The 72,089-nt window shown below is 41.1% G+C and overlaps 1 long non-coding RNA gene across 2 annotated transcripts; it reads left to right on the forward strand.

Moving 5' to 3' along the window:
- The first annotated feature begins 41,203 nt into the window (after positions 1-41,203).
- On the forward strand, positions 41,204-43,630 carry LOC136558029 (uncharacterized). Of its 2 annotated transcripts, XR_010783830.1 has the most exons (4): positions 41,204-41,358; positions 42,397-42,495; positions 42,647-42,908; positions 43,080-43,630. It is a non-coding gene; the product is annotated as an uncharacterized lncRNA (long non-coding RNA). The 2 variants fall into 2 exon arrangements; XR_010783829.1 differs by lacking the exon at positions 43,080-43,630 and having other exon boundaries at positions 41,206-41,358; positions 42,647-43,031.
- Positions 43,631-72,089: the final 28,459 nt, after the last annotated feature.

The raw sequence follows: 72,089 nt of genomic DNA on the forward strand, positions 1-72,089 counted from the left end.
CAGTGCTCAGTGTCCTGCCATGGCAGTTTTCTTTCACTTCTCTGGGTTGCTGGGCAAGGAAAAAGCCTTTTCTAGACATTTGGAATGATCCAAAAACCTGCTCTTGCCCAGAGAAGCTCTTCCACCTGGCAAAAGGCATGGCAGAAGGACAGAGTTTGTCTTAAAGACCTCCTAGGGCTGCAGGGACATGGAAATCTGCTGAGCATGGCATGGAAAAATGCCACAGGGGAGAAGAGGTACAGATGGCAGAAATGAAAGAACAACTGGGCTTCACAGGTAGGAATGTGGAAATGACACGAAAAAGAGATGAATTCCAGAGATCATTGAAGGAGAGTACTGGGGATTTTCTGGAGAGTAGAGGCCAGCAGCATTTGTGTAACTGCACCGTAGCAGCACAAAAGACTGGGATTATCTAGGTAATCATGCATCAGAAATGCCAGATCTGGGTATAGATGCAGCCAAGCTGGGACCAAGATAAAAAGCCAGAGAAGGAAAAGACTAGATAGGAGACAGGCAAGTATGCCAGCAGGGAAAAAGGGAGAGGAAATGGGAAAGGGGATAACAAGGTATGAAAATCACCTTGCCTTGGAGTGCTTGCTGGGAAGCATTCTGTTCCAAGAGCTCAGCCTAAACCAGGACCATCAAACCAAAGCTGCTGTTGTGACCCTGGCACACAGCCCAAAGCAGCTGCCATGGCTGGAGACGCAGGGGGAAAGGAATCCTTTGCCTGGCAAGCAAGGGATCAGCCCCAGACAGGACAAGCACCTGAATATTGGGACAGCAATGGTGCTACCCACTGTCTCAGAAGAGCCTGCTGAGAGTTTTGGGAGTCCTCACACTCCCAGTGAGCTTAACGCTACTGTGCCAATGACTCCAGTGTCACTGAATCCAACCAATCCAGAAAGCAGCTCCAATGTGCTGCTGTCACCCAGTGCCTGAGTTACCAGATGAACAGAGGCCTTCAAGAACCAAAATGAAACAAGAACAAAACCACTGAGTGCAGCAACATGCACTCATGCAACAGCTTCGGAACTCAAAACACCCTTCAGAACAACAGATATTGGGGTCTGGTGATTTTGAACCAGTACATCTCAGCTTAGATTTGCAAGTATATGGCTATATTTCAGAAAAGCCCCAAAACCACACAGGTCTTTGTGCCATGTAGGAAATGTTTGATTATACATTTGATCTAGAGTTTGGAATTTCCTTACTGCCAGTAGAGAAGAGTTACACTACCACTGGCTGCCAAGAGCACACCATTTCTAAATGACTTTGATAACTAACACACTGGAACCAGGATGAGGACTACTCCAGATCCTTACAGCATCATTTACAAAGCAGTCTAAAACTGCATTTTAGATCATCTTTCATGTGGATTAGTTCTCAGTAACATTTTGCCTCAATGGACAAAGAAGATGATGAATTCAGTAGCTTCTATTCATCACAGCACTGAGTTGAACTATTGGCTCAATTTGGAGTTCCACCGCCCACTTAAACCTGACAGATATTTTCTGGCTTTATATAAATGCCAATTTTGGCCATTTCTGACTTGGATTTTAGTAAGAACATCATTTGCCTCTCGCTCTCAGAAGCGGGAAAAACTGCCAGTGGCTGGCTCTGCATATTCATAATTACTGCACATTTTCCTCTGTATTTCTGAACATCCTGTTTCATGGAGCTTGTGCAAATACATGGGTGAGCATCTGCACCACAGGCTGGTGGAAGTGCTAGTAAGTAATAGGGGAAAACATCTTTGCATCTGAAGGTGCTGTTCCCACACTTTGCTCAGAAAGCCTCACTTTCCATCACATCCATGTTTTTGGCCTAAAGCCTCTTTTCAAACCACATGCAATGCAGCAATGCAAGCAATAGAGACCTGTAGTGCAAACACATAGGGTTCACTGAAGAAAAGGGGCCTTATTTTTTCTAACTAGAGGAGAATACAAACCACTGAGTATGCCCAGAGCTTGCTCATCCCACTATTTTAGGCTACCTAAGCAATGACATGCAAACAGAATCTGACATAGGAAATGCGAGAAAAACTGGAATAACATAATTAAAACAAGCCCCTAAATTAATGGAGAAATCCAAAGAACAACTCATAAAAAGTGTTTCTCTCTAAATTAATCTAAGAATCTATCTTCAGAGACTCTTCATTTTCCTTTATTCTTTAAATGAATCAATTTATAAAAACACTCGGATGAAATTCACAAAGGCAACATAATATTATTATTCCGTGTTGGATGGGACAAGGCTGTTTCCTGACCCTGCTTAGCTGAAGTGGAATGATCCTTGGATTGGAAGTTTTCCAAAGAGCCTTTGCCCTCAGAAAAGAAGGCAAGTTTGTCACGTGCCCTTTCACTGCACTTTCCCAAGGCAAAGAAAAACCACACAAAGAGTCTAAAGAGACACCCTGCAGGCTCAGGCCTTTCAGACCCTGCAGAATCAGCTCCATCTACTTAAATGCAGCTTTGGACACAGCCCTGAACTACAAAGGCACTGGGGTACACCATCCTCACCGTGTTTGAGGAGCAGGAGTCCTTCTGAATACACTGCAAACCAGACTTTTGTGAGCCAGCAGCAGGCACTGGAAACAATATTCTAACACAGCAAGAAACCATCAGGATTTCTCCCAGTGTGAGCTGCAGGGGTTTGAAACATCCATCTGTAAACGCTGCATACAGAGTTCTTGACTTAAATTTGTGCAGCAGCCCCACTCAGCTTTTTTGGCAAGGCTTTGTGCAACAACTACTACTGAAAAAACCCAAACTAAAAAACAAAACCAGAACTATTTTCCCCAAGGCCCTGGCCATTTTTCTTAGGTCCAGGAAATGCAGACAAAGCCAGAGATTCTGAGATCTCTTCTGCATGTTGGAAACATTGCAGGTATTTGATAACCCTCAGTTTAGTCATCAAGAAGAGCCCCTAGGCAAACTTCACAGGGCTTCAGTGCTATTTTTAAAAAGCAGAGTACTCCTGGAACAGGAAACTGCTCTGTACTAGTGGCCAAGAGTGTTATTAAGGAGTAAAGGAGTTAAGTCCTAGAAATGCAATGAGAAGGATTATTGCACCGTGAAGCCACCCTCATGAAACAGATTATATCTGGAAAAGAATCCAAGTCCCATTAGAAACCAATGGAAACAAGTTTCAAAGTGATGGGAAAATAATTTTCCTTCAAATTACTTAGCTAATTTAAATGTATTAAACCATTGCATTAACAAAACACATTTTTAACTTACAGTGATTTCTTTAAAGAAACTTTTAAATCTCACTGGATTCAAACATGGTCTAAAGGTTAATTAGTTTTAATTGTCACATGAAAAAACAAACCTTTATCTGAAGCGGTTTTTTAATATATTAGGCCCCATCCTCCCATTCCATTTCCTTCATTATCACACCAAGAGCACGTGATTGAATGAAAAATGAGTGACTGCACACTAACAATGAACTCTTCAATGTCCTGTAAAACCAGCATGGAGAAAACAGCACTGAGAACAACTCAGGTAGCAGAACAAGAAGAGACAATGAAATTCACATGTGTAAAAGTATCAGAAAATATCCACATTTGGAGTTTATTCTGTCAAATATAACCAGCATCTTCTCAACTACTTATAGTTTTTAAAGAAGTATTTCAGGTGACACTATGTGAAAACTGATCATTCAAAGGTTTATGCTCACATGCACAGCCATCAAAGCAGCATGAGGATCACCAATGGAAATCCAGATCAAAAGAAGAGTTTAGCATAACCTTTTTTCCTACTTATGCCCAGTAGGAGACAGGGAACTTTCAGTAACTCTTTACAATTGCTCAGTCCAAGGTCTCCTCCAAAGGTAAATTCAGTGATCCCAGTAGTGTCATTCCTGTCAGTGGCACCATAAATCACAGCACCAAAGGTAATGAATGTCACCAGTTCAAGGAAGGTTTCCACACTCACCTGACTGTGCCCACACTCTTTAGATCTGATTCAACTCCACTGACAGGGGAGCTGATCAGCTCCATGCAGAGTTCTACTTGTACCTGTGGCCCCTTCTGAGCTTATCTGGCACAAAGGAGGTTGTTCCTGTCACAAGGAGTTTCTTGGGTGCCTGCAGTTTCCAAGGCACTCTGCACTTTCTAACTACAGCTTTTCTATCCACCCCTTTGGCAACATCTGAAAATGTAGCAATATGATCCAAGCCAGCTGTTCTGTCTACCTGCAATAGCATTCATTGATTGAGGAATTTCTATACAGCAATCAAAATTACCTGAATCAGGCCAGAGCTTACAGTTCAGCCTTGTTCTGATTCAACATGAGTTTCAAAGCCCAAAACTCCAACAGAAAATAGGCTTAGAACACCTCATGACTCTCGTTGGAGTTAATAGTCCAGTCATGATTCACTTTCTTTCCTGTTTGCTGGACTTGATCTGCAGCCCGAGCACCATCACAGTTGCCTAATTCATAAAGTAGCAAGGAAAACACAAATACTGTTAAATCTTCATGAGAAAAATGAGCTCGTCATGCTATTGTCAGAAGGCAAGCTTGCCTTATGTCCCTTGGTTCAGGGACCTAGGAAAACTGAGGCTGACTCAGTTGGACTTCTCCCAGCATTAGCAATAACCCAGCCAGCATCACTGTGCACAAGAACATCCACAAAACCTTCCTGGCAGCCAGTTTCTCTTGGAGCTCACTGCAAACCTGTTGGTGTACAGAACATTGTTGTTCATGCGAAACCCAGTGCACTTCAACAACCTCAAGGTGCAACTTTTTAAAGAGTTGGATTATTGTTGTTCACAATTCCAATTTTCCAGGTTCCTTAGGTCAAGTGTGAACAGAGGCTGTTACAGCAGAGGGAGGTTGGTGCACATCCTCCTCCCCATGTGTGGGAGCCCTTACAAATCCTATTAAGTGATGTCCATTTCACAAATATCCTCATGCAGCGAGCCAGGTTCAGAATCCAGATCAAATGATCATTGGAGAAAAAGTCCCCACTAAAGCCAGTAAAAGAATCCATGCAATGACACTGGATTTGCCCCTCAGCATGACAAACGTTCCTCTCTGTACCCAGATTTACAGATTAGCACCACAGAAACTTCAAAGTGTTCCTGCTGCCCATCAGTACATAATACATCCAGTACTCCATCACACACAAGCAGTTTGGTTCATGTGCAAAGGTCTGCTACATCTGATTGATAAACATCATGCACTACACAAATTTTCTTTTGGAAAGCTGGTATTAGAAATCCTTCCAAAACTTTCAGCAAGAAAAAAAAATCAGCAGGAAATATTTTGGGGGCAAGGGGTGAAACACAGGGAAAAACCCGGAGGGTTTTTTCATACTTTTAATGCAGCTACTGTCAAAAAAGGCCTTCCTTGGGTATGAGGAGAAATTTTGTTCCTGTGTACATGGGAGGGTACAGATTGTGGCTTCTCCTCTGTTTAAAATGTCTCCCAGCCCTCTGCATCAAGCTTGGACCCACGCTCACTCCTGCCTCCACTGTGCTGATGGAATTGTGTGGGAAGTCACTTTACAAAGCAGACAACTGAAATACTTGAGTTAAAGGTATGAAAAGAACAGCTCAGTGTAAAAAGAGGAGCTCAGTGAAGAAATCATCTTCTCAAAATGTAAGAGACATGTCAAACAGGATTTACATCCAAGCATTTACTTCCACTGTGCATCATATATCAAGCAGTGATTGATTTTTTTTTTCCTCCGGGAAATCTTCAGTTTTATAGTTTTTTTTGCTAAAAACTGGAGATAAACTCAGCAAAGGGTTAGAGGGCATGGTGCCCATGGGAAAATTGCTGTCTGAGAAACAACAAAACAATAGGGCAATAAATCTTTTTCTAAAAGGTTCACAAGATAGGAAGGTAAATTTTCACCTGTGCCTAACTAGCAAAAAACCCAACCAACCAACCAACCAACAAAACCCCAAAAACCAAAAAACCCCAACCCAAACAAACAAACAACCCCAAACAAAACCAAAACCCATCAAAAACTAGGTCATATCTAAGTTGTTTTGATAACTTGTTTAGATCCTCCTACCATGAAGACAGGGTGGATGATGTAGACTTTTGACTCCATTGCCTAGGAACAGTGGCCATTTCTTTTTATGCACTGAGTCATCTAGAATAAAATAGAGCCACACAAAGCAAGACTATCATTCCCTGGAATTCTTGGAGAATAATGTTGTAAGAACACCAACAAGAGATCTGCAAAAAGAAAGGATCAATCTCCTTTAGAACTGGGGGAAGAAAAGGGACTAGAAATGTCACAAGTTGACAGTTTTGCCAAAAGGGAACCCTAATCTTCTGAACTGATGTCAATTGGTATTTCTGCATCTCTAAAACAGCCAACACTAAAACTTCTGAAGTTACATCCTAAGTCCACAACACTGCTTTGATGATCAGTGTTTAAATGTCAAAAGCTACAGAGAAAAGCTGAGAAACTTCCTGCAGAACATATGAAGCAAAGCAACACCATAAACGACACACTAAAGCAAAAACAAAAGTGTTCCTAATGGAGAAAACAATGGAAATGCAACATGGACAGAAAACTGAGCAAACTGATTTTACAGGGTTGGATTCAGTAGCAATGCTTCATCCTTGTCTTACTCATTCCACACTTACTGGAGGCCTAAGGAAGAAAAAAATCCCTATCTTCAGAAAGAAAATCATGTTGGTAGAGTAGGGTCACTTTTAGCTCTTTCATCCATTTCAAAGCAGAGAAACTGTTTCCTCTTACCTTCTTTCCACTGTCAGCTTCCCCACGGCAGGAAATGATTTGTAGCTTGCTTTTCCTGATGATAAGAAAATCTTCAGGACTCCCAGTAAGACACTGAATGGACCTGAAGAGGTGAAATAATGAAGTAAAAATAAGTCAGTTCTATATTTAGGGCATTTCTGAGACAGAAATCATAACCCTGAATTGTAGCAACAAGTGTTGGTTAAATAGGAGTGGGATAAAAATCCCCAAAACCCTGCTCCCATTGAATCATCAAATAAAACAGATTGGCTCTAAATGTATGCATGCAAAGGCCATAAAAAGGAATCAAAATGCAAACTTTAAAGACAAGAACAAATCAAAGAGGGCATCTCTGATCAACAACAATCCCTAAATGCCAAGAGAGCCTCAGGGGAGTCAAGGGAAGTTGGATCAGTGACAGGCTGGTTGGAATGTAAGGTTCCAAGCTCCTTACCATGGAACAGACTCCACCCAGGGTACCTCATTCACTACAGCAATGGATGAAAACACAGAATTGTGCTGTAGATACCATTTTTAAAGCAAAATGTCCTACCCTTCCATCTCTTTGGGGACCTACAAGCAGAACTAGGAGTCTGATTAATTATTCTTTGTTTTTGCTACTTGGCCCTCCTTTAAGTGTCTACAGGCTTATGTTGTTTAGCAGTAACATATTCCTGTGCTCTTACCTATAGTTAATATCATAGACAGTTGCAATAAAACAGAAATAGATTGATTTGTATCGCTGGATTTCCTGTTTCAGTTCAAAACAATATCAGATTCATTCCTGTGAATTGTACTAGATTTGCCAAGCATGGAGAGGGCATTTCTCCAGTTCTTCACACAACTATCACCTGCTAGACTGCAGGAATTTCATTTAACCCGTGGACCTCAATCCTGGCCCAGGGAGAGCATTCCTAAGGTGACACCTATACCCAGTTTAATTTGAATAGTTTAACCTGTGAAGTCATTAAAAATGTCAGTAAGAGCAGTGCTAGTCAGAGCAGGATTCCATGTGCTACCAATGAATTCAGTGCCTACATTCCCTCACTGAGGGGTCCAACACACCCGCTCCTTGTGTCTGGCTCTTGCACAGTTCCTAGAGCTCCCATAATCATCTGTGCCCACCTACAATTCAGGAAATTACCTGATGCTCCAGCTCCCACTGCAGCTGCCTGCTTTCTCTGCCTGCTGGAAAGAGCACAGGGCTGGGGAGCAACACTCAGCTGCTTTTCCTCACAGGAATATTTTCTTCTGACTTCAACCAAACCATTTCTCCCAGACTGGTCTGTTTCACTCCTAAAATCATTCCCACCACCAATTGGGACACTATTTGGGATCAATATTTTCCAGTCTGATTCTTAGCAACAAACTCCTGTACTAGCAGAGATTCATGGGGCTCCTGATCCGTGTTTGGATCCCTACCTGTGGGAGGAAAATCCACATCTTACCTAAAAATATCCAAATGCCACTTCTTATGAATTTCCTTAAGAATTGTTGCATGATTCAAGGAGAGGATTGGGAAAAACATAGTTTTCATTGCTGTTCAGGGAGCTTCTTGCCATTACTTTTCAGGGCAGGAGATAAGACATAGTCCTTCATATATGTTGTTTACCCTCCTTGAAGTATGTATTTGTGAGCCTTTTCAAGTCTATATTTAAGCCTCCTTTCTCTTCCAGGCCTTTATCTGGTTAGTATAGATAAAGCAGCTGCTCTTCAGAAACTGTCAAATAAATACTAATTTTTTCCAATGATAGACACCACTTATCTTCTTGCTACTGCTACATCTGAATTTGCAATCAAAACCACTGCAAGATGTATTCCCAAATGCAAGAAAACAGGGTGTGGCTTTTTCCAGTTTAAAACAACAACCAATCAGTTCACATCTAAAGAAAATGCTAAATAGCCTGTTCCTGAAGCATAATCCAACTTAACAAACCACAAGTATTCAATGGAAGAGCTGATCTACACGATGACACTGGAAAGCATCTCTGTATCTCCAGCTGAGCTCCAAGCCTGCATGACTCTGTCAGCTCCTCAGGCTCCCCTCAGGCAAGGTTCAGACAAGATTCACACACTAAGGGATGCTATTCCAGCATGGAAACAAATACCAATCACAACCTGTGGGATCATCCCCAAACCACACCATTTTTCCTTATCCTAAGTTGCACACAATTTTGCCTTCAATGTAATAAATGTAAAGAAATAATTTTTTCACAAGTCTTAATGTGCACATAAATGACCAGAGCAAGTCTTGTGAATACAACAGAAAGAGACCCTGGAGAGCTTTTCTTTATAAACACTGGTACCACACCTGTTCTGAACAGCTCTAATGGGCAATGTTCAGTTCATGTCCCTCTCTTTTGGCACAGGGAAGGTGAGAAAAGCAGGGGAGATCACATTGACCAAGTTCTGCCTTTCAAGAGGAAAATCATGCTGACTGATATTATGAGCTAAGCACACTGCTGAACCAATTAATTCACATTTCAGTGCCTAACACAAACATGTTCAGGACAAAATTGAATACCCACAGTTTGAAAAATTAGTCAATTATTTGTAGATACAGAAAAGGGGTTTAGGTCTCCTATTACATATATTAAATATCTGATGAAAGAAACCTGAGGGTGTAGTTTTCCCACTTGTACATCAAAGCCTAAATATTCCAAATGTCCATTCTCACCTGTAAATGCCTGCTTGACCAGACTCTGCCAGCTTCCCATTTGTAGTCAATGACCCAAATGCACGGCCTAAGTATAACCCAGAAGGCTTAAACTGCGCAGAATAGAATTATTTCAAGACAAACATTTTATTTTGTACTTAAAAATTTAGCAGAAGTTGGAGAGTTAAGTGAATGTCAATGCTCTGCTTTTTACAATGTAACTTGCTTTGAAAATGAATAGATACAAGTAAGGAAATGAACATTTTTTAAAAAGTACCTTGTACTTTTACCTCTAAACTGGAAAACTCCTTTTAGTAGAAGAGCAGGCTTGAAAACACTGCTGCAACAATTACCTATAGCCTCCCAAAAATGACTCAGACTGCAGGGTGTGAGGCGTAATTTTGGTTCCTAAGTACTCAGGTACTACCATCAAATACATTAATGGTAACTATTGCCAACATTTTCAATAGAAATATCAAAGAAAACTGACTATAAATATTCAAAGTATATTTTTCCTAACAGGAACAAAGTCTGTATAGGAGTAAGACAAAACCAAAGAGGCTGTATGTGGTGACCCTGCATGAGCAGTCATCTCTCCTTCAGCAGACACTGCAAAGGAATCAGCCTTGTCAGGGTCCAAAAGACCAAGGAAGGGCTGCCAAGGGCCATGTGCAAGCTGCAATAACTTAGGCCAGCTTCTGTGTGTTCAGTAGCTCACAGATGAGGCTGGAATACAAACACCCTGATTTGGCATTTTGGGACACAGACGGAGGAAATGTCACTGGCAAATGAAAAACTAAGTTAAAGCAGGTTGGGACACTTAACATCTTTCTTTAGGCTTGCATCAGCTGCTTGCACCAGCTCTGGGGGAGAAAAAGCCAGCAGGGAACAGAACTTCCAAATTCACTCCTGGCCCTTTCCTTCCAGCCCACATAAGTGTTTCCTGTGAGCTGGATACAGGGAGGAGAGGGAGGCTCCCACATCCAGATCAATGTGACCCCTCTGCTCTGACTTTGAATCACAGTCAGGGGACATTCAAGTATCAAAGGCATGAACTCCACAACTCACCTTAGAGGAACCTTCATTTCCAAGCTTGTTTGTGACCAATATATTGTGACATTGTGGCTGTCAAAACAAAGAGCCACATTTCTGAGCTGTGTCATTGAAATGTGATTACAGAGGGTCAGTTTTGTGCTGTTCTGTGCAACCCTGAAGAGAAGTGCAAAATAAAACAGCCCAGAATCAGGAGCATCCTGTGACAACTTAATGAAACATAGGCAACCAAAACCTATGTGGGACATAGAAAACCTATGTGTGATCTATTTTCAATTGCTGCTTCTAGTAGAGCGTTACAGAACATCAATTCATAAGCAGTTGTGCTCATTGGCATGACCCAAAATGACTTTTGAGAGTGGATTTACCAGGGTCAAGTCTCTCTTGTATACTGAATTTACATAAGCAAGTGGTGCAAAGGAATGCAATGTTGTCCATTCCATGCCAGCCACTTCTGTGTTTGGCTGTGGAAAAGCTGCAATGGCAAACAAAAAAAATCCCCCACAAAAAACCCCCAAACCAAACCAACATAAACTACAAACAAACAAAAAAGCTTCACAAAAAAAAAAAACTCCAAAGAATGAAAACCAAAAACATTTTAAAATCCCAAAATCACAAAACATGCCACCTCCCCCCAAAAAAACCACAGGTGTAAGCAAAGAAACTAAAAAGCAAGGTTAGATATCAAATAGATATAAAAAAGGAAATTGATTGCAGAGTACTACCAGGTCTCCCAAGCCCAGGGGAATTGTTTGAAATAGACTCATGGATACATTCTCTTAATACCTGAGAATTTTATCCAAGTGCATCTCTACGCTGTGAAGTTTCACAAATTCATTACCCCTTCAGAAATATGCTAGAATCACACAAGTAAAAACTAACTCAACATATCATCATTACCATCTTTAGCACTTTTTCTCCTTAAAACAATACACTTAGAACCATGAGGTGAAAGAAACACCTTTAAAAAATCCAAACAAACCAACAGGTATCAGATTGATGCAGACAGCCCCTTAGTGTTAAGCTCCCACAGACCTAAGCTAAGAGGGACATCCGGGGAAATGGAGTTTACATCCTCTTGATGGCTGCAGCTCACGTTAAACCATTTCACATCTGTGTTATAAATATTCAGAAAGAAATGTCTGTCTTGTATTATACACATCACTGGGAAGGCAAAGGTGTGCAAGAATGAAAAGTACTATTGGATTGCCACAGAGATGACAGTTGTGCCACATCTTGATTCATTTGGTCAGAGAGAGAAAATTCTTCATCAATGCTTTACCAAACAATTTATCTGCCTCAGAGTTCACTGTTAAACCAGGGACATTGTGCAAAGAAAAAAAAATTAAAATAATAATAACAACCCCCCCCCATGCCTCTGGTGCTACACTTGCATAGGTATTTATTGCCACTGATAATGAAGCTATCTTTGGTAATCCTGTATCAAATTCCCTAATGGCAATAAATATTATGAGCTAAGAGGGATAATGATGGAAGCTGCTGTTTTGAGCAAATGGAGCTGAACTCAGTAAAGGCTGACAAACTGCTTTTGTTTTTTTTTTTTTAAAGCAAGATGGAAAAAAATCCCTTGTATGTGAAGAAACCTGTTGCCCCAATTCATCTCTTTGGATATCCACCCTCGTGGATTGAAGGAAAAAGCCAAGGAGTCCCATCTCAGAGTCACAGATCCTTTCCTCTGTGGGACATGGGAGTACTGAAGCAAAGGCACATGTGCTCCATGTCACCAGCAACATTTTTCCCACTTTCTTTCAGCCCCGGGAATGGAGATCAGCCATCCATGGTGCTGTTCTCCCCCACCTTCTCAGGTGCTCCCAGCAGCTCCAACGCACTGGCCCTCACTCCATTATTCCCTGAGCAGACTGGGGGGAAAGCTTCCCAGTCCTCTGGCTCCATCTGCACTGTTTCTCATGTTGCTTCATGTTAGATCCAACCCATCTTGAGAGACAGGACTGGGGAAAACAGGGCTTTTGCTTCCCATCACACGCCTGCAGCCAATGGCTCTTACCATAGCAGGGCTCAGCTCTGCAAACTCCCTGCAATCAAAGTCTCACAGAAACCTGCTTGGTGCTGGAGAGTCTCCCTGGCCCTGTCAAGAAAGGACTGCAGTGGGAACAGGCACTGAGAGCAGACAAAACAGGCAAATCCCCACATGGGGACTGGGTGAATTCCTGCCATCCTGAAAGAATGTTCACTTCTGATCCCAGCTGCAAAGCAAATCCACACTAACTGGAACCAGCCATGGTTCTGTACCCAGGCCACTTGAAATCCACAATCAGGAGCTTTTATTCAGCTGCTCACCACCTCTGAACTGCATGAAATATTGCCTCTGCAAGAAAAAATGGCAGCATTCTACTGCAAGGTTTGATAATAACCACCTGCAGGGTATGGCAGAAATATTCTTCCATTGGGGTATTCATCTTTACAATATTCCAAAGCACATCTTCAAGGACTTTTTCCAATACATTCCCTGGCTTCCAAATCAAATAAGCATTAATAAAGAAAAGATAACATTCATACCTCTAGCACTCTGCAGGAGATTGCATCTATAAATGATACTGAAGTAATTAGTGTGGAGTATTTTTCTAAATTCTCAGACCATTAAAGCAAGAGCACCTTAGTTTAAGGAAGGCACCTTTCCAGTGCTTATCTTTCCACTCACAGAGTTTAGTTAGGGCTTAGTGTACTGGCAATCTCTTTATTCAATTAAATTCTCTTTTCACAACAGGAAGTTCTCTTTTTATAAAAAGTTACAAATTACGTATAAATTTATTGAAATACGTTTTGATAAAAATCATAACAATAAAAAACCACAATATGAATATGTGATAAATGATGGATAAATTTACTGTATCAAATGATGTATAGTTTTTGTAACAATAATTATGTCTAGTACTAGGTACTGTAGCATAAGTGTGTGTGTGAGTAATGTTCATTATTCAGACTAAATCACCCTACACAATACTCCTTGCAACAGGAAATAGTAAAATGATTTTCATTGCAAGTGTCCTTAAGAGTAGTAGGAGTAAAGCAAGCCTAAGCAGATGATCATTGGCACTATCCAAGAGCAGAATTTCTCTCCATAAAATTAGGGTTTAAAGCCAAAAAAGACCAGCCTCTCAAAGACACAGCAGATGAGGTGCTCATCTGCAGACACAGAAATCTCCTGTCTGATCAGGATGTGCCCTTGGTGTAATATTAGGAATTCCCAAATGGGCAACCAACTGTGGGAGTCCATGTCATAACCAAACAATACTGCAAGACAGAGGAAACACACTACAAACAGAGCTCTGAAATCTTTATTTGCCTGTAACAAATAGAAAGCATGTAGATCTTCTCATTAATGCATCCTAGATGGAGCTGGTGAAACCACAAATAGGATTGAAAGTGTGAAATAGAGAAAGATCTTTCAGAGATATAAACAGTGGCTCTAATAATTCAGAATGACAATAAGTCTCAGAACATTTGGATGGGAAAGATGGAAGACAACTTGGATAAAAATAGAAAGGCATGCCCTGATGCACTGGCTACACTAGAAGTTGATTTTTTCTCAGTAGAGTGGAGAAAAGCAATTCTTGATTAATGAATCCTTTGAAGGCAAATTGTCACCTTTTTCCCACCCATTTATCCCTCAGTCCTGCAGCTAGAGCTGCATGAAGAGGCATTTACTCTCTTTGTACTACACTTTCATTTTGGTGGGAGACTTCAGTGGAAAATATACCAACCTTAACATCTAGTACACTTCAAGAAATATTCTAAGGATTGAGGTATCATCTGCTTTTTGATAGAATTTGTCAAAAGCCTGCTGTTGTTTCACTAGAACTGAAAGCAGTCTGCAAAGTGAACAAACAGGCCTACTTCTAAAACCAGTCACAGCAAAGCAAAAAGGGATCATGGAGCCAGGACTGAACATTGAGCACATGTGAAGGTGCAGCCCTGGTCATTTTTGTGTGGCCACCTAAGCAGCTACACCATGGCAAGTACAGCTTCAGTATCAGAATAGGATCTTGAAAACAAAGGGCAGTTCTTCATTGCTTTAAAGCAACAGAAATCCTTGGAAATCAATAAAGAGCTGGGAAGGCTGCATCAGCTGAAATGCACATTGGACATATTTCTATAAAACATATTTTACATGTCACCATAACTCCACTGGGGAAAATCCCACCAACAGGGGGCTGATGTCACCTGAACAGCGACATCCCAGCAGATGAAACAATGACCCAAACAATGAGCCCAGGACTGACTGAATCAGCAGCCATCCTAAGAAATCAGCTGTGAATCAAACTGAGGAACAGCACAACAAGAAATGAGGATTGCTTACACCCCAGGCAGAATAGAGCAAGGACTGGAGTCTCCTGACTAAACAGAACAAGCAGCAATCAAAAAGGCTTAGGGATGTTTCTGCTCCTCAAAGATTTCTGAGAAGAATTCACAAGCTCCCTCAGCTCCAAAGTCTGCAGTGGGCAAAGGAGGAAAGGTTCCTGTTGGCTGCCCCAAACCTCATCAGCCTGGCCTGAGCTTTGATGGACCCAGTTTGGCAGTGAAAGCTGACAAAGAGTTGAAAGAGTAACTGTGGGACAGAGGGCAGCAAGTTAGAGGAAAGAAAGGGGTTTGTAACCAGATTGAAAGAATTGAATTTTAAAAGAGGATGGGAATTTAATTTCATTTAGCAAAGTGCTTCACCTAGGGACAAACCAAAAGAAGGAACTGGATATTAAATGAGACAACTGTACTGTAAAGTTGGTGAAAAGAACAAGTGAGGCTCCCTGAAGCCATTTCCATGAAGTTACCAGCACACACTGACAATGTAAAAAGGAAAAATGGGTACAAAGGTTCTTTGCCCATAGAGAAAAAGAGTCCCAAAATACTGTTTGGTAACTGTCAAGACAGCTTGATATTATTGCTACAAGAATTTCTGGGAAGTGCCATCTGTGTATCCTTACTCATACTTCTGAAGCTTTGAGGGTCAAGCAATCACTGAGGTCAGAGCTCCAGGTTTTCACAGAACCTCACGTAGACATAAATCTGAACAGGAATCCTACAACTACTCACCAGAAAATCAAGAAGAAGGTGAACTTTTCAAGTATCCATCCTTGCTCCCAGTTCTTATCTCTGTGCCAAGGAATGTGGCCTGAAACACTGTAAATAGCACTCTGCAGAAATTAGTTGTGTTTTACTTGTCAAAACATCTTCAGAGGGAATGCAAGTCAGACTTGTTTTTTCCCAGCAAGAATTCCACTGGAACTATAATTCAATCTAGAAGAAGCAAGATCCATCTGCCACTGGCACCAGGCAAAACTCAAAACCCATACAAAAATAACAACAGACTAGAAAAAGTGGACATGAGTCTTCTAACAGTGGAAGAGTCTTTCAATGGACTGGGGAATATGTTCAATTTGCTGTCAATGACAGCCCTGATAGAACACTGCACATTCAGGAACAACATTGAGTGGCTGCTGCAAGAGGCATCAATTGTCCCCAAGGGCCCTGTCCTACAGCACTGCCCATCACCGTGAGTGTCTCTGAGGCTCTCTGGAAAATACCATGGGAGGAACAGGCACTGCAGATTGCTTGGGCTGCAACAAAAGCAAAGGCACTCAAACAGCAAGAACAGCCTGGGTTTGCTGCATGAGCCTTACCATGAGCAGTGCAGCTTAAGGAATTCTATGAAGACCACAAGGGTGTCACAAAGTTTTGGGACATTGGGATGGGGTTTTTCTGGTTTGTGGTGGTTTTTTTGGTTTTTAATTTTTTTTTTTTTTTTTTTTTGATGGTGATTGGCTTTTCTTTGTTCAGCTCTTTTTTTGTTGAATTTTCTTTGTTTGCCTTTTTTTTTTTTTTGCTGTCGTTTTTCATACATGTATTGCAGCAGCATCTCAAAGCATCATTAGAACTTAGAGCACCATTAGACCAGCAAAGCAAAACATTTCAATAGAAATAGCTCCCTGCAGACTTGATTTAAAAGGGAGCTGGGAAGCAGCTCCTGTGAAAAATGTCCTACAAGCAGCTCCAAAAAAATAGTCATAATTAAACTTCAAAATATTTCAGATCTTCATTTAAAAGTTGCAGATTTCACTTTTGGCCAAGGCTTCTTCAGCAAAACATTCTAACTATGCAGAAAATATTTGTTTCTAAAAAAGAAGTTCTATACTTATTCCCTACTCAAAAATATGTAATCTCATTAAACACAAGATAAAATTAGAGAATGGAACAAACACTAGGAGGCAGACAAAAATTGCTAACATAACTACTGAAGGTACTTAATCTTTTGAGGCATCTGTATTTTAATATTTGCCTTGCTGCAGCCTGGGTTCCCCTCAAACTGCTGGGCTCCCAAAGACCAGCTATTTCTAACCTAAACCCCAGTTCCTCTTAGAGCAAGCTAACTAACCACAGAGAATAATCATTTGTACAACAGAATAAAACACATGAGCAGAGCAGAGGCTGAACATCAAATCATCATCCAAAGCTGCTTTATCCCAACATGAAGATTACAGAGAAAGCAACCAAAAGTCTAAAAGCTAAGGACTCTACTCTTACAAGCTTTTAAGAAATCTAAATGGTAAGGAATTGAAATATTCTGAATGGTATTTTACCACTGAAATGTCCTCATTTTTTTAGAAAAAGGTTCCTGCTGCAAGCAAAAGTTTTGTGATTCAAAACATCCAAGGCCAAAAGCTCCAAAGACTTAACAGTCTGCACAATTTTATCTTCTGACTGTATTAACATAGTGCTCTGCACACAGAAAAGAACAAAACCACATAATAGTGAGGAATATTGATGGAGAGATTTAATTCCTTCTATTCAGTCTATTAACTCAGCCATTATCCCAGGGAGAATATACACTATGTTGGATAAGAAAATGGCAAAAGTGTATTCCATGACTCTGCAAGTGGCAATAGTTCTCTGTTCTCAGGGAGAATTGAAACCATTTGAATTCACTCCAAATTGTGCCAGAGGCCAGCTGCACACAAACTGCTGCACAAATGCAAGTGCCAGCCCAGCAATGCTATCAATTCCTTACAAAGCTTCCATCAGGGCCTTGAGTGCACCACCAGCCCTCCAATGGCCTGGGAGCTGCAGCCCCAGAAGCGCTGCCCCAGGGCCCAGGGCCTGCCCTGGGGACAACAAGGGACTGTCCTGCCTGGGCCCTCTTGGCTCCTGCAGCATCCTCCCTCATGGCACAGCCCACACCTCCCTGCTGCCACATTTCTGCAGAACAGAACTGATCTCCTCAGCAAGGGCAAAGGCAGGCAAGTACCACCCACCCACCTGCTGGATCTCAGTGCCCAAGGGGTCCCTTAAAAGCCAGCAACAGGATTCCATCTTGCACAGCTACAGCAATTTCCTCTCTTTACAATCAACAATTGGCCTGCCTGCTCACTCTAATTCAATCCCCAGTTCATCTCACCCCCACTTTAAAACACTAAAGACAGCAAGTTGGAAATAACTGCAATAAAAGCAGAGAGTGCAGGCAGTGCCAAGGCCTGCCAGAGGCCAGCCAGGCACTGCCCAAGGACAGAACTGCTGCCCACTGCAGCAGGGAGGAGACATCAGCTAAAGAGCACCACAGCAGCCATTAAATAAGAGCAAAACATCTGGGAAAGAAGCTGATGCTTCAATGATTCCATGACAAATTATAAGAAGAAGCCCCCAAATTCTTGGTGAATTTGGCCCAAGTGTCAGGTAGTATGTTCTTTATTTCACAGCAAGCACTTCCAGCATTTTCTTCAGACTGAAACTCTTAGAAATATTTATCTATCACTGTGCTAGTCTGTGAAGATGCCAGTGAAAATGTTTCATTTTACAGACCCATTCACATGCAACTCTAGAGGACAAAGCTAAGTAGGAAGAATGAAGTGTTTTAATAAACAAAATTAGGAGACAAATGAGAAAAAATGCAGTAAAGGATTAAACTCATCCTTAAAAAAGGAAGGTGAGATTAAAACACTACCAGTATATTGCTGTCTTATTTCTATCTCCTTTCTTACCTCATTCAATACCTAAACCACTTTGGAACATTTGCTTAACAGCATCTTATTGTTATGGAAATTACCACCAAATTGTGTTCCTGAATTACAGCATTTGGTTTGGGTTTTTTCAATTAGCCACAAGCATATTCAGAATGCTGAAAAGTGATACATGGAATGAGTCTCCAGTGACCCCAAAATGTCTGTTTCCTGGCACTGTACTCTCCCAGTCATTCCACTACCATGAAGGTTTCAGAAGGTTTAGACCATTAAATTCTTAAATTCAGAAGGCTTACACAATTAAAATATTAATTGGTTTTCTGCTAGTTATTTCACTTTAAAAACCCCCCAAATCAAGCTAATAAAAGCAGAAAGCAGCTCCAGGTTGGGCTGCTTTTCCCATGCAGCCATTGCAGAACACGTGCTGCTCTCCAGGACAGTGGTGATGCAATGCTGAGGCTTGGAAGGGACCTTCTGGATCATTTAGATCCAACCCCTCTGCCATGGGCAGGGACACCTGCCTGATGACAATGAGGAACAGGGAGCTTAAGACATGAACTTTCATTCCAGCACAGAATGCTGGAACTTGGTCATTCGTGTTTGAAGAAGGACTTGATCTTTCTATGAATTTTTTCCTTCTCATTTCATCACGGAGGAAATAATTTGGTCTTCCCTGATGTAGCCATAATGGAAATGAAATAGGGACAGAAACATAACTTTTCTGTAGGATTTAGGAGGGAGGGGAAAGAACCAATTTCCCCTTCCAGATGCAATTAAAATAAGTCCAATATTCAACAGACAGCAAACTAATTGCTTGATAATGACCTTTTAAGTGCCCAGATTCATGGCTTTAAGTGGAATTTTAATGAGTTTTTCTGAGTATAACTAATTATTTGCTGCTTATACACATATACATGAACAGAGTATTTTTGAATAAATGAAACTTCATCATAACTGTTATTCCAAGCTGCATTCTTTGCACAGAGCTACACCATAGGAGAAGCCTATCTATGAATATATTCACATCAACTTGTGCTCTGCCTTGACAAGCCTGTCCAGGGGCATGGTTTGAAACAGGGGATCCACATTCAAGTTCATGCCCTGCATGCCTCCAGGTAATGCAGGATACACTGCTCTGAATCAAGAAGAGCAGAGATTTCAATCTAGACCTCCCACATTTTGTGCTACTGCCCTGTGCATGATACACCTATTGGTGACAGTCACACACATAATTCCCAAAATCAGCAGCTGAAATTCTGACTTGGACAACCCAATTTCAGGAGAACAGCCAAAACATTTCATACTATTCTGGCATAAAAGAGGGAAACAACTTGAAACATCAGGAATTCCTTAAAAATAGGTGTAGAAAGCATAGATTTACACTACAGCTTGAATTAGATTTGCATTACACTTGCATAGTGCTTTGCTATGGAAACCAAAAATTGTTTTCTGCAGGAAGGAGGTAAGGAAGCCAAACTCCTAATTTATTGAGCCTTGACAAGGTGAAGACAGGTTTGTTTTGCTTTTGATGTAGTTTTTGTTTTTTAAAAGACCAGCAATGTTTATTTTACAACTCTTAATTTCAACAGACGCCACTCCTAGGGTACAAAGATTGAGGGAAGAGAATACTACCTGTAAAATTGACAAAGGACAGAGAGGAGAAGGGAGCATTCTGAGTTGGCCTACAAGCCTGGGACTGAGTGGATCAACAATTAATATCTTGAAAGATTGGCTTCTTTCACAGGCCATAAAACCAGTGCTGATATGTGCTATGACATGGCATAAACTTGGACATAACTACTTGTACACTTGAGTTTCTGCTTGAGCATTTATACATCTTCCAGACTGTCAAATGAACTGCATCCATCTCCATTTCAACAACTAGAAAACTCCTTTTCAAAATGGTTTAAATTGGTTGCACAAAACTGCCTTTAACTGTGAGCATGTCACTCAGCTAGAGTGGAACTTCAGGATATGATACAAAACCAAAGAACAGATAATAATTGAGTTCTTCTCACTTGCTCTTAATTTGATTAATTCACTCTTATTTTGCTTTTCTCATTAAAAAGTGTATCTCATGTTATATTATACCTGCCACCTGAGATGTTCATGCACAAACACAAAAAGATCTGAAATTTACTTAGAATATCTATAAGAAAATATCTTTTTTCCCATTTGTTTCCCACGTGATAATATGAAGGTACTTACCTGCCAAAAAAAGCCACATGAACAAAAAGTAGGAAAAAGAAAGGTTACTTCTTCATCCAGAAGATGGACAAAACAAGCTAAAAATCTACTTTTTAGAAGTGGATTATCATACAGGTTTTCAGGAAGAAGATAGCAACTTCAGGAATCCAGGGCCAGCCAAACACAGAGTATCTCCAACTAAGAGAGCATTCAGCTTTACCTTTTGGCCAGACATTAACTTCCTTGTATTTTCAAACAACAAAGAAGCCAGAAATGGCATTCAGCCACTGTCCTTCACATCCTCACCTCTTCAAAGCTCTCTATTGGAATTATTTACAAAAATATTTGGGGGGTGGGGGAGGTGATTTAATCATATTGAGATAAAAAGTGAGATCTCTTGAGACATACCTACCATTCTGTCTCACTGATGTTTCACACTCTGCTAAACCCATTGGCAAAATTCCCTAATAAATCAGTGTATTGGGTCTGACCGAGGTAAAATAGCTCTGATGTGCCAGTCTGTTCTTCATTGTAAAGCCTCTTGCCACATTAAACCAAAAGGAAATCATTGCCCCAAGACTGGGAAACTGAGGACACCAAAAGAGAGTTTCCATGAGTTAGTACACTGGCACAGCAGAACCCAAATATTGTAAGGGCATGGAGCAGATACTCCTGGAAACTGTGCTGAGGCACATGGCAAATAAGGAGGTGACTGGTGACACTCAACATAGTCACACCAAGGGCAAGAAAGCTACAAAAAGACATTTCTCATACCTTTAGGTAGCTCATAGGAAAACAAAGCAATTTTCAGAGTCAATTTAAATAGGTTCTTTATGATAAAAGTCAGCAGAACTCCTCCAAGTAGCAGTATATGCTATTACACTGCTGTGTCTGACTTCCCAGATGTCAAAGATTACTTTACCCTCAAAAGTTCACTGGACAAATGTGTGTACTGAATCTTTTTCTTTTTCTTAAAATAATTAGAAGGATATAAAGCAATACTGCCTTTGCCCGACTGACAAGTTCATGATCTGCACTTCTCACACATCAAGACAAGCTCAAGAGAATTGAAACTAGCAGAGGACTTGAGATACCCATCACCATCAGTAAGGGGTTTGTTTCCAAACAGGTACAGAAATTCAAGCTTTGAGGAGTTTGGCACAGAGTGATGCATTTGTTGTTGAAGCACACCAAATACCAGGCTTGTCAGTCTCCCTTCAGTGCCTGGTAAAATTAGAGAGAAGGTTATTCTGTCCATCTTGGGATCTTTCTCAGCACATTCCAGTATTACACAGTTGGGATGTATCCCATGTTTGATCAGCAAGTTTGGACAATATGCTCAATCAAAAGATATGAAGCAATCTGCTCCTGATTCAAGGTTTCTTCCTAATTATCCAAGTTCACAGCTGGGCACAGTCACTCAGAAATTATCATACTCTAATGCCATTACCCTCAAATTCTACTTACTGTAGACAATTTCAGTTTATCAAATACAACCTTTGAATACATTTGTCCCCCCCATTACATGAAAGAAAAAAAGAAAAGTTTTCTACAATCATGATACAAGGAAAGCATATTTTAAACCAAACTTCCCATGAAATACAGCTGGTGAGCAGAGGAGGACACAGCTGGCCTAAAACCTAGGATAGCCTAGGTCCCCAATCACACAGAACCTATATTTTCATTAGAACTGATATATCCTGATATCCCTAGGCTTCAGCTGGGCTGATTATAATGTTGAAACACTCAGTGTGTGTATATTTTTTATTTGGAAGTAGAAAGGCAAAAGACAATTGAAGAAAAAATTCCTATTGTTCATAGAAGAGCCAGGCAGTCACCTATGAAATATAAAGTTCAACCTTGATTTCTCCTCAGAATGAGGGAGCTCAAATCCATGTCTTCCATTTCCCCAAAGAATGCATTAGGAAGCAAGCTGGAAACTATTCTACCACATTCAGCAGAAGGTGCATTACTACAAGGAAAAGAATTCAAGGTTTCTTGGGCCCAGTGGAAAGATCACATTTGACAGAGCAACACAGCATCTCATTCATGATCCTTACATTTGTTATTGGGGAGAGAAATTCTACTGGAAGCCAAAACAAAAATTTGAAGTATTCTTCATCTCAGACAGATGCTCTAGTTTGAATGCAATATACAAATAGCACTCATTTTCTTGATGGCATAAATACAATTACAAATGCCTTGAAACCTGCTATCCACATATTTACTCAAAAGAATAACAAATCCATTCGTTTCTAGTGCTCAGTTGGTCAACATTGAGAATGTTTTAATCATACTGGGGAACTTTCAACTGCAAAAACAAGCAAAAAATGGACTCCACATGCCAACAGAAAGCACTTGCAAGCATTTTCAGAACTGCAACTTAGACATGTGACTTGGACCAAAATGATGCCTTCAAACATCTGATCTTTTGGGAGTTGCAATAAAATTCAGGCTTTTACTCTAAAACACTGAAAATAGAAAAGCAGAAGACAGCCATGAAAAGACAAAAAGCATAAAATCCAACATGTTTCAATATGCTGCATTCTTCCACCTTCACCTTCTGACAGTGGGTTGGTGCTTTTAAGGGATTAAAGGTCAAATAAGGCCTGCAATGTTTAGCAGGAGCAAAGACAGCATGCCAGGAAACATGTTACATTATTTCTGCCTTCTCTAGTCTTACTTCCAATACACAATGGTACAAGGAAACAGACCTGGCATTTTTTCATGGTTCTACCCATTCAACACAATCCTCCAGTGTCAACTTACCAGATAGAAAGGTGGAACCAAACTGAGATCCTCATGTAGATGCTGAAATGTCCCATTTCTTCCTCCCTAATACAGCTTCAGGTATGAAATCATGCCACAGAATTTGGTATCATCTCCTGGATAATGGTATTTCTCTGCCTTAATGATGGAAAGGATTTTGAGGCTCACTTTTGGGAACATACAAATTCACCTCACACCTGACTACAGCACTACATGAAGTGGAAACTGATCTGTTCTCTCTACCCCTCACAGCTGGCAGCTCCAACAAATGAAAATCTGGTTTGTGAAACACTTAGCAGAGAATTTTACGCCTTGCAAAAACAGCAGCACTGGACATGAGACCATGAACAGACCTCCTAGAGAGGCCATGGGACAGGAAGTTCATTTAAAAACTCCCCCAATTACGTCTTCTTACCTCAGGTAATTAGATAATTGCCTGAGTAGTGAACATGTCCTAGAGAGTAATCAAACAATTGGAGTAACAAGGAGACAAATACTGGCCCTGTGAAATGGAAAGTTCATTTAAAATCAGCTGCTCCATCAGCAAAACCTGTTTGAAAATGGTGTGTGATACTAGGAAATGAAATACAAATATCTGGCATTAAACATGCTCCAACTGTTCATACTGCACAATAACATTCTTAATAAAGAACTAAATACACTTGAGTCAAGCTCAGTCTGGTGCCTCTGAGAAACTAAAGCCTCATTACCAATATCATGATCTAAAACTAATTAGTAGTTGGTGATTGTAGCCTGCTGGCACTAGGAAGCTGATGAGCATTCCTCAGAAGCAAACAGGGCTGGGCTGGGGGAGGAGAGGGCTCCTTCCCTTTGGCTTCAGACTCAAAGAACAGAAAAGGAATTCAACATTTCATACCTGTGAACATTGCAGCTCAGTTTCTTTCATTAATCTGGATAATGGGCTGCTATTTGATGTGCTTGAGGCATTTTCATTGCTTGACATATGTGCAGTTCAGAATTTTTCGCCTGGTTGGATGACAGAAATCGAAATCTGAAAGGGCAATTAAATATTTTATTACCATTGTTTAATTAAATAAATACTGGACTAACTTGTCAAAGCAGGCTTCACTGGCATGCTAGAACAGCATTTTCTTTTTTGTTTATGGATGTCATCTATGCCTAAATGCTGGGATGATCAGTGTCATTACTTTTAATAGTACTGGATGCATTCAGGGCAGAGGGATGGACTAATTACTGAGTATTCCACAGAAAACAGTTCTTTTCATTTCCCTAATCATTTGCTGTGTGACCCTTTTCCTTCGTTTTAAATTGAAGAATGAATCCATTTCAAAATCCTAAACTGAAGTTCAGGTCAAACTTCAATTCCATACCAGAAGAAAGCCCTGCATTGTGTCACAAGTCCAAGTTTCTAATTCAGTGGACATGCTAAGGAGCAAGATCTGCAAGTCAACTTTCAACAAATGAGATGTGGGTATTGGAACATTTTCTTTCTGCTACTATCCAGCCACCTTGGAAACCTGGGTTGTTCTAAAGAATCCATGTCCAGTGGAAGCCCCTGAGCCAGTAAAAGCTCAGATGAGCAAGGGCTGAAGCTTCACTTGTATCTGCTGCTTTCCACAGGGTGAGATACACATTCCTGTACAGAGAGATGAATATGCACAGACTCAGATCAAGTATGGAGAGAACACAGACCTGGTGACGCTGCTGAAAACAAAAGCAAAACAATAACTGGATTGTAACAGCCCTCAGAACTCTTACAGACAACTTGCTAAACTTGTTAACATCTTCTTCACAGAACTTCTGTACTGAAAATAAAAAGCTTTCTGTCTCAGTCCCTGGGCTTTTTTTTTTCCTTTTCTCTTATAACCATCCTAAATATTGTTAGGGTTCTGATAATATTTTCAAAAGGTGAGGCTAGACTTAATGAGAGATACATTCATTATATAATCATTGGCTTTATCTATGTAGCCTAAAGATCTGCCTCCAATATAAAAACACAGAAAAGAAGCTGTAGTGTCACACTTTTTTTGTCAACATGCCTTTGGAACCTGATGAAAAAAACCCCCTGGCTTCGCTACAAGGGTATCTGTTCCTTTCTCTTCCTAACTTTGGACAATCAACCTTTCTCTTCTGCATCTGTTTTCCTGAATCAAATGCCAGCAGGCCAGCCAAATAAACACAAAACATCTCCAGACCTTCGGCCATGCTTTTAAAAAGCAGCAATTCCTACCATACCAGATTGAGCATTTCACCTCTCTACAGAAGAGGGAGAGGCTGAGACTACTTTAGCATTCTTAGAAAACAATAACTATGATGCCAATCAGAAACCTTGGACAAAGGCTTACAAAGAAAAGCACTAACTATGCACCTGAAAGCTCAAGAAAACCACTTTTACAGCTGCAGTTTTACTCAGTTTCTTTTCTGCAAATAAGTTTTGTAAAAATCATTAAATCATTGCGCAGCTGTATACATGGCATATTGTATTTTTTATCATTTCTCCATCTGACTTTAGCATACATAGTAAACACCTCAAGAGTCACAGTTTATAGGAATTATTAACAGTGACAAACTACCCCCAGGTCCAGTTCAGAGGGCTTTATTACCACTGGATCGTGTAAATTTGAAGTTAGGGCGATTAACATTTACCTGATGGATCACACATTCTACTAACAGAAGGCTAAACTTACACCAGCAAAGTGAAAGTCACAACATTTCAGATGTCATTTTTTCAAGTTACTTTATCTTGATTCCTGCTCACACAATGAGTGCTTTAATACTCTTAGGTTAGATTTTATAGTCTGAAACACCAGTATTATCTATTGGAATCTGCATCAGGATCTAAACCCAGAATGAACAAACTCTATCACCTAGACATCATCAGCACAAAGTAACTGAAAGCAGAGGCCATCAAGTATGTTCAAGCTAAGAGAATCACTTCCTCTCTCAGAAAATTCTGCTCAGCACCTCAATTCAGACACTGTATCTGAGCTCTGACATGATTTCTTTTTGTCGTGTAAAAGATACATTTGACTCTCCTTCCACTTGATCAATAATACAAATCAAACACCATGAGAAGCACCTGCTCATCATTTAAATATTTCTCTCTTATGCCCAATACATTAAAAAAACCCCATACAAACCCAAGAACACAAAAGCCCCTGGACTCTGGTCAGCAGGAGTGTCAGGGCCAAGTGCCAAGATGAATGGTTTTCATCTCCTGTGAAGCCAGAGTTGTTCACTGTGCCTTTAGGAGAGAAAGCAGAAGACATCAACAGACAAAAACCACGTAGCTGGATTTATCTGATATCAATGTATTGGTATCCAGTTTGCTTTGGATATTAGTTTTATATTTCACAAGGATGAAAATGGTTTCTATCTCATCAAACAGTGTGACTGCTTTAATCCCAGCAGGGTTGGCTGAGCCCTTCATCTTTCTGAGACAGATAAATTGAGTTTCTGATACTTAAGTTTATTAGTTAAGATCCTTAAAACTGTTTTTCTACCTTTCATTATGGTCACTGGAGACATCATGACTTTTTGTAAAGGGTGTTTGCCTTGACATTCTTAAGCATGTTTAAGTTTCTTTTCCTCACAGTTTTTTGATGGCCAAGTGTGTCAAATAGCTGTATTTTAGTAGTGAAGATGCATATATCTATATACATATATATATATATATATATATATATATCTGTTTGAATTGGAACTCAGTAAGCACCATTGTCCTTCTAGCTCTGAAGTCCTGGGAAAATCCCACTTTTTTATGGTCAGGCTTCAGTCTCTCAGTGCACTAATGCTCCAATACTGTTATTTAGGAGGCAAGTTTTATTTCTGGCAAAATCCAGAAGCTGGCAGCCAAACTTGGTAACCCCAGCAAACACATCACATTGCCACTGCTGTAAGCTTAGACATTTTTAGACTGTTTCATGCATTTTGAGCTTTTTTTTCTATAACCTGTCCCCAGCCTTACACTCTTATGTTACAGGAAAAGGTATTAAAAAGTAAGCTTTCCAAAACAAAGAGTGCATCTATTTCTTTTTTTCTGCCTATCTCTGCTAATGCTAAAGGTTGCTTATTTTTTCTTGTATTTCATGTAATCCAGCTGACCTGAAAAAGCTGATAAGCAACACACAAAAATCTTCTACTAGAGCTTTTAGCAGGAGGTTTGCCTTGATTGTGTTTCTGTTGCTGTTCCAAACATTTCAACGATTGCTATGGAGAAGCAAATGCTATTTCTAATTCTTTCCATGTCAGATAGTCTCATTAAAAACAGCAGCATATTAGATACAGAACTCCACTGTACAGAGGTTATATCTGCAATGAAAGGCAATTGCCTATGCCATGCAAGGTTACTCAGAGAAAAAAGGATCAAGAAAGCAGGACACCTAGTTAAGTAGATGTTAACCTGAAGGTCTTTCCATTTGTTTGACATTTGTGAACAGAATGATGACAAGAACTTGGTGCTGCTGCAAACTGTAGGTTGAGCTTTAGGAAAAAAAAAATCACAGTGAAAGCTCTATTAAAGCAGTGTTACAGGAATGAATCATGTGCTGTAAACAAAGATGTAAACAAAAATAATTTAAATAGAAAACACATTTCTGACTTGGAAAAAAAAATAGGTCCTTTATCACCAGCGGAGTAAAGGGTCATGACTTTCTACAACATAATTTTTTCTGATCTAACAGCAGCAGGACATGAAACACTGCATTAAGCAGAATTGTAAACATCTGTCTTAAAGCAGAAATGACACATTATGGAAGTTATGAAATGACACTTAGGAAAGAAGAAAGGCAGGAGATGACTAAGGAATACATTTATGTGGCCCTCTGTGGAATCATACCACTCAGTTCTGCTTTAATTTTAGTGGGCTCTGTCTCCTGAATTCTCTCAGTATACTAAATATTTATTGCTACAGAACTTTTTGGCAAATCTATACAACTTTTAGAAGAACTTTTGCAAGTACAATCTACAGACATCTGAAATTTATATAACTGTATTGAAGAAGCTGCTTCAATGTCTTTCAGTAAGAAAAAAGATGATTTCTGAGGTAATTGTACTGGATTGATGCCACTGTCATATTTTCTGGAAAAATCCCTTCGCCAGGATTTCCTCTCCTGGGAACCTGAGAAGCCTCAGAGAAAAATGAAAACAATAATTATCTGTTAGTGCTTCTCCTGTGTTTTGCTGCTTTGGAACGTGGTTGGAGATTGTTTATGCACCATAGGAATTGTTTTGACTTAATGGCCAAGCACCCTCAGGCTGTCTCGGGACTCTGGAAGAGGTCACAAGTGTTTAATTAGGATCTTGTTCAACCTTCTGTAAGTATCCCTTCTCTATTCTTTAGGATAGTTTTAGTATAGCAATCTTTAATAGAATATCATAAAATAATAAATTAGCCTTCTAAGAACATGGAGTCAGAGTCATCATTTCTTTCCTGCCACAGGGGACCCCAAAAATACCCCAGATGGATTCACGTGCTGAATGTATCTTCACCATGCCATATTCATTCAATATACAGAGCTGTAAGCACCTACACAATGTGCACTAGATAATACTTTCCTCTCACTTCCATCCTGACATGGTCTATCCACTCCTAGGGAATACAATGGGATTTCCACAAGTACAAGATTCCCATATTAGGACATTCCAGCACTTTCCAAAATGTTCTTTTTCATTCACAAATCCTCTGCAACTGCTATCACCGGTGCTATGATGTTTGAAAAGGGAGAATCCTCTCAGCACAGGCTTTGTATTAGGAGGCAATGTGTTTGGCCCCATCTTTGGGATGGATGAGCTAAAAATGAGCTCACATCCTCTTCTCTCTTGAGAAGCAAATCATGGCAGCAATTTACCACAGTAAGCATGTGCGTACCAAAATCTTAAGTTAAATCCATGGATCTTCAAAATGTCAGTAGTGGAAACTAGGTGTCATCCATGTCCCACTGTGTCAGGTGCAGGCAGCAACACATTCCAGCAGTGTGTAAAGCTGGCAGGATGGGAGATACCTTCAGCCCTGAAGGGGCCCAGCTGCATTAGCAGGGAAACTCTGTCCTCCATAAGGATCCTCCAGTAAATCCATAGAGAGTTCACTTAGTGAAAACACAGACATGGGACAGTTTGCATGGGCACCTAGGGGTATTCTTAATCTAGTGACACAGAATTCCAATTTCATCACCATTCATATTTAATGATTTCCTAAAAGTCATTTGACAAGACGAAGTGAAGTCAGGAGTAGGACCTAATTTACAGGATCCAACTGACTTTTTTTGAGCCATTAACAACACTATGTCTTCATGAATCATTGACCTATCCATGATACTGAACCTACATTTTATGCCTGAATCCCTTGTCTTGGGAAAAGGGTAAGAAAGCAGAATATTCTAATTTAAAATTAGCTATTTTTCCTTGCCTTGGAAAAGTCCTTCCCCCTATTTAAGCCTAGCACAGCAATATCAGTTAAGATACTTTGTATCAGGCTTCAAAGTATTAGGAAACAATAAAAAGAAGGCTCTGAGTACAGCTTAAACTTCTTTGGTTTTTGAGAGTAAATAGCATGCATTTTCAAACTAAACATTTTCAGGAAAAAAACCTCAAACCAAACACAGTAAATAATATATCAGCAGAAAACTGAGGAAGCTAAAGACTAGCATAAAAGGGAATTGGAGACAACATTTCTTAGTACTTATAAACCAGCCTAATCTATTAAGGGACACACCTAGCCCCTAAGAACATCTGGCACACCAGGTGATCTGTCTGATCACCTTCTAATCAGCTCTGACATAAATATCAGCTTCTCATTAATCCTTCCATGAATGTGGACTTGAGTGAAAACCCCAAAGTTGAGGAAGCGTTTCAGTGAGCTTGGGGTCATGCCTGAAAGTGGTAACAGTTCCATCTTGAGAAACAAACATTTTCTTGGTAATTTTTAGAAGTATTTTATATGATGTGATAATCCAAAGTTCTTTAAAATTATTCCCACAAAACCTTTCCTGTTGATGTCTTGATTCACTACCTCTGCTCAGCAAAGAAAAAAGGTAATTTGTTGATCATTACTTCAGACAATATATCATTAAACAACAGAGGCTGTACTATGTAACACTGACATTAGACAGATCACCACTCTGAATTCTATTAAAAAGGGCAAAGCCCCAATTATTCAAAGAAAATGTGTTGCTTTCCATTCTGAGTTTCTGCCCCAACACACTGTAATATTTGGCAAAGATAAACCTCCAAAGTTTGGCAGTGAACTGTGCAGACATGAAAGCACATGCTTCCATTTTCAGAAAAATGCATTCCTAGTATTTTCCTCTATCTTTTAGTGTACCAGGAAGGGTCAGACAAGTCCTTTCCTCTCTAACCAGACTCTTAGTCTTTATTATCTCCCAGCATCCTGCTTTTTGTGCTCATTCCAAATGTCACCTATTATTGATAATATTCTCTGAACAGCTGCATTGATGCAAAAGCTACAAAAAGAAATTGGGCTCCATGTACTGGAGCTATTTACTGCAGTTTAATGTAAAAAAACCCAACTCTGTAATCACTGAAGGACTTACATTTTTTTCCTGTATTTTTTTTCTGCAAAAAGCAAAATTCAGACTGCTTGATACCAACATTTCCTCTAAACCTATTGTCATAAATTAGATCCTCATCTCTTCAGTTCATGTTACTGAATTGATGTCAGTATGTCAGACTTTATATGTCAGAAGCTCAGTCATGAGTCCATCTAGTTTGTAATGCTTGGCATATTGAATTAGCAGCTCTAAATCAGTATCTTCCCCTTTTTTGACATACTTTCACCTGCCCAAAGCAGAGAAATGACACAATATATTTCACTCTACTCTTTTTTTGACTTTCCTTTGATCACCTTTGGCAAGTATTGCCCAGATCAAAAAAACTTTCATTTTTGGTGACATTTCCAAAATAAAAATACAGTGTTGCAGCCAGCCTACTCGATTAGCTTCAGCATATCTAGTGTAAATATCCACACTGCATTTTGCATATAGCACTGTGTGTAATTTTACTGCAAACAATGTAATAAAGACACATCATTAATTAGAAGAACGAACTTTTTATATCAGTGACAAATGTCTTCAACTCCCTACAAACACAGAAGGAGAGGCTGGATTGGAAGAGCATTGCACCTCACAGACCACGTGTTCGTCATCTGACAGACATAAAGGCCAGTAGAGACAGATCACATTGGGTGAAGACAAGATGGGTTTTAAAATAGAAAACAAATATTGCCATGACAAGCTGCAATTTAAGCATTTGTGACATTGGGGATGGGAGCCACCTCTTAGTCAAAGCAGACTGCTGAACATTGCCATTCTTTTATCCACCAACAATGGCCCATTTATTCAGCTCCTCATGATGCCCATTAAAAGGAGTCTAGATTTTCCCTTGACACTGCAGCACTTCTTCTCCTGCCTATGAATCTCCAAGCCAAAGCCATGTGGGAAGCACAGCAAGATCTAATGGCAGAGATCAGAGCAGCCAGGATCTGCACAGCAGGGCTGAGGAACTACTCTTCCTGCATTAGGGAGCCAGGAAAAGACTTTGCTTTCAAGGGCTGAGCTTGAATGCCGTGTAGCAACGTATTTAAAATCTTCTCTGAAGAAGTTGAAAAGGAACTGCATGATTTTACATCCATTCTTGAAGGGTTATCACAGTTTAAGTTATTAACCACGCAGAGCAGATTGTGGTAAACAGCAAAGTAAGCAAAATGCTGCCATGCTCTCACTTGCCATGTTAGTCTGCTCTGTCCTTTAAGCACAGGAGAGTGGTTTGCTGTCACAGACATCTTTTATGAAAAATCCTTTTGCCAGGATTTTTTCTCCTGAGAAGCTGAGAGGCCTCAGAAACAACATGGAAGCAATGATGATCAGCTGCTGTGGAATGCAACAGGTGCATCTGTGATTGGTCCATGGCAATTGTTTCTACTTGATGACCAATCACAGTCCAGCTGTGTTGGGACTCTGGCCAGTCACAAGATTTTAGTATCATTCAATTCCTTTCTTTGCTAGCCTGCCAATGAAATCCTTTCTTCTATTCTTTTAGTATAGCTGTTGTATATCATTTTCCTGTAATATAATATGTATCATCAAATAATTAATCAGCTTTCTGAAACATGGAGTCAAGATTCTCATCTCTTCCCTCCTCCTGGGACCCCTGTGAGCACCACCACAGTTTGCAGGCAGAAACTTTCCAAAAGTCTTTCCTTCCTTACTTTAATATTTGCAAAACATCATCACTATGTGATGACTCAAAATTGTATTTAACTCAGTATTTTTTCAAATGGTATTAATAAAATCTGTTTGACTGTGTTTTCTCTAGATTAAGAGCAGTCTATATACATTGGCAAGGTATTTTTAGGACTGGAAACATGCTTTATGAAAAACAGAGGCTTGTTGTTATTTTGCTGAATAGAATACAGGCTTATTAATTATAAGAGCAATTATTCTGATTTTGATTCAACCTCCACAGGACCTTTTCTACTAAAAATAGAACCAAAACTATCTGGTGAGTAAGAGAAATAATTCTTCACTTCTACCTCAACTCAAAGCCACTAAAATATTCTGAGGCCTATGAATGTGCATAAAGAATGCTTATATTCCTCCTTGAGATTAGCAGAATGCAAAATAATTTGTTGGGTGTGGTAACTGATCTGTAAAATTCTATCAGAATTAACTAGTTGTACTTTCTTGAGATACCTTCTTGATTACAAACCAAGATAGCAAAACACTACATATGCTGATGGATTGGAAAAACTGAATAAAGTTTATGAAACTGGAGAACTATCTTGAATACTTGAAAAACCTCATTTGGTTAAGACAGAACTGTTGCATACCCCAAAATAAAGAAAAAGATAAATCTTAGAAAGACCAGGAAAACTACAAGAGAAGCAGCCATATAGTCTATCCTTTGAGGACTGCATCAGTATGAGCTCTGTGTGATACAAGCTGCACTCACTGTGTGCCCCAGGCAGCAGCTGGCACAGCTCACCAGCCCCAGTGAGTACATCCCTGTCGGGACCCAGGACATTGCTCTGGCTGCCCTGGAGGACTCCAGACCCTGCCAGGGGCTCAGGGACCTTGGCACGGAGTCACAAACACCTGTGCCTTTGATTTTAGCCCATGGAAACAATTCCCAACCTTGTGTGAGGAGTTACAAGCCACACGAGTTTGAATAGAATGATAGTGAGTTTGTCTCAGGGTGAAAAAGTAGAATTTCAGGGTTTTTAGAATGGGGAGGCAAAATGGAGCAATCTGGGCGTGTCCTGTCCTTCTTCTTGTCCTCCACCTTCTGCTGTGATGGTGGTACTTCTGGATTGCTTTAGAGTAGAGACAGACTGTCTAACAGAGGTGATGGGTATTGGAAAATTATTGTAAATAAAGTGCATGTAGTTCTTAGGATAAAAAGCTAACACCACCCCAAGGTGGTCAGTGTGCCATGAACCGACCTGCTGGACAGGTCTCAGCAGGTCAGAGAAGGAATGCAACAGATAAGAGAAAATAAACAACCTTGAAAAGCAGAAGCCACGAATCTCAACTTCTTCTTCAGTCGCAGAGCTGGGAAAGAAGAGACTTTCTAACACCCTGGGGGCATCTCAGCCACACAAACCCAAGACACATGGACATCACAAGTGATGGCAAAACTAGGTTCAAACCAAACCCAAACTGTCAGACCAAAAGGAGGCCAGGGGAAGTGATTCATTTGTCTGTCTGGTTTTTTAGATGACTATGCACCAGGTCCATCATTCCTGTGTAGGGCCTTGAATTAAACACTGACATTTTAATGCAGAGAGCTTTGAACTAGATCATATTTAAGGTCCCTTCCAACCCAAACCATTCCATGTATCTAAGAAATACAACCACATGAAGAAAGCCCATGTACACATAGATGTGAGTGATGCCTCGTCTGAAAAGGTATGGGGAGGTAAATGATGCAGAACAGCCCAGCTGCTGCTGACTGGCTCTGTCATTGGAAAAGGCTTACACAGAAAGCTAAAGACCAAGCATGCCAACTATGCTCTTTAGCTGCAGCTTCTGGGGTGACATGAAAATAGTAAAATTAGCTAGTAAGGATTGGGAAAGAACCATAAGCAAACAAAAAAACAAACAAAACCCTAAAGCAGTGCAAAACAAAAATCTTCAATATTGATCTGAATAATTGTTGTACAGTCAGGTAGCTTAGCTGAAAATAGTTAACTGAATTTCAGTGGTTTAAGGCTAAGCAAGTGTTGGACAACAGGTCTTACTGGAGTTGTGTTTTTCAAAAGTATAGAAAATCCAAAGTCACACCCAAAAAGTTGTAACCACTCTCAGAGATGCTTGAAATACATGCATTCTAGTTCATCTTCTCTCTCCCTCTCTCTCTCTCTCTGCTCCCTAGTCCTTCAATTTCCAGTATTTAAACCCCAAATTACCAACAAGGTGCCTCTGGGCAGGTCATGCCTCAGCAGCATTCAGCAGCTCAGCTTCAGCTCCCAGACTCCCAGAATGAGAGCTGGCATCTTGCATGACAATGAGCTTGCGCAAGATCCAAGCTTGGCTTCTTAATGAGTGCAGCTTCAATACTTGCACATCTCTTTTCAAAGAGATGCTCCTGTCCTGACTTTTTTTTTTTTTATTTCTGGCTCATGAAAGAAAAAGCACAGAGATTTTAATCCCCTCTTCCAAAGTTTTTCCATCTTGCACAAAACAAAAAAAATCATTGAAGACAATTAGTCTAACAGAATACACACAAAAACCTGTGGATTCATTTTTCTTTTTTTTTTTTATTCAACCAAATTACCTATTTCAATAGATACATTTCAACACCTATTAGATTTTTTTTTTACTTGAAATTAATCATTAATAGGTTTGGACAAGAAAGAAAATTTGACTGCCAGTAGACTTCACATTAATACTTCTTTGGAAAAGAAGGGATATAAAAATGCAATTTATCCAGTCCAATTATATCAAATTGAATATAAGTCTGTCAGTCATAAGCAGACAATCTAAGTAATGCATCTAGCCAGGAAATTTCATAACTTTCATGCTTCTATACTTTTCAGAACTATTGTAAAGATCTGGGTCTAGGTCACAGCAGTTGTACTTCTCATGAATGTTTCTTTAAGCTACAGTTGACTATGCATATTCTTTAAAAGTGCTCTATTTCTAGCTGCAAAGTATATTTCAAGAGCAGCCAGATCTAAAACACAAAAGCAAGCCCTTTCCTGGGCTGCATTTACAGACTGAATAAAAATGCTGAACCACACCCCCATTTTCCTTACAATTTCCCCACCAACACATTTAATGGGATTTTTGACTGAAGAGTTGATTTCATTCCCTACCTGTTTCTGCAGAACTTATTCACCAAATGGATGAGCTGAACGACGAGCTGCTAAAGAAGACCACAAACAATACAATTCAGTCACCCCACAGGAATTTCAAAGTGGAAAAGCCTCAGCAAGTTTTTGTGCCCCTCACCTTTGAATCCAGCACTGAAGAAGTCAAAGCCTGCCTAGAGGCCAAGTCATTCAGCAAAGAGTAAGATTTGCTCTGTTGCCACATCAAACGCTCGTCCTTCCCTGCAAAAGGAGCTGGGGAGGCTGCTGGCACCATCTCACCTGGCACAAGTCACTGGGATTTACCTACAGAGCCTGTGGTGTAAATTAGATTTCAACCCTATTAAACCCAGGCTCCAGAACCAGGGTCTTCAGAGCCCAAACTCACTCCTTTTCTTTCTTATAAACATTTTCTTGGAGAAAAACAACCCACAAATCAGACCCAGGGCCTGAGATGCCACTGGAACCACAGCTGCCAGCCTGGCACAGCCCCAGGGCCCCGTGATACGACCCCAGTGCAGCTCCCAGCCTCCCATCTCCCACTCCTCACCTCTGGCACGAGGCCACTGCAGCACAACCATCATCCCCCACTTTGTGTCTCCCCAGGACCGTGGAACACCTGGGCATCCTCACCGGAGCTCAGCTCTTCTCCCTCAACAGAGAGGAGCTGAAGAAGGTGTGTGGTGATGAGGGGAACAGAGTGTACAGCAAGATCACGGTGGAGAAAAACCAGCTGGAGGTGAGTGTTTTTCTGGATAATTCCTGCTGGAATGGGGGGCTGTACCAGCAGTGTCAGCTCATTAAACAAGCATTTTAAGAAACACAACTGGGGGAAAAAAAATGCAACCAAACCTACACAAGCAATAAAAGACACGTAAAAATTCTGAAGTGCCTTTTAAGCTAAAAGGCCCCAAATCCACAAGATCCCCATTTCTACTAATTCATCTGCTTTTTACTGATATCACCCATCCCTTTGAAATTAGCTCTACTCCCAGAGCATTCACTGAATACTGTAATTTAACTACAGCTTGAAGTTCAAACCCAAACTTCCTGTTTTGTTTCCATTCCAGAAAAGCAGAGGGGAGTCAGAGCTCCAAGAAATCATGAAGCACCGCCAGGAAAGGATTGATTCTGCTCATTAAAGTCTCTCCGCTTTATTTCAGCTCTTAGCCCTAAGTAGTGCAGAAAAAAGGGAACGAAAGCAATGATTCCCAGCCCAGGCCAGAGGCAGCAGAGCTCCCCTTGGGCTCCAGCTGCCATCAGAGTGACAATTCCTCAAACACTGTTGGGAAGGGTTGACAATAAGACCATATCCCACGGGGAAAGGTGTTTTAATTTTGCATGAAGTATTTTTTTTATAACTATAGATTTTATACTGAAATTTTCCGTGCACGCGACCGGAGCAGGATTCCCTCGGGGCTGGACGTACGACAAGGGCTGGATTCAAACAAAGACCCCCAGAGCTTTTCTCCAAGGGCTGTCCCTGCTCCCAGCCCTCGCTGGCAGAGCAGGCCTGGCACACAGCTCAGGAGGGGCCAGCTCAGGGCCTGGAGCCTGCACCACGGGAATGAGGCTGCAGGAACAACCCTGCAGGACTTTGGGTTGAAGGAAAGGACATTAAAGCTCATCCTGTCCCACCGCCATCATGGGCAGGGACGCCTTTCCCAAGCCCAAGTGGTTCAAATCCTGTCTAGCCTGGCCTCGGACACTGCCAGGGATGGGGAGTAAGGACCCCTCTGGGCAGCCTAAGGCAGCCCCATTTCCATTTCCTCCTCAGTGCAGGTGTCCCCTGCAGCCCATGAGCACAGCCCGGTGACAACTCCCTGTCCCCCTCCTGTCCCCCCTCACCGGACAAGGCTGGAATGGCAACACACATTCCCAAAGTCTGGCTGCTTCCTTAAATCCACAGACCAGTTGGTGCTGTCTCTGAAATGAGCTCTCAGTGCCTAGAAAGGAGCAGGAGTGACAAACAAAGGGATCTGAACGTGGACATAGGTGAGCTCCACCTGCCCACTGCTGCTGATGCACAGGCCTGGGCTCAGGGCAGCTGTGCAGCCCTTCCCTGGGCTGCTGATCCTGCCCTGCAATGTTGTGGGGCTGCCAAACTCGGCCTCAAACCAGGAGAAGATAAGCCCTGACCATTTGTTCCCGTCCCAGGCACGCCCACAGCCCTTGCCAGGAGTTGGTCACTCGTCCCCACCTTCACGTTTCCACTGTAGAAAGTCAGCTGAAATGATTCCCAAATAGCTGAAACCCCAAAGCACACTGGGAAAGGCAGGTTTAACTGCAAATAAATGGGCACAAGGAAAAAAAAACATCTAATTTAGCACAAGTTGTTGCTCTTGACTTCCTGTTTTCCTTCATAAGGTTATGTGTAGTTGTTCTAGTATTTCTAGAGTCCCATATTGCTGTTATTAGATTTCTAAAGTCCATACCTCTTGGGTGTATTCTCATGGCTGCAGATCTTCACTGACTCCTTCTTCTGCACACCATTCTCTCTCAGGTCAGGGCTCCTCCAAGGCTCTCCCTGACTGGCTTACTCACCCTCTTTTATCCGGGTCATCTTCATTGGTTACAGCTGCAGCCCATCGAGGGCAACCAGGACCTCTGGGGCAAAGCCTCTATACAGATATTGAAATACATTTCCTCTACTGTATTTCCCCCTTTTCTTTTACACAAGTTAACAGTTGTACAGATGTTCAATTACAATACACACATTTCTCCATGACTCACAGGCCATGTTCAATACCCACATTTTTCCATGACTCACAGGCCATGTTCAACACACATAGCTCCGTGCTCAAAGGCCATACTCTTTCACAGCTCCCTGACCCAAAGGCTATGTTCCATCACAGCTCTCGGCCACCTTATCTTCTGCTAGCTACCACCCCAGCTCTTGGCTCTTCTGTCGCAGCACTCGGCCGCCACAGCTCTCGGCTGTCTAATGTTCTGCTAACTATCACGTGGGGATCACCACTCATAGTTGTTCTAGTATTTCTAGAGTCTTATAGTGTTGTTATTAGATTTCCAATGTCCATACCTCCTCAGAGTGTTCACATGACTGTAGATCTTCACTGACTCCTTCTTCTGCACACTGCTCTCTCTCAGGTCAGGGCTCCTCCAAGGCTCTCCCTGACTGGCTTACCTGCCCCCTTTTATCCCAGTCATCTTCATTGGTTACAGCTGCAGCCCAATTAAGGGCATTGCAGCTGCAGCCCATCGAGGGCAACTGGGACCTCCGGGGCAAAGCCTCTATACAGATATTCAAATACATTTCCTCTACTATGGTTATGTGCATTGATATATAACAATCTGTAAATAGGGAGTGAGGAAAATCTCTCTCCCTAGAGGCAGAATTAGTGCTTATGCTTCCAAAATTTACTCAGAATTTCAAAACTCAAGCAAGCAGCGTAGTTCCTGTCCACAGCAAGTTTGGCACATTGCATTTCTATCTCTGTTTAACTGACAGACCAACCTGATTGCAAAGCAGTGAAGCAAACACAGCTCCAGAGCTGCCCACAGCCCAGGGACAGTTGGCTTTTCTCTCTCAGCACTGCTCAGTCTTTGCCCAAATTTGTGTCTGTCCTTGCACATCTAATGGAAAAAGCTTTAACACAGCATTGGGGAACTTGTGTCTCCATCTGAGAGCACCAATGCACCTCAGTTTTGGCTTTATTCCTGACTGTCTCCCATGGATAATCTGTTTTCTTCATCTGAAAGAGGACGCTGCTGGCACCAGCAGAATTAGGGTGCAGGCAGGGGGGATCCTGGGTTTAGTCACAGCCCTGCTGGGATCTGAGAAGGGCACTCACCTTGTCAGGGAGGGATGAAGAGGACAATCCTCCTGAGAAGCCCTGGCTCTGGAAGAGGGGGAAGGGAAGCAGGATGGCAAGCACAGGAGGTGAAGGAGTTTCTAAAATGAAAATCAAACCAAATGTTGAGCTAGGAAACACCCCATCTCCTAGTCCTGGGCTGTAGAGGAAAGCAAATCACAGGGAATTACAGTTATCTGGGATTTTAACAGGAGTGTACACGACAGCTCTGTAAAGCTGGGAGCCACAGGAGCACTTCCCAAAACAAATATCTCAGCAGACCTCACTGCAGAGGTCACTTGGACAAATTTCCATGCAACTGAGCTGTGCATCTGTTCTGTTTTACTGCCTGCAGACACTGCTATAAAGTACTGTACATTGATGTAACTGAGCGAAGGAGACAATGATTGAACCATGCACTGTACAAGAGTTATTAAAATAGTTAAGTTATACTTATCAATCCATGTCTGTCTCTTTCACTGGGTTTCATAAACCCATGTCTGTCTCTTTCACTGGGTTCTCATAATGGTTTGTCACTGACAGTCTGAGAAACTCAGCAAAAGGTCTGAAACCACACATTTCCTTTTGGGTTTGGGGACTGACATTCAACAGGAAGGGTGTTATGGCCTGGATAGCTGTGTTTTAAAAACAGAGGTGAAAATCTCACACATCATAAGAATTAAGTCCCAGAAAAGCTGCAAGCTGAACTCCTTTCCTTGTCTGGTCTAGTGGAAGATGTTCCACCCATGGCAGGGGGTGGAACTGGATGGTCTTTCAAGTCCCTTCCAGCTCAAAGCAGTCTAGGAATCCGTGATTCCATGACTCACAAGGGAGGCTCTCCTATTCCATGGCAAAGAAACCAGAGACAGTACGAACCTGTTTCAATTCCAACAGCACTTAAACCTAAAGCTTCTTTGCATTATTCTTTCTTGGGCTGGGCAAAGCACGACAAGGTTGTACAAGAGCACATTCTTACCTATCAGGAAGGGGAACTTCTGTGGCAGCTGTCCCAAGTGGAACAATCCAGAAAGAGGGAACAGCATAACACCATGACACAACCAAGCAACAGATTCTCCGACATTTCCAGCCATCCTCTGTCTCAGGTGAAAAATCACAATAACAAGATCACCTCCTCTACAGCCTAAATAGAGTTTAGGCAAATCAAGAGCCCAAAACACCTGCCCTGCTGGGTCGGGGGCTCTCTGGCAGCTGGAGCTGTGCCCGACAAGCCATTTCGAACCTTGCCACGACGGCAGGGGAGGGAGCACAGCGCGCTGAGCCCCTGCAGCGAGGCAGCACCGGCGCGGCTCCGAGCCCTCCCTCACGGCCGCCTCCCCTCAGGGCCCGCCCGCCGCCACCTTGCGGCAGCGGCGGCGCGAGGGACGGGTGCCTCTGGGGGCGGGCGCCTTGGGGGCAGCTCGGGCCGTGGGGAAGTCCCCCGGGTGGTTCTGGGGACCGGAGATGCCGGAGCCGGGAGGTCCCGGGGCCGGCAGAGCTCCGGACGCGCTCTGCTGCGGACAATGGCGGCGTCAGGGTCGCCAAGGCGACCGCCCGGCCCGACCCCCAGGCCCACGAGCCAGCCAATCAGAATCGTTCTCCCTCCCGCCGCCCCGCCCCGGCTCCTCCCGGCCGCGTCCGTCTCGTGTCCGCGCTCCTGATTGGTCGCTGCCGCCCAGCCGGGCTGGGATTGGCGCGGGAGCGCGCGCAGGCCGGTCCCCTCCGGGCACGCGCCGTCCTTTATAGGCACGCGAGCCCCCGCAGCCGCGGACATGTCGGTGTCCCCCGTGAAGCGGCAGAAGATGGAGTCAGCGCTGGACCAGCTCAAGCACCACACCACGGTGGTGGCCGACACCGATTTCAACGGTGAGAGGCGGCGCGAGGGGATCCCATCACCGCATCTTCTCCTTAGCCCCTCTCCCGCCCCCCTTCACGGAGAGTGGGCGCGCCCGGCCGAAGGGGCGCGCGCTGGGGGGAGCGAACCACCATGCGGCCGGAGGGGGGCGGCGGGAGGCGCTCGGTGGCGGCGCCTTGGTCACCCGGCAGTCCGCTTCCTTCTCTAGACTTGCTGAGCCTCTCGAGCATCCTCTTAACTGCTTTGGCACTAAGTTCTTTTAACGAGTTACATTTCATCATCACGTGCTGTGGTCATAGGGCTTCCTTTCCTTTGGCATCATCAGCCTCTGGCTCATCTTGTGCTAGGAATCTCGGGTCCCTAAGGGGAAAGTGCCAGGCAGTTGCCACTTCTCTCTGCGTTTTGTCACCTGTGTCTATGTTATGTTGTCGGTGTCTGTGTTATGTAGTCTGTGTCCATTGTCTTCCACATCATAGGCCTTTGTTACGTCTAGGTGCTTTATCGGCACTATTCCGTGCCATATCGCCCGTATTCTACTCACGTTCCTTTCCGGCTATCCCTTATTCCGGCATCTTTACATTTTTACTCTTTGAGACAGGAATGTCTCAAAGGGACAAGATGTTCTCATCCGTCTTCCTTTTCACTGCCAGCTTTGGTAGTGCCTTTTTTTCCATGCCATTCTCTTGGACTTCTAGAGGGAGCATCTTACACCCTCCTCACATGACTGCAGTAGTTCTATAGGTTCCATCTTCTCAAAGGGTATAGTGCTCAAGAATTCATCTTCCCGAGAGTTATCTCAAGTCCTGGCTTATATTGGATGTACTTATATTGTGTGTACCTATGCTGGTTTATACTGTATGTACTTACACTCTATGTACACTCGCACTGGATGCATCGGCTTATATGTCACATTAGGTAGAACAGTTATAAAAACTTTACTGTTCATCTGTCTTTTATGGGATTTTGGGTAGAAAATGTATTGGTCCAGAGCGGGGACAAGTCCTAGCTGTCAGGTAGCCACTCGTTGACCACTTCCTGTCGTCTCACAGGTCCCCGAGGACTTCCCCAGAATTTCCCCAGAATCTACCATTTGACATCAAGGAGTAACAGCCAGGAGATGTGTCGAAGCACGTTCTTCAGCGTTTCAAGTAAGGGCTGCAGTGAACGTGTAAATGGGAAAATGGGAAGAGTGTGTGAGCGTGTGTGAGAGCGTGTGCCTGTGTCTGTGTCCGCTGTCTCTGCGTGTGGGGGCGCATGCTGACTGGATCTAACCTTGTGTCTGTGACTTTTGCTTTTCAGGTTTTTCAACTCATTTTCAAATTTAGAATAAAAAATCCCCTGCTGGGGTGTTTCCCGCCCTCCCCCCCGGCTGGGTTTTTTCCCTCGGTCCCGGTCTGTCGGCGAGGTGACATTCATCATTCATCGCCAGAGTTTTGGTGTGGACTGTCCAGGGACCGGGGTTTTGGTCAGCCAGGAGGATTTTTTGGAGGCTCCCAGGAACCACGTTTCCAAGGACCAGTGATTGCTGGGGTGTAATTTAGCAGTTGTGATGAGAGTGATGGTGAGTTTGTGTGTAATGTGAGGGGGGTGCTAATGGTAGATGAGTGTTGTTTTTTGTGTGCTTTTGTTGTTTTGGGTTTCCTGTAACAATAAATCAACATGTAATGAAAACAGAAAAAGGTTATCATCTTGTGTTAATATGTGTGTTGTGTTGTATTGCTCTGTATTGCAGGGTGAGCACAGGGTGGACTCTCTCCTCCTTGCTGTGACACCTGGGCTGGCAGGGATGACACAGTGACCTCTGCCGGCCGATGCTGCCTGTGCCATCACCTGGCACTGACGTGTTTGAAAATCCTTTTGCTGGGATTTTTCTCCTGAGAAGCCTCAGAACAGAAATGGAACCAGTAACAATCTGCTGGCTGTGGAGTGTGGGCTGGAGATGGTTTAGCAACAGGGCCGTCTTGGATTGGTCTCCTGTGCATTGTTTCTACTTGATGACCAATCATGGTCCAGCTGTGTCGGGGCTGTGAGCAGTCCCAGGTTTTTATTATTCATTCCTCACCAGCTTTCTGATGTCTCCTTGCTCTTTTAGTATAGTTCTAATATCTCATTTTCTTTTACTATAATAGAGACCATAAAATAATAAATCAACCTTCTGATAGGTGGAGTCAAGATTCTCGTCTCTTCCATCGTCCTGGGGACCCTCAAACACCACCACAATCACCGGCTGGAGCGGTTTTGGGCAGCACCAAATAAAAATAATTCAGTTTTTCTATTTTTAAAGCGTTTTATTTTATTTTTTAAAGTTAAGTTATTTTTTAATAAAAAATCAATGAAAACTGTAAAAATACAATAATAAAAAATAATAAAATAAATAAATAATTTTTAAAAAAACAACAAAAAACCCCAAACGGTGAAGTGCTGTAAAAGTAAATGCTGTAATGTGAGATTGTAATGTGTAATGTGAGACTGTAATCTGTAATGTAACTGCCGTAAAGCGCAACTGCCGTAAAAAAACCTGCCTATTTCAGGTAGTTATTTATGCAGTAGAGAATGGCAAATTGCACGGTTTTGGTGGTTTTTACCTCTTGATTTGGCACTTGTGCCAAGATCTTTGGTAGTTTCTGCTGCAGGAGGCCTGCCATGAAGTAGGCACAGAAATCCATGAAAAGAATTGGTTGTTGCTAAAAAGATAAATGGTCAGAGTGAGAGGAAGGGGTGCTGCCTTTGACACCTGTGCTGGCAGCACTTTTGATAGCTGGTGTCTGAGGAAGGCTTGAAGTGCAGGACTGCTGAGACTGGGGTACCTCAGCAAAAGAGAGATTCATGGCAAAGATTTTGGGAGTCTGCCCAAAATCTGACATTTTGCCTTTTAGGGGAGCTGTACCTCTGCCATGGACTCCTGAGCTGCAGATTCCCCCTTCCTGACAAGATGATTTTTCCTACGGACTTTATGCAAGGGCCTATAGTGACTGAACCAGTGCCAATGGCTTTGAAATGAAAGGTGGTGGATATAGCTTTGATATTTGGAAGAATTCTTTACTCAGAGGGTGCTGAGGCGCTGGACCAGGCTGCCTGGAGAAGCTGTGGCTGCCCCTGGATCCCTGGAAGTGTCCAAGGCCAGGCTGGATGGGGCTCTGAGCAGCCTGGGATGGTGGAAGGCGTCCCTGCCCATGGCAGGGGGATTGCAACAAAACTCTTCCAATTCAAACCCTTCTAGGATTGTAATTAAGGTGGTACAGGCAGAAAAATGCTCATTTCAGGTGATTTGGGAGCAGCCAGACAGTTTTCTACCAATGCACAGAAACCAGGCACAGGCAGAGCAGGAGGAAGTTGTGGAAGGGAAGGACTGAGCTGCTGTTAGGTGTGTAAGCCAGAATTATTCCAAGATAGTTTCTATAATCACAAAGCTGTCTTCAAATGCAGTCAACAAAGCCAAATGTTAACACATTACCATGCATTTCTGATCTGGGGCATGCTGTATCTTTTAGGAAAAAGCATAACTGTGTCAATTTTTCAGTAAGTGTTTCTTGATGAGGCTAAACCTGAGTGGTTTTTCTTTCCCTAAATCATCTTGTCCAGGACAGGACATTGCTAAACATGTATAAAGGTGTGTATATTTTGTTTGTTAACAAGAGTCATTGTGTGACTGATCTGCATTTTTCTTGATTTTTACTTCATAGGATGTAGCTGTAATGAGAATTGTTATGAAGAGTAGCACTGATATTTGCTGCCCTCTAGCGCTTGTTGAATTGCCAGATGACGGGAGGAGAAATTTTCTGCATTCTCCTATTTCAGTGTCTGAAGCCAGACCAATTTTTGAGACAGGAAGCTCAAGCTGTTTTTAGAAAGAGGGCACAGTGTACAGAGGAGTTCCAATATTTTGTTGAAATCAGAATGACAGCATTTAAAATCTTGTGGAGGTAAAAATTCCTGTGTGTTTTGGGTTAGAGGGTGCAGTGATGCTGGTAGGTTGACAGTCAGACTTGATCTTCAAGGACTTCTCCAACCTTGGTGATTCTAAAATTCAGTGTTCTGGAGTAAGGCCTTTGAGCTCAAGCCCTGAATTAAGCCTGAGGGTTAAAAACTGGAGCTAAGCAAAGCTCATGCATGTTCTGTTTTGTACTTGATCAGGATTCCAAAGGGAGCAAATGATACAGCACAAGGGAACAAGATAATTTTTGAAGCTGAGGATGTTGAAATTGGTTCCATTTTCTCTTCCAGTTACACAAGTGTTGGTGAATAACTTGGTGCTTTGAAAGGGTGGGAGAGGAGGCAGATGAAGAGAGATTTTTTGAAAAATCAGGATCATCCTTTGTGTCATAGGAGTGGGCAGATGTCAGAGCTGAAAGATTTCTGTCCTGATCATATTAAATTATTGGACTTTTCATTACCATTTAATACTTTAGAAGAAAGACTTTGCAGCAACTGTTCTTTTTTTCTGCCTGCAGAGTTACATTTCTGCAAAATTCCATTTTGCAGTGTTGTGATGAGAGCATTATGGATGCTGCCAACAGCAGAGAGAGCACAGGAGGATGGTGAAACAGTGTATTGGTACAAGCTAAATTCACCTGGGGTCAGCCCTGTGCCTTGTTGTGTGAACCACTCTCAGTTCCCTGTGTTCATCTTCTCTCTTGTGGTTGTAACAAACAGAGAAGAAGAAAAACCTGAATGTTCTTGATGGATGATAATAAAAAAACCCCAAACAACATAAATAGAAGTATCCCTGCTGACAGTTACAAACATCCACTTTACTGACTTCCATGGATTTTGAACAAGGTCCTGCCAGGGCAGTGTCCCTTTGTGGGGCCAGGAAGAAGTGGTGATGCAGGTTTTTCATCTGCCCCTTTCCCTCTCAGTGTGGGTGCTCTCTGCTGGTGCTCAGTGAGCTGGGCAGAGGGAGGGCTGGGCTCTGGCCACCAGGGTTTCTGACACAAGGGGGCCTGCAGGAAATAGCACAGGGGATAGGATCCCCTGCCAAAATCAGCTGCTCTAACAGTTCCTCCTCTGGCCATTCTGTCCTGTCTGTGTACAGGAGTTTCCTTTATTTTCGTGTTGGACATTTATTTTCTCTGTGGTCTGGCTGCCACATCTCACTTTGTTGTCAAAACTGGTTTTTTTTCCAAAAAACTGCCTATTTCAGGTAGTTATTTATGCAGTAGAGAATGGCAAATTGCACGGTTTTGGTGGTTTTTACCTCTTGATTTGGCACTTGTGCCAAGATCTTTGGTAGCTTCTGCTGCAGGAGGCCTGTGAGGAAGGGTGTACGAGTGTGTCTGTACTCCTAGGAGGATGAGAGAGGAAAATACTGTGCATAGTTCTTGTAAGGCTCCTCTCTGTACTCCAATGAAACTCTTTAATTAAGTAAAGGTCTGTTCATGAAGAAAATCTGGCCTGGGCTGCTGCCAGCTGGAGAAAAACTCTCAGCTCCAAGGGGATCAGGATTTTCCTCCCCTGGTTTTTCCTTTCCTGGTGTCACAGTTGCAGAGCCTGTTAAAAACCATTCCCAGGAAATATCTCTATTAATTCCTGGGAAAACCTGAATATACTTACTTTGGAGTGAAGGTGGCATGTCTGCAGTTTGGTTTTGTCTTGCATCTCAGATATTTAGGCTGGATTGGGGATAGCATTTGTACTTTTGCACAGCATTGATGGTTTGCACTGAGTTTTAGCTCAGCTCATAGCAGCAACAGCTACTGAACATCCTGAGTGCCTGTACATGTAATTTGGATAATTCTACAGGGGGCTGTTACCCAGCAAAGCTGCCAAAGCTTTGCTGCCTGAAGTTACAGTTTATTGACGTTTCATGGGGCCTTTACCTTCACAAAAATCACTATTTCTTGTCAGTAAGGCTACTGGTAGCAATAATGCCCTGCATATATGGATCTAAATGAAGGGCTCTGATATCTTTGTCAGCAGCAACATGATCTGTGTGTTTGGTTAGTAGTTATAGAAGTTATTTGTAGTCCTATTTGTGGGACTACAAGTGCTCAGTTTGTACAGGGATGATCAGAGTGTAACTGATTGACATTTTTTTAAGGGCTGGATGCAGATCTGAGCAGGCTGATGACACCTCTGTAAGAAACTTCTTGTTGAATTTGTGTTGCCAGTATATTTTAAATAGAAATTTGTGACCTGCTACTTTCACGTCAGCCTGAGTAACTCCGTGTTTAAAGAGGTTTAGAACAGAAAATCCACTCAGGCCCCTTCTTTTTTGAGGTGGAAACGTGGTAGGAGATAGAGGGAATGTCTGCAGCTATTGAAACTGCCTGCTTAATTGGTTTTCATCATATAAGCTAATGAAGTTCAACTGTGACCTTTTTTAAGCTTATTCCAAATGTAAAGGAGTTTCTGGCATCTGAAGCAAGTCCATGAAGTTGTAAAATCCTGGCCCTGTAAATGGAGATCTGACCTACAAATGCAGGAGCAGTAGGCCCATATAAAATGAGATTCTGAGCTGTTTAGCTCCAAATGCAGGAGCAGTATGCCCCATGTAAAATGAGATTCTGAGCTGTTTAGCTCCAAATGCAGGAGCAGTATGCCCCATGTAAAATGAGATTCTGAGCTCTTTGCTCCAGGCCATGTGCAGGTTCACAGGGTCAGGCATGGCCACAGCCTCTCCTGTTGTTTTTGGGCTCTCGTGTGTTATGGTTGCTTGATCATGTGGATTTTGGTTTCAGTTCTTTTTCCATGGCTTTGGCTTTTGAGAACAGACCCATTTCAAGAAAAATCCAACAAGATGTAAAGTTCACAAAGGCTGAGGGCAGTGATTGCTTTTAGACTGGAGTAATTGAAAGTACTGGGATTGTTTAATCTGAATATAGTGTGTCCAAGTTATGGGTAATGGAAAGAGCAGAGCTTGGTGTTGGTGGTTGGGTAAAAGAGCCACAAAGAAAACAGAGGCATTTGGGGTCATACCAGCCCTTAGTAACTTCCTTGCTTAGACCAGCTGTTGCTAAACTACTCAAAGTTTAGAGGCAAACAAAACCAAAAGTGGAGAAATGGTGCTCTTGTCTAAGTGAAGTCCAGGAATTAGTTGGATAAATAAGGAAAGGAGTGGAAGAGGGATTCCTTTCTGCTGGAGGTGCTGACCCTTTGGTTGCCAGCTGTGCCTCAAAATTAAAACTGGTGTTTTCCTTGTTTCTGTGGTTTTCACTGTAAGAAGTTTTTCCTATCATCTTTCCACTCAGTAAATGTAGGCACCCTTTGTTTAAAGAGTGCCTGGGGATAGAGCAAAAATTTCAAGGACTTAATTTCAAAATGTATAAGGATGTTAAATACTGGTGGTGCTGAAAGGAGAGTGTCTCCTTTGTTCACAGTACTGAAAATTTGCCTAGGGGCTCATAGGTGGCCATCTAAATAACACGCTAAGATTTTCCAAATCAGAAACTGCTCAGTACTTGAGAAAATTTATTTATAATCTTGGGCACATTCCTAAAAATGTTTTCGAAAATAGGACGAAATGCCAGAATGAAAGAAGCACATTTTGTGTAGCTGTGGACTGGTATCAGAAGCTCAGGCTGCTGATGTAGAAATACAAAAGGCAAGGGAGACCTGAGGCAATGTGTGCTGAAGTCACAGAGAATGGTGTTACATAATGCACATGGATGCAGAGAACGTGCAGTTGTTCAAGGAACTGTGGGTGTGGAGGCCTGAAACCCTGGTGAATGTGGCAGGATTTAAAAAAACTTATCAGACACTGCAAATAAACTGCTCAACACCAGTTTGGTGCTGCAGTCCCAAAGCTTGTGGCTGGTTTGGGTTTGGATCTCACAGGGCTGCACCTCAAGGTCGATGGAAGACTGAAATACTCAGTGAGAAGGTACAAAATCAGACTTTGGGGAGGGTCCCTCTCCACTGTCTCCTGCATGTCCTTGGCTGCCTGTTCCTCTTGCAGTAGGAAGGGTGTGCTCCTCACTTTGTTACTCTCTTGGTGCAACTGATTTTGTTTAAATACACATGAAAATACAAAGGGCTGGAATTTGGCCATCTTTTTTCACAAAACTTGCTTCTTTTGTCACTGTAATCTAATTCAAATTAAAATTTGATTAAAGCATGCATTAATTGGTTGAGGTGCATTTATCATACTTGCAGGAGTTTGGATATGTGATGATGGATGTTTACAATACAAATAACATGAGTTTTTTAAGACATCTCACTTCTTGGTATTTTTTCTGTGCACTAATCTTAAAATTTCTAGAGTACAATTAAACATAATGCACTTCTGCTCCTCTTACATCTCCTCTTACAGCTCGGGCTTCTCTCATTACAGTACCAGATTGAAACAAGAGATGAAAACATTGATGTTCTGGTGGAATCCAGACACGTTTTTCCTTTCTTTTTACTCAGCTTGGATGTGTTCCTTTGCAATTCTCAGCTCTGTTCCTTGCTGGAATGTGTCATCACCAGAGGGAGACATCACTACTGAGTTTGTGGAAGTCAGAAGCACTGGCTTTACTTTCAGCACTTATTTCCCTGAGCTGTTCCCAGTGTGGAGCAGCCCAGAGGAGGAGCAGGCACTGAGCAGTGCTGCAAAATGAGCCAAAATGCATCATGTTTGGGTAGTGCTGATGAGCTTGACAGTGAAGCAAGGGATTACAACTGCAAACATCCTCTGGCCTTGCTTTCTAGGTCTGCCAACAGAAACAGGAGTGGATTTTCCATTGGGCTTGGGGTTGTTGGGTTTTTTGGTTTGTTGTATTATTTTGGTTGGGTTTTGGATGTATTTCTGCATAGGGTTGCCTGGCTCAGCAAGGACTCAGGTGACTGATTTAACCAAAGCCCCATTAAAATGGATTTCACTCTGCTGTGGGGGACCTTGTGACTGGAGTTCCAGAAGTGCAGGAGAAGTGCACAGGAAATATTCTGGTGTGTGACTGGAGTTCCAGAAGTGCAGGAGAAGCACACAGGAAATATTCTGGTGTGTGACTGGAGTTCCAGAAGTGCAGGAGAAGCACACAGGAAATATTCTGGTGTGTGCTTTGAGCACACCTCTTTTGCAGGGCTCTGCAGCCAGCCAGCCCTGGTGTGTGTAGGCCCAGGTACCTTGGGCAGAGCCAGATGAGCTGGGAAGGGACAGGAACCTCCTTGTTAGTGGCAGGAAACCTGCTATTATCAGTCAAAACCAAAATACAGGTGTTCAGAGAACAGGGAGGTAAAAACAGCATCACACTCATTAAAAAGCATCCACCCTCTGCTTGTTTCCTGCTTAAAAGTGTGGAAGTGTGAAGATCCTTTCTCTTGTTTTCTCCAGTGTATTTTGCTAACTCAAGCAGATTCAAAATTATTTTTTTCCTATCTTTTGCTGTATTTCTTTACCTTCAGAAATTCCACCAAAAATCAAACACAAAAAGACCAAGGGAGAAGATAAATACCAGCTTTCTTCAATTTCTGGAAGAAAATGTGCCTATGTAGTGAGTTTCCTTAGAGTGAAGGGAACTCTTATTTCCTTAGTATATATTTGCACTGGATGGAGAAGAGGGTTACAGAGCTGTCTGTGGCTACAAGTGTCCAGAATGAAAAATAAATGAACAGAATAAAAGCAACTTAAATTCATAGAAATCACTGAGTTTTAGATTTCATTCTTAACTTGGATCCACTAAACCGAGAATTTGTCCCTTTTTCAATTTGGTTGAGGCATGAGGTTATTTTGCTGGAGCTTTTACTTATGCCTCAGTAAGGCAGTGAAATTATTCAGGCTGGAATAAGCATTGTCCACAACTGCACAGCCCCAGCTCTCACAGTGCAGCTCACTTACCTTAGGAAATGTGGAATACTGATAATCAATAGATATTTTCAGCTCTGATTTCCTTCAAGACACTGGTTGTAGGTATTGCTAGAGAGACAATGTTTGAAATATTTCAGTAGTGGGGATTTTAAAGATCAATTTTGCTGTAGATATTCATTCTCTGTCTAAAGATTTGGGGTTACATAAGGTAGTACATAAGTACATAAGGTAGGAGCTACTTGAAGATTTAGTGTGAGACGTTCTGCAGTCAAAATCGTCTTTTCATTTGTGTTCAGATAATAAGAGAAATATCCTTTTTCTTGGTGCAAAAGAGAAAGCATTAAGGCTAAATAGAATTGACCAGATTATGACTTAAATCTCAACTTCTGGCATCTTGGCAATCCTGGGTTAACAGGGATCCAGCAGGCACCAGGGCACCTCAGAGCAGCCTTCACCTGCCTCAGAAACAGGCAGTGTCAGTGTTTGGAACAATTCCTGTCATTTCTGTGATTGTGCTGGCAGGGCTGTGCAGGTTGGGTAGCACCCAGGATTTGTCCCAGATTCCACTTGGCTGCCAGGGATCTCTGCTGTGGCTCAGGCTTGGCTGGGGTCTGGCGTGGCAGGAGGTGCAGCAGTGCCCCTGCAGAGCCTGGTGCCCTCCCTGCCAGACCTGAGCACTCCTGGCTGCTGGAAAAACAGCCATGGCAATGGCCCTGCTGTGTCATTCCTTGGTTTTGTGTCAACCATGGGCTGTGTCTGCTCACAATTCCCCTGACAAAGTGAGTAAAAATGCACTGAAATGGAATTGTTGCCAAGAAGGATTCAGCTAGCTGAGGCTCCTGCTATATGGACTTGGTGTCACGAAAAAGAAAAAGTCCTTTGACATTCCAATTTTTATACTTTCTCTTTGTTCCATTCCACTGCTGAAATGCTGCTTTCACTTGGATGAAGGAGGTGAAAATCTAACAGGAACATTGCAGAAGGATGGGAAGCAAAACTGCTCTCCCCAGCCACTCCGTTCTGCTGCACACACACACACTCTTCCCTCCAGATTTCAACTCCTTTTGTGGTGAGGAAAAATGTTTGTGCTGTTAAATGCTGCCAGGTCAGGAAAACTGTTTCCCTTGCTGCTCCCCCATGACTGTGCAGCCTTGTTGGAGCGTGGCTGGGGCTGGGATGGCAGCCAGCCCTGAGGAATTCAGAGGGGCTCTGAGCTGCCTTTGTCTGGCTGCCCTCCATGTGCCACTGTTTGCCAGGATAATTGCCCACTCCATACTAACTGGGGGGATAATTGTATAAAGCTCATGTCCAGTGCAAACAGCAAACAATATGCCTTATTAATCTTTGCTAGCCATCCACTTCCCTTCTGTCAGCCTGCTAGGAATGGCTGGTAATTGTTTGCTGGCAGAGAATATGGGGTGACAAGTTAACATAAGGGGCATGGCATCAAAAGCTAATCTCCTTTATTATTCAGGTGAAATCTCTGGTTTTAGGGCCTAACTGAAAGGCTGAGAGAATTGGGTTTTTTCAGCCTGTATTAGAGGAGGCTCTGGGGTGACCTAATTGCAGCCTCCCAGTACCTGAAGGGAGCCTGCAGGAAAGGTGGGATGTTTTAAAGGGCATGAAGTGACAGAACAAGGATGAGGGGCTTCCAGCTGAGAGAGAGTAGCTTTAGGCGAGATATATGGGAGGAATTCTTTACTCAGAGGGTGCTGAGACACAAGATGAGGTTGCCCAGAGAATTTGAGGATGTCCTATCCATGGAAGTGTTGAAGGCCAGGTTTGGATGGAGGTCTGAGCAACCTGGTCCGGTGAAAGGATCCCTGTGCATGGCAGGGGTGTTGGAACCAAGTGATCTTTATGACTCCCTTCCAACCCAGCCTATTCTAGGATTTTATGATTACTCCAGAGTAGATCATGTCCTATATCTACAGCTGTTCAGCTGGCTTTTTCTGACTGGGAAACAAATAGTTCCAGAGTTCATACTTAAAAAAGGCTTTTCTCAGTTCTTATGGTATTCTGCAACTGTGAAAAGGTAAAGTGTAATTTTGTTTACACTCAGTAGTAATACAGCTCACTGTAAAAAAAATCTTAGTGTTACTATAGCAAATTCTTGATTGTTTGGTTTAATAAACGTTTTAGACCAGTCACTTGACTGATTATAGTTATAATTGAAAAGTGTCTCATACTTAGTGAAAAATCATGGGTTTATTTTCTTCTCTTTTAACCCTTGAAGTTTAGGAGCAGTTTTCCTTTGCATTCTCCCATTGGATGTCAGCATGAGGGAGACTGTTTCCTCCAGTGTCACTGTGCTGGTGAGCACATCAGCCTGTGGCTCATTACAACAACTGACTCAACAGTAACTGTGTGCAAACTGCTTAAATAATGGTGAGAAATCAGAGTGGCAAGTCAGAGGAGTCTCAGCTTTTGTTTCCAAGTGGTGAGTAGCACAGGACTGCGTGAGTTTCCTGTGCAGTCGTACATTGCCCTGGAGTGAGGGGATGCAGGGGGCACTGCCTGGCGCCTTTGCTGCTGCCCCATAACCCCTCCTGCATTTCCAGGCCTTGCCAAACTCCAGGTGTCCATGCTGGGAGTGCAGGTGGTGCCTCAGGTGCAGAATGACAGCATCTCCTCCCGAGCAGCAGCAGAGCCTTGCACACCCTGCTTTAGGTTCCTGTCCTGTGCACCAGTTCCCTGACACTCTTTATCCAGCTCTCCTGCTCCAGCTTTTGTGCTGGGTGGAGCTGAGCCCGTGGCAGGAACGTTCCCTGTGTAGCCCAAGGGGGGGATTGAATTTCCCTGCATTTCCTACTCAGGTTGATGGAAAAGATATGTCAAAATTAGCTGCAAAAAAATTTCCTGCCTTTCTGTTTTTCTCCCTTTGTTCTTCTTCTAGCTCTCTTCTCCAGGAACACAACATCAAATGAATTTAAAGGTTTTCTGTGTTCAGTGGGCTGAAGTCTGTGCTCTGATAAGTGATGTTACGTTGTCTTTACTCTTTTGCCAATGTTCCTTAATTTTCTATAGTTTGCCAGTAAAATTTTGTGTAGCTTTTTGAGAATATTTGGGTGGAATTTTCTCTTTTGCACCCACCCAGAGCAAAACACCCTTGGTTTAGCCCTGGGTCTGAGTGACCTGGGTGTGACACAGTCACAGACTGCTCTTGACTGATTTACATATTCAGAGTTTAAACAGCAACATGGTAATGGGAGAAAAAAAAAACCCCAAAATAATTCAGTCACGTTGACATTAATGTAACTGGAGAAACACAAACCCTTCAGGTAAAGGTTTGTACAGGAAGTGAAATTGCTTACATGTCCAGGAAAAGTTACAAGAATCCAGCAAAAGCTAAGATAAAGTTCTTGGGACACTGAATATTGAAGAAATTATCCAGCCTCTGGGCATTTGAGGTGTTCTGCCTTTAGAGGGTTAAGCTGCTTCTTTCTTTACTAGTTTTACTACACTGGACTCATTTATGTAGCACCTCCATGTAAAATACATGTTTTAAATTTTTATGAGCAGGAAAGAGCAATTAAGGCTATGGATTTTTTGAATAATTTTTTTTGAATAAACAGATAGGGCTGTTACTGTCTGTAAATTTCTGAAAAATTTGGCAGCCAACATTTTCATTTGGGGAACTTTCTTTCAGAAGACAAAGTAAGATTACTTCAGCCAGCATAAATTACACAAGTAGACTTTACATATTTATGAGGTATTGGAATGTAGGGCTATTTTTAAAAAAGATGCAATGTTTTTTGTCTGATATTTTTGCCTTTTCCTTCTCTTGATGTAAGCCATGCTGGGTTTGCCTTCCAAAAACCACACTTGTTTTTCCTGTTATATAACCCTTTCTAAAGTTTTGTTTAGTGTTGTAACACTTGCATCAAGCTTTTCCTGCCCCTGATGTGCATTAATTGAAGGGAAATGAAAGCAAAACTGTCACATATTTCTGGTCTCCTTGGAAAGCTTCCCCTCTGACTGATTTTTACAGTCCCATTTCCATCTTTTTCTACTTATTAGTATTAGCCTTTTTACCTCAGTTGGGTTCCTAGCTGCAATCATGTCCCATTATCTCATAGAAATTCAAATATCTCTAAATATTTAAAGAAGCATCCCACTGGTAAACAGATCTATTCATTTCTTCAGAGTGCTCAGATTGCTGGGACAGGTTAGAAAGTGATTGATCATTTTCATGCCTTGAGTTGTGTTGAGATTTAGTTGCATTTAAGGAAACAAAAGTAATCATTAAAAAGTTTGAAAGATTAAACCACTTTCCTTAATATTACTCTTACTTAATATTTGCTTAGAAAGACACGTTTTTAAACTCAAGGCTCTAAAATAATGGCCAGAGAAAGTGTGATGCGTTTCTTACTCATTTTCAAGGAATTACACAGCTTTTGGTAATTTATCCTCCTACCCACATGCCATACAATGACTTTGGTGTTGACTTGTGGCACAAGGGACAAGGCACAGGTGCCAGCATGGGCTGGCCTGGGATGCACTCACTCCCATTGGTGTTGGCCCCTCCCAGGAACAAAATCTGAGTTGGACTCTCAAAGTTAGGAAGTCCCCAACTTAGCAGGCATACAAATGTCTCTGCTTACCCTCGCTGTGTTTCTGGCAGCTGTTCATAATGTGGTTCTCGCTGCAAGGACAGAAGAACTTCTTAAAGTAGTAGTTTTCCATTCTAGAAATGAGCTGCAGTGTTTAGCAGATGCTCCAGAGATGGAAGAACAGCTTCATGGAAATAGAGTTTAGAATTTCTCTGTCATTGATTTAACAAAAAAAAAAAAAAAAAAAGAAAAAAGAACCTGAACTTTCTGCACTGTTACAGTCTGGTTTTTTGTGCTTTTGTCTTTATGATAGGAAGTTCTTTTCAGACTGCAAGTTTGGGCAAGCTGAACTAAAACTCACTTCTTTTATTCAGTTTTGTTTGTTTTTTTTTAATTTGATGTCTACTGAAGCCATCAAAATGTCAGCTGTTACAATTGAACTGGATAAGATTTCGTCAGATGAGACTGAGAGCAAAAGCGATTCCAAGCCAGATTTGAAGCAAGGCAAATCCAGTCAATCATGTGTTGATCATCATCATGGATTTCAGCTTCACTGCTCACATTCTGCACCAGCTGGTAAGGATGCATTTATATTATTTATTTCCTCCAATCTGTGTCTATTTACTCATGTGACATGTGGCAATTAAACTTTCAGTTGTAAGACCCACCAAGGAAAACATAGGAATTGCTGCTGTCATGCAAGCATTATAGGAATTAATTTTTAGTTCAGATCAATGGTGGGAACAAATGATTGTTTAAAAAGAATCGGTGTCTCCTGAACTCTCTAAATTGTGGCAGGGGTGGTCCAGGAGCCTGTAACCTTGGCATTACAGAAGGATGAGCTTTCCACAGGAGATGACACAGCTTTTGTGTAAGTTAGAGCAGCCTGAGCTGCTGCTCTGAGATGAGACTTGGCCAAGTGTGTCTGTCAGCTGTGCTCTCTGGTACTCAGCACTGTGGCTCCTTGACTGCTTTTTTCTAATTTTTTTTTGGTCATATGTAAAGAGGGAAATGCATTTTGCTTGTTTTTGTATTGAGCAGGTGTTATGTACAGGTGTTATACTCACAAAAATGTCAATTTTTGTGAGCATCGTGAAACTTAAATTTTTCCAAAAATTCCTAGTCATGAAAAATACGACTGTAGCTGCCTTGGATTATCTAATATAACCAAGGGGACACATCTGTAGTTAATTAATGGAATCTCAGTTAATCCCTACACATCTTCTTAAGTATTGGACAGCTCTTCACATGGGAAACCCCTTCTGAGAATGGCTACTCTGATTTCTTTTGGACTACATCTGTATTATGGCTTTCACAACTCCCAAAGAGTAATTTTATTTTCATCATGTTTTCCCTTGCCCAGAACAAAACACAGACTTGGCAAGTGGAGAATATCTGAATGTAATTGACACTCTATATGCTGTAATAGGACAACTGAAGTGCAGTGCAAGTCTGCACCTTTCAGACTGGCTGAAGTAGGTGAAGATTTGAATCAAATAAATCAAAATGATATTTTCAACTTTGCAACATGTGTTTGGAACATTTTCTAGTTATAAATTCAGTTCTTGCACATTAAAATGGTCAAATGGTTGCGATCTTTGCCAGAAAAGCAGATGGCTTTTGCTTTCCTTAATAGAAATTTTCTAATTTCTTTTTCTCTAAAGCCTTCAGTAACTTTTGTAAAACAGAATTTTCATAGTCGATGCACTTCTGAAATTTTCTTTTCTATGACAGCAGGGTTTGTAAGGTCAGGAATTAGGTGTCTGTCTGCTCCTCTGGGATACTATTACATAATTTTCAAAATACCTCTCCCACCCTTACAAGTGTCACAAAAGAACTTGTGTGTGTGCTAGGTGATTTGCTGAGCCATATTCCTTAAATGACAAAGTAACCTTTTTAGCCTGTCTTGTTGATAAAGAATTAAATGAACTTCCAGTACAAGCAACATATTATTTCTCAGAATTTTGCAAAGAAGGTAATAAAAAAAGACACTTCCTCTTTTGATTCTTCCATTCAGGAAAAAATATTATTTTCTTTTAAAAAGGATTTTGTCTTGTGAGTATTTGTTGGAAGCGCTGTTTAATATTCCTGAAGCAGAATAACAAACATCTAATCAGAGTGCTAACAAACATCTCTGACAAATGTTTTGTCTGAGTATGGATATTTTCTTGGATTATATTTTGCATTGTGAGCAGAATCAAATGAACACTGATGAATTGTCTTAGTTTTTTTGGGTGTTATAAATAACCACTTGAAGGAAATGCCATCTCATTTTTTTGCTTTGTAAAGTTTTCCTTGATATATTTACTTTACCAGTCTTTAGGCAAGCCCTTTGTAGTTTCTAGTGTGGTGCTGTGTTGGTTGAAGTCTGCACGGAGAAGTGTAAACAATTCCTATTTGGCTTCCACATGTTTTTTCCTAAAAGTTCCTAAAAGTTCCTAAAAGGAACTTCTTTCCTAAAAAGAAGTTCCTAAAAGGAACTTCTGCTTGCTCAGCAATGACTATTGATAAAAATAAGGACCTCTTGGTTATACTAAAATGATGGACCCTAATTCTTTCAGTAGATATTTACCAACAATGCTGTTTGTCAGGCAGAAAAGAATTCAAGCTATGGTAATTGACAGAAATTTTTCTCTTAGAATTGAGGTTTGGGTTGGTGTGGTTTGTTTGTTTGGGTTTGTTTCAAATGGTAATATGAAAACCTCCGGGGAAATGGACATCCTCCATCTGGGTGCTGCCCTGAGGTTTGGCTTCTCTGCCCCAGGGGACTGCACTTCCACACCTGCAGCCTTGGCAATCTCTATATTTAGTGGCAATGCACTTCAGATTTTAAACTGGTTTTGTTTTGAAAATAATATTTCAAGGACTCACATAAAATTGTTCATATCACCAGGAAATGCTATGAAAACATGAAGTACTCAGTGTTAACCTACAGAAATGCAGTGACAGAGAACACCTCCTTGTTCTTCTGTTCAATTTACTGTTCAAAATATTGTTTCGTTTGAGAGGTTCTAGTTTAAAATTTATTATGCAGTGCTTGTCATATAATTCTCTTGGTATATAAAGCAGAGGATTCAATATAGAGAGATTTCACTTAAGAAAAGCTTTCCATGTACTGATGTGTTGCTATTTTAAACATAACACTTAGAAAAAGTGAACACTGACAAAGTAAAGTGGCATCCTGAAATACACTCTGATGTTCAGGAAATGTTGCAGTGACAGAAAAATACTAACCATATTTTTTTTTTTATTTTCAATTCTGATGGAAGTATCAATCCTGAGCCTTTTTTTGTTTTTGTTTTTTTGGTGATCTGCATGTACACCAAAATACACTGCAGATTATTAACAAAAAGAAGAAAAAGAACTCAAGTACTGATAAGTTCTGAGTACAGAGTACAGAATTTTTTTTCCCATGTAGAGCCTTATTGAAATGTTTAGGTGTTTATCACTTGCAGAAAAATATTGAGACCTTGGTTTAAGGAATGAAATGTATAACCAAGATCAGTTGATGAATGCCTCAGGAACAGATCAGAGGCTTCCATGTTGCTCAGATTACCTGGACTCTCTCTGGGGGAGAGCTTGAATGGAGCAGTGACACTTTAGACATGGCAGATAATGTGGGGTTGGGAGGGATTGACATCTTAGAGATGTTGAGCAATCTTTAAAAAATCAAACCCATCTTGATTTTTAAGATACTTACTCTGCAAAGAAGAGTCTTTTATTAGAACATATAGCATGAATGCAAGTGTCACAGAACAGCACTTTGCAATGGCAAACAGGCTGTTCCTAATACAGAAATACAGAACCATTTCTCTGTTGGACTGGTGTGAGTAGAATTTCATCCCAGACCTGGTCTGTTTGCTCTTCAGACTTCTCACAGCCAACAAAGCTTATCTGAATATTGCAGATGTAAATATTTGTGCAGATTTAAACCCTATTATCCCTGATATTTGCTTTTCCACTTCATCTCTTGTTAGTCTGGAAGAGACTGAAAACACTTGACCTAAATCTTCATTGGCCAAGTCAGAGTACTGCACTCAAATTGTTCTGAAATTAGAAATGCAGGAAACCACATGGCTTTGACTCTGTGACTTTTACTAGAACGGTACAAGGCTAGAAGAACACCTACTGGGTTTTGCCTTCAATGTAGTTCTTTCACTGATGAGTTTTTTTGGGGCATCTTCTATGATGAATGCAGGTGAAGAGAAAGGAGGAGGAAGAGAATATTAGCTCATACAGGGATGGAATAAAGATGAGCTCCAACTGGAAGGTCAATCACTCTTTGGCATTACCCTCTGAACTAGAATTTCATTAATAATACACAAAATGAGCCCATATCTAAAGAATAATTCAGAGGTAGCAGAGAGGCCTAACACACTGAGGCATTCACCTCTGCCCCAGGAGTCATGACTTCTGTTCTTAGTGTGTGGATAAATGGAAACTAAACTGAGCACAAAAATTTAACTTTTCCCAGAGGCATAATTTATCTTCTTCATTTACTTCATTTACATGCACTTCCTTCATTTAATGGGCTATTTACTTTCAATGGAGAACGGGGCTTTTAGCAGACTCCAAGAAAAGACACTAATGACTTGTAATAGTGGATTTTGTTTCCCAAATTATCTCAGTAGCAATAGAAGTATGTCTATGTAAAGGATATGCTGACCTCACAGATCAAACTTGCCTTGATTTGAAAAGTGAGGTCATTAGCTGCAAAACAGATGAGTGCAGGCTTGGTAACAAGAGTGGAAAAATGTTCTACTCTTCCTGTAGAACAGTGTGTCTTACACCTGCAAAGCCTGAATACAGCAGTGAAATACTTGCATCTTATCTGTGTGCTTAAGTCCTTTTTACTTGAATAATGAGCATAAATTGATAAGCAGGTGTCCAGTATGTTAGAAGATGCCAAATGACTCAGTGGAGATGGGGAGGTCACTGAGGAATTTCAGGTTTCTTGCAAGCTAAGTCTTGAGTTATGTGTCAGTATGCAATTGTAACAATGTGTTTTAAAAAGCCAAGTCTGAAGCCTGTGAGCATCATAAGTAGAATGGACTGATGGCCATGAATCAATAACTTTGGTGAGTAAAGGATGCTCCTCTGGTGATGCAGAATACAGTTGTATTTCATGTTTGAACACTGAATTAACTGTAAGTTCTGATGGCTGTGTCTAGACAATATGCAGTCAGGAAACAAATGTCACTTAGTACATTGTATATAATTACTGCTTGCAATGTTAGAGACCCCAAATCTGGGTTGTTTCAGTATTACAGTACCAAAAATGTATAGAAACTCTGGCAGACTTTATAAACCCTTGTGATATTTGTACCAGCATTGTAATATTACCTACGTTAATCTGATTTAAAAAACCAAAATAATAAGCAAAGAAAAAAACCCCTATTTTTATTTTTCTTCCTGAAAACACAAGTTTAGTAAAATTTAGAAAGGACATCATGGGAGAGAGAGAATTATATGGAATTTTCTGTGCAGGAGCTGAATGTTATAAATAGGAAGTTCTGAATGGTACTGGAAGACTCCAGTGTCTTTTTCCAGAAGAATATGGTGAGAAAGGATTTGGCTGCCTATTAACCACAGTCCTAAAGTGTGCTGTTTTGCTGGTAAGAGAAATTGGGAATGGTATCTTGAGGAATTATGTATCTCTATATGCAAAAGTATTTGTAATCATTTAGATCTCTCTCATTTTGTGCTCCTGCCTTTGCGGGGGAAGAGGGAGGGCATGTTGGAGTCACTCAGATCCAAATACATCCACCTCTTGTGGCAGGACAGCTATGTCAAAACTGTCTGGCTGTATAGTTTTTGGAATCAGGTAGACTCAGGCTTCTGTTTTGAAGATTTGACTATTTAGGATTATTATTTCTAAAATGCATATATTCTTTTGTGTATGAAAAGAAAACAGGTAGCACTTCAAAAGAGCACCCTAAATTACATGATGTATCATAAATCTTTTAAGTAAGCAATAGTCCTCCTTGCTCTGCTGCTATACTTTTGTGTTTTAATGCAACAGGCTTTCTGTAAACTCAGATTGTAGTCAGATGCCAATATTAATTGTTTTAAGGTGTTGTTAACCAAAAAGGTAGTAAATTGTTTGCCAAGTTTGATTCAAAAGCACTTAATGATGTATGTTGAGGATGAACTGTTTGTCCTACCTGAGTACTGAGATACATGCTAATTTCTACAGTGCCTTCTTGAACATCTTGAAAAAACTTTTTTTCTGGGGCTTCCTTGTAGAAAATAAATTCTCTTGTTAGCAAAGTCTTCTTCTGGTAGGTGCACTAACTGTTCTTTTCCTTAATTTGTTTTTCTCCCATTCTTTTCCTGACCTAATAAGGATTAACAGGCCAGTGATAATGGGCATGGCACTGGGACCATGAGTAGGAGGTCAAAACTGATTTTTGCTTTCCCTACCTAGGCATTGAGAAAGAACTAAATATCAGAAATTCATAAAATCACTAAATTAACTTGAGTCAGCCCACATTTTAGATTATTTTCATCTTATTTTAGTACACCTTTGCCTTTTATATTCTAAAGGTTTTGATTTTGACACTCAAAAAACATCCAAGAAAAACACCCTTGTAGAAGTAATAGTTTACTCAATCCTTCCTTCACCCAAAAAACATTGTGCTGAACCTAAGTGAAGAAATGAATTATTTAACTGAACCACCATCAAAATCTCATGTTGCCATACTCTATGCTCCTCCTGCCTGATTCTCTTTTGTCCCAGGTCTGCATGCCTTCCCTTCCAGGATCCTGGCTAGGGCAAGCTCTGTTAGTGTGGTTTTAAAGAGAAAAATACTAATGAATAGAGGTTCTTGCCCCTTCAGCTTTGGCAAGGCAAAATGCCTTATTTTAAAACTCACTTTGACAGAATAAAGACTGGATTTAATAAAGTCAGTCTTTCAGAAAGGCAGTCCCTGGAGTGTATGAATCAAAGTGCAATTATATTGACCTGTGTGTTTCTTAGAAATGTCTGTCTTGAAAAATCCATGAACTCTGTTTTATGGGAGAAAACTCTGAAAGTTTTCTCTCATAAAATAAAGAACAATAGGAATAGAATATGAATTTGCTAGGATGGTTGGCTTTCCTGCTCTTTGAGACTCTGTAGAACAGCTAGTATCAGTTGCCAATTGTTGCTGCTCACTTCAATTGACTAAAAGTTCTGTCAAAACTAGATGGAAATTGGAGTAATTCAATACTCCAGTTAGGAATAATGAACTCTCTATGTTTATGCACTCTTTTTATTTTTCTTAATACAAACCTAAGGAGAACATAAATCTTCTCAATTCACAGGTAATCAAAATAAGCTGAATGACATATTCTTTTTGAGTGATTTTACCTTGTCCTCTGGCTAGTTTAACTAAATGATGTAAGAAATGCTCAGGGGTTTCACCTTTTTCCTTCATTTCTGGAAGAATGCAGTTTGTACATAGTTTTCACACAGGATATGACTGGCTTCTTCACTTACCTCAGGAAGGAAATTGTGAGGGTCATTCAAACAAGTACAAATAGTTTTTTTAAATTTATTTATAGACATCTTGTCATCCTCAAAATTCACATTGCACGAGTTTAATACAACACATTTTTTTGGCATGTTCTCTTTCTGTTAATAGTATTTGTTACAGTAGAATTAAATGGGATGCCTATTACTTTTATTTTTATAAAATTTTGTTTTCTGCTCTTCTGATTTCCACATGCTTTCCTTCAGAGCTCCTTTGCTGTGCTGGGGAAAGCAAAGCACAGATAATGGGGAGGGAACTGCTACCTTCTTCTGCTGTAATAACCCAAAGGAATTCCTATAAAGACTCAGGTCAAAAATCACTTGTTTGATATCCTGTGGTGGCAACAATCAGTATCCACTATTTCAGAGGAGAGGAAAACAGGAAAGCATCTTGGTCAGGTTTCCAGGTTTCTATCTTCAAAGATATCCTACCACTTGTTCCAACTGAGCAGCATTGAAGCACTGCAAGAGTTATGGAACTCAGCTTGGGGAAAATGCAGAGTTCAGTCACTTGAGGTAGATGGTCCCACACCACTGCCTTCACCGAGTTCCAGCCTGGGGTAAAGGGTGCAACATGAGTCTGGGAGGAAAAAAAGGCTCTCTAGAACTGATCATCTTATGATTATCCCTGAAAACACTAATAACACTAGGAATTTGACTCATAATCTTCTTTTCCCATTTTGTTGCCAGTGTTGATCCCTTTCTTTCTGTGTATCTCATTTTTTCAAAGTTTGACAAGGTCTGTTGCTCTCATTTTTCTTCTCAGCAAGAAAATATTATTGTCTTCCTTTTGTTTTACTCATTAGAATGCTCTTGAAACAATCTTCCTCTCTGTTCAAATTGCTAAATTTTTCCTGGCCTTTGCACAAAAGTGACTTGCCTCATCTGCCCATCAACATTTTTGGTTTCATCTCATTTGGGAATTTCACTTCACATTACAAGGTGATTTTTTTTTTTTTGGTTGGTTGGTTGGTTTTTGTTTTCAGTTTTTTGTTTGTTTGTGGTTTTGTTTGCTTGTTTTTGTTTGGTTTGGGTTTTTTAAAGTCAGTTTTCTCATTCCTTTCAACTTTTGAAGTGACAATTTTTTGTAAGCATAATATATTTTAAACATGCATCTTTGGTTTCTTCCTTACGACCAGAAGTTTACCTTTCGGTAGCTTTCAGTACCTTAACATTAATTTCATCACTTTTTTAGTACTCTGACTTATTTCTCATTTTGAGGCTGCAACTTTTTCTTGTGGTGCCAAACAGACAAGTTTCCATAGAAACTATAAGGCTTTGTGCTAATTTGGGCTAGAAAACAACAGGACCTTAAGTTTTGACTTCCTTGTTTACTCTTCAGCCTTTCCCATTTGGCCCCTTTCATGGTGTTTCAAGGCTACCAATAATCTCAATGTTTGTTACTATTTTCACATTTAAAAGAGGAAAAACTTAATTGTGGAGGCACTGTATTCAGTTTGCAATCATCTGTCAACATTTGTCATTTTGCAATTCCTTTTACACCATCTTGTTATCTTAAAGGTTTAGTTCTTGTACTTCTTGCAGTAGGTACTGATAAATTACAAGATGCCTTTTCACTGCATGTTGTTTGGCATGATTTTGGGTACTAGAATCAGAGGCAGAGTAATTGACAGTGTTTGGGAAAGTATACATGTGGTATTTTCAGGGTCCCCTGGACAAAGGGAGGAAAATGATGCATCTGACTCCATGTTCTTAGAAGGCTAATTTATTATTTTATAATAAATTAACTAAAACTATACTAATGAATAGAGAAAGGATATTTACAGAAGGCTAAAGGATAATAATGAAAAACCAGTGACTCTCTCCTCAGAGTCCGACACAGCTGGACAGTTACTGGTCATTAAAACAATTCACATGAAACCAATCAAACCATCCTCTGTTGGAGAAACCATCTCCAAACCACATTCCAAAGCAGCAAAACACAGGAGAAGCAAATGAGATAATATTGTTTTCCTTTTTCTCTGAGGCTTCTCAGCTTCCCAGGAGAAGAATCCTGGGCAAAGGGATTTTTCAGAAAATATGACAGTGACATATACAAATGTAGGATTGCTTGTAAAATGTTGCTAATTAAAAAAATCAGATGTGACCAGTATTGAGACTGGAGTTTCCAGTATTTTCTTAACATAGATATCATAGTCTTACAGTTGTATAGTAGAGGAAATGTATTTGAATATATGTATAGAGGCTTTGCCCCAGAGGTCCCAGTTGCCCTTGATGGGCTACAGCTGCGATGTCCTTAATTGGGCTGCAGCTGTGACCAATGAAGATGACCGGGATAAAAGGGGGCGAGTAAGCCAGTCAGGGAGAGCCTTGGAGGAGCCCTGACCTGAGAGAGCAGTGTGCCGAAGAAGGAGTCTGGGAAGATCTACAGTCATGAGAATACATCAAAGAGGTATGGACTTTAGAAGTCTGATAGAACAACAATATGTGACTCTAGAGAAATAATAGAAGAACAACACAGTTGCACTATAGATGAAGTCATAGAGGTGGTCCCTGTCTCTGCTTTATTTGGAAGTAAGACTTGGAGCAAAAGTTAACTTTTTCATATTTTCTTTTTTCTTTTTGTTGTGGTTCAACCTCTGCAGGCAACTAAGTACCACAAAGCCACCAGTGGGATGGGGGAGAAAAACCAGAGGATAAAAATGAGAAAATTTGAGGGTTGAGATAAAGACAATTTAAAAAGCAAAGCAAAAGCACTGAATGCAAGAAAAGCCAAGAAAGGAATTAATTCCCTGCTTCCCATGGGCAGGTGGTCAGCCATCTCTTGGAAATCAGGGCTGCATCAAATGTAATCATCACTCTAATTGTTCCCCATTTCTTCTTCCCCCTTCTTTATATACTGGGCACCATGTGGTGTGGGATGTCTCTGGGTCATTTGGGGTGAGCAGCCCTTGCTGTGTGCCTTCCCAGCTCCTTGTGTGCCCCCAGTCTACTCTGCTGGGGCAGAGGGAGCAGCAGAAAAGTCATTTACACTGTTTGAGCACTGCTCAGCAGTACTAGAAACATCTCCGTGTTATCAATCCTCTTTTCAGAGCAAATCCAAACCACAGTTCCACACTAAGCAACACACCGAGAAAATTGTAGTGAATTTACTCAAGAAGGATGCAGAATTTTCCCCTGGCAGAACTTGGCAGCTCCATGTGGAATTTTTAGGACAAAAACTGGAGAGTGGTGGAAAAGCTACTGTCTGTTGACGGTGAGTAAACCCATCTCCAACACTGAAAACATGATCCAACAGTTTCTTTAAAGATGTGGTTCTGGCATGTGCATGTCACTGATGGACTCTGGAATCAATCACTAGAAATAGATTAGCATTGTGTTACTTAGATAATGAAATATATTCAGGTAATTTTTTTTGTTTGCTTTTTTGCGTGTTGGAATCCCTCTTTGGTTTACTTTGCCAGAAATTACTGTGTTAACATGGTGGTCCTGAGAACTTTGCCTCTGTTCTTATCATGCAGTCTTTCTGCAGAACATAAAATTGATTTTTAGGCACAGCTTCATGGCTAATTTATTTTTGTCTTGTGTATTCTCCCACGAATAACCTTTCTGACTCCCTTTCTCCTTAACTACCTTGATGGGGGATTTGTGCTTGGATGTGTGACCATACAGATCAATAGGTAAAATGTGCTTTGGCTTTTTTTGCATCTGTGTTCACAGAATCATTGATTCACTTCTTTGTATGAATGTTGTAAGAAACAAAAGCTCAGCCTGTGCTTCCTTGAAATCTTTGGACAATGAGCTTCAAATTTGGACTATGTGATATCCAAGCCAAGTAGAATCTAATAGAGGTGGTTTTTTTGGGCTAAAAAAATGAACAAGTTTTTAGACTTAGCAAGATAAGTGCAGGCCACAGTTCTGGTATTCCCTGACTACATGGTCATTTAAGTCAGTGTTAAACTTGATGGTGGCTTAAAAGGACATGGCAAAAGACAGAATCTTGTCTGCAATTCTTTGCTGGCTGAAATTTTTCTGAGATTGAGGAGTTCATTTTCTAAAAGGAGAAAGAAGTGCTTTATTAAGTAACTGATTTATTGCAATAATTGGTTTCCTGGTTCATGTAACTTGATTAAATAATCAATTGATAAAATATTATCTTTTACCTTTTATGCTATCTTTTTTAAATTGAACTGCACAGAAGTGTGTCTCATGAAGCGTTAGGCAGGTATTTTCAAAATTTTAAAGGCATTTGAGAACTTCTGGTTGTGCATGATTGATTTTCTTGATTGAAAACTAAATTATCTTTGGAAATATTTTCAGTGTCAGAAAAGCATTTTTCATTATTTTTACTAACACAAACTTTTTTTTCCCTGTCCAGTAAGGCACAAGGCAGTTAAAGTTTATTCTTTTGCATTTAAGTTCTATGCCTTTAAGTTCTGTATTTGCTTCATATAGTGTGAATGTATTTCTGCTTGCTGCTGTGTGGTTTTGGTGTTTAGCTTTTTCTTTTTTTTAATAGAGTTCAATTTTTGAAAGAGGAGTTAGGTTGAAGGCTATTACTTTATTTATAAGCTACCTTGAGATTGTTCTTTTGGCTTTCTCTCTTCTCTTGCTTTGGAAACATGAAAGTGGCATAAGAAAGGCTGCTGAATGACACCCCAGCTAGTGCTCTTGTCCTTATCCCAGCAGAGACCTTGAGCAGATGTCACCAACTATTTTCAGGTTTCTGGAGTCAATGGGGTAGTAGCCTAAAGGAACAAATGGTGGAACTAGCTGAAAAAGTGTCTTCCTCAAGTTCTTCCTGGCCCAGATGCCAGAATGGAACAAATAAGAATTGTTCTTGCTGGGGTGTAGCTTGACTTGGCTTGATAGATGTCATATTTCAAAGAGCAGGCATGTCAACACTTGAGGAAATGCTGTCTCTACTTTTCAAATAAACAAACTCCTCCATGTTGAGCTCTTGAAGGGAAGAACTGAATAAAATTAACAGTTTATATAATATGTAAACCCCACGTTAGCCTTTCAAACCTGAGGTTACAAACTGTCTAGAAAATTTCTCAGAAAAATTACGTGCTTTCTTTCACAGCGTGTAGAAGGCACAGATAATTTTGAGGGCACTGTTTTCTTCTTGCCTGCTGGAAACCCGAGCTTACAAACCAACTTCTGCTGTGGCTGCAAACACAGGGGACCTTGCCTGTCCAAGCCACTGTCCCAGGGTCACTTGGTGCTCCAGCAGCACTGTGTCCCAAGGACAAAGTCCTCTGCTGGGCTGGAACTCCCCTTCTGGGGAGGTATGCTACCTCTTGGTGGTGTAAGAATACTCGGGGTGAAAAGATGGTTTGCTACAAACAATGCCCAAATGTATTTAAACCCTTCAATGGATTTTAGATGAGACTCAGCATACGTGTGTTATGCAGCAGGGAGTGACTGATGGTGGAATGGAAAGCACTAAAGAAATCCCCTGCCATCTGGTATTGTTGATAGTTTGCTGGCACGATGACTTGCAGATTCAAAGGCAACTTGTACATGTTGCCTTTGAGAAGATGTGTAAATATTTCTCTCTGCCATTATCATTAAAAGCTGTAAATATGTTTGGGAGGAAGAGTACAACCAAGATCAGTTATGTGCAGAGAAAAAACCAAAAAACAAGTCAAGATATACTACAAAATAACCTGTTGTTATCTCCTAACAATTAGAGCTTTGACAGTTTTTTGCTGACAATACTTGGTGTGCAGTACTTGCTTAACACTATTTTACAAATGAGATCACAGGAACTTCAGTTTATATTATTATACTTCCAGCAAGCACTGTTCTGAGTTAATAAAAAAGTCTGTAGTGTCTCTGGCTAAACCAAACATAGCTGTTTACACCATGGAGCAACGGGGTGTAAGAAATGGGATTTCATAGTCCATGGTGAAGATCTTCTGCTTTTGATTGTGTGAGCCATTATGATGATTTTACTAATTAATCACAAATAAACAGGAAGATGTCTGCTTCAGCTAGAAACCATATTTCTGAATTCCAGCTTTATGACCTTGCTGGCCTTTTGTCTCAGTGTGCAGGTGCTCCCCAAGGCTTGGGGCTGGCATGGGGTGATGCTGCTCCCATGGGTCCCAGGTCTCTGGTCTTGAACTAGCAAGTGGCCTAGCTGAAAGATTACTGCTGCAGCTCCTTGGAGCCAGAGAGGGGAAAAGCTTTGTTGTGGTTTGACACTGGCCAAACACCAGGCACCACGGAAGCCGCTTGCTCACCTGCCTGCCCCTGCCACAGCTGGGCACAGGAGGGAAAATTGAACAAAGGCTCCGTGAGTTGAGATAAGGACCTGAAGAAAACACTCCAGGGGCAAAACAGGCTCCTCTTAGAGGTACAAAGTGAATTTACGTACGAACAAAATCAGATCAGGATAATGAGAAAAACTCCTTAAGTACCTTTCATATTTAAATATATATATATACATATTGCTTCCCAAGCTATTTTCTTAAGTATTTAGCTTCTTCTTCATGCTTTTTGATATTTAATGTCCTATAGTTTCCACTCTTTTTTCTTACCCTTTGTAAACTACAGCCTGTGTATTTGCATCTTACTCAATTCTTCAGCCTTACAAGATGTAACTAGCTTGCATGTCATGAATGCATAATTAACTTTTGCTTGTAACTACAATTGATACTCATGTAGCTTAATTCTATTTTGCTTTCCAAATGTGTCTTTCTTTTGGTAGATACTTATAGGAAAAATGGCTTTGGAGAAATGCAAGGGAGGTTTTTGCCAAGTATTGCAGAAAATTGGAAGCTAACTTCCTTTCTAGATCTTTCAGAACTACATTTGGTATCAATCCAGCCAAAATTTCTTGTGTGAGCAGACTTACCCAGATCAACCCCAGCCCTACCAGTGGGCTGTTTGTCTGTTTGGCTGCTGGAGCCTGGTCCTGTCAGAATGCTGACTCAACCCCTCAGCTGAGTGTAACTCACACTGAGCACAACTCCTCAGGAAAATTTCTTCATGCCTTTGGCATGAACATACCGATGCTTTGGCTTTAGCAAAGCAGCTGGGTGGGTCCTGGCCAAGAATTGAAGGATGTAGAAGCTGCCATAGCTGTCTGTGATAGTGGCAGTGCTATGTCACATACAGAGTATACCAAACCTCTCAAAATCCAGGTGTCTCCTATCTACCAGATGTTTCTTTTCTTTCTCCTATAGAAGTTATTCTGGGAGACACTGCTTTGTATAAATTATTAAATGTTTATCACAGCAATGATTTTCACTCAGCTGGAATGACTTGACATCCAAATACCTTCCCTGTGGTCACATAAATATTCAATTGGTGTGAAATGGGCTTTGGGAGAGCAGAGATTTGAATTATTTCTTAGACTTTCCAGAACCTTCACCATGAATCTTTGATACTGGGAGATGCAGTTACATTAACAACCAAGGAAAAGGGGAGGAAAACCTAGGACTGAATGCCCAGGGGTGGGTAGGGTGCAGATAGATAAATCCAAGGCCAGAAAGGCTCAGAAAGGAAACATTTGAGGGTTTTTTAAATTTTAATATGCCTAATATCTTATCTCTCCCTTACTCCATTGATAGTTAAAACAGGGCCTTGTTGACCCCTAGAGGACAAAATTCATGGATGAAAACAGTATGCAGTTTTTAACTTGTTCTTTGCAATTACTTGTAACTGGATTATTTTCTAGTTTCAACAGCTTCTGTTAAAAAAAAAAAAAAAAAAAACAAAAAAGGAAAAAAGCTGGAGTAGCTCCTGCCAGCCACTGCCTTCTGCAAGCAATAGTCTGCTTCCTAGCAATGTAAAATCTACATCCATATTAATGTTCCATACCTCTGTGGCATCTCTGTTGTTCTCTCTATCCAGGCCTGTAAGGGAGGCTACATCAATGCACTTCATGGGTACTTCAAGTCTCTTACCTCTTCTGAGAATAAATCTATCTCTGTGCATAAGAGGCTCTGGGTGCCAGGCTGATACAGCTCCACAAGCACAGAGTTAGTGTGAGCAATCCCCTGGGAAGGAGGAAGAACAGAACCTGTGAGCTGTTTTGTGAGCATTCGATTTTTTTTTATTTTTATCAGTTATCTTTGAGAATTCTTACAGTGAAAGAAATACCCCATGGCATAAATAACTCAGATAAATAATGAACTGATTTATCTGAAATAAATACAAAGCTCTGCAGGCAGTAGCAGCATGCTTCCTTTTCCTGATGCCTCTCCCAAAATCTGCTTCTTGAAGCATCAACATCAAACTGACAAGTGCCTCATATTCAAACAGTTATTGCAAAGAAGTATCAGCGAGCATTTTCCTCCCACCATCCTTGAGCACTGTTTCACACATTTTATTTCTCCAGAACTGACAGAATGACAGAAATAAAAGACAGAAAAAGGTTCAACCATCTAAGGTCACATTCCTTGTTTGCCTCAGGTTCTCACCTGCTGCTTTGTTCTGCAAACACAGGCTCCTTCTTGAAGCATAAATGCTTTCCCCATCTTGTCTCCTTTCCTGCAGAGCAGTTCCTCAGGGTCAAGATGAACTAATATTGTTCATTGTAATTTTTAATATTTTAATGTTGTAGATAATGTGTGCTATTCCATTTTTCCTGCCAGACACCACCAGGGAAGAGGTCTGGGTACATAATGCTTGTAGCAATAGGGATTATTGTCTTTTTTGTATGTCTTTGTGTACATTACAAACAGGACAGTCAGTTTACAGAGAGTATGATGGGTGTTTTCTTTAGGGATATGGAGAAAAAAAAAGTGATGGCAGAACTATATAACTTTTAAAGCAGCAGTGAAAGCCTTTAATTCTGTGTAATTGTCAAGCTAGATTTGTTCTCTTAGGCTTATTCAGCCTTTGCAACATTTTGCTCTAAACATGAGTATACTTTGTATGGTTTTATAAGTAAGGTTGCTTTTTCTTTTCTCCTTTTGCATTGAATTTTCCCATGAGCCATCAGCAAATAAGAAATGGATTTAAATCCATTAT

Source organism: Molothrus aeneus, chromosome 6 (assembly GCF_037042795.1).
Source record: "Molothrus aeneus isolate 106 chromosome 6, BPBGC_Maene_1.0, whole genome shotgun sequence".
Classification (NCBI taxonomy): Eukaryota; Metazoa; Chordata; class Aves; order Passeriformes; family Icteridae; genus Molothrus; species Molothrus aeneus.